Source organism: Benincasa hispida, chromosome 11, assembly GCF_027475165.1.
Source record: "Benincasa hispida cultivar pf3 chromosome 11, pf3_genome.v1.1, whole genome shotgun sequence".
Classification (NCBI taxonomy): Eukaryota; Viridiplantae; Streptophyta; class Magnoliopsida; order Cucurbitales; family Cucurbitaceae; genus Benincasa; species Benincasa hispida.
Genome location: NC_143488.1, coordinates 81,907,608 through 81,979,696, shown reverse-complemented (window position 1 = coordinate 81,979,696; position 72,089 = coordinate 81,907,608). Strand labels below are relative to the sequence as shown.

General features: G+C 35.2%; 2 protein-coding genes and 1 pseudogene across 2 annotated transcripts; all 3 read left to right on the top strand.

The window, feature by feature from the left end:
- Positions 1–37,062: 37,062 nt before the first annotated feature.
- On the top strand, positions 37,063–42,590 carry LOC120091561 (exocyst complex component SEC15A-like). Its single transcript, XM_039049652.2, has 2 exons — positions 37,063–37,419; positions 39,943–42,590. Exon 2 carries the CDS (start codon positions 39,958–39,960, stop codon positions 42,325–42,327), a length of 2,370 nt encoding a protein of 789 aa, XP_038905580.1. The 5' UTR covers positions 37,063–37,419; positions 39,943–39,957; the 3' UTR covers positions 42,328–42,590.
- A 575-nt stretch (positions 42,591–43,165) lies between these two features.
- On the top strand, positions 43,166–44,773 carry LOC120090862 (uncharacterized; annotated as a pseudogene).
- A 186-nt stretch (positions 44,774–44,959) lies between these two features.
- On the top strand, positions 44,960–47,302 carry LOC150032949 (uncharacterized). The gene is made up of 3 exons (XM_090307524.1): positions 44,960–45,704; positions 46,166–46,231; positions 46,348–47,302. Exons 1-3 carry the CDS (start codon positions 45,611–45,613, stop codon positions 46,566–46,568), a joined length of 381 nt encoding a protein of 126 aa, XP_090163650.1. The 5' UTR covers positions 44,960–45,610; the 3' UTR covers positions 46,569–47,302.
- Positions 47,303–72,089: the final 24,787 nt, after the last annotated feature.

Sequence of the window (72,089 nt, the reverse complement as noted above, 5' to 3'; positions counted from 1 at the left end):
CCTTTTATTAGCCAATTTAATCTTATTAAACTGATTAAAAGATTAAAGTCTTAGGGTTGCTAATCGTATTAGAACTGTGACCTTAGGTCTATGTGTTCCAAGTTTTAAACATTTTAAAACCATGAATTAAACCTAAGTGAGCATGCATATCTTTCTTATTTCTTTTAGTTCTAATTTCTCTTTAACTTTTAAAAAGAAACGACTAAAAACATTGCACACAATGAGGCATTTATAACATTTATAGAATAACCTATGTGTCATGCTTCATGCAATGTCCGGTTATTACTATATATAACTTTTATATAACGCATAACAACCAGGCAAACATGCTATCATTCACCTTTATACTATAACATTTATAATATAAAGATGATGCATGTCAATACTTTTTATGCATGCAAAAATATAACTCTTATATATATGATGCATGAGCATGCTCTTAGATAATTAAATCATGTTTCTCTAAATTATAACAATTACAATAAAGAGATGATGCATGAACATTGCATAACCTAAGGTGGGATTTACTACATGTGCATACCATATGACATATAAAGACATACATTGCATGTAATAATAAAAGGATTAATAGACCGGGATGAGCCTTTACAAAAATCGGAATGAAAAAATCCTATCTATTACATTTTCATCGAGCAAACTGGTTCACAAGCAAACCAGGTCTTGAACCGCCAGGAGGTCTTCATCATGTAGCAAACTCTGTAGCTAGATGATCGTTCAATGCGCACTAGACGATAGAAGTATAAGTAAACAATCGCGTAGATGATGACGAGGCTGCGAAGCCTGATCGTCCATGCGATCGTGTAGTGCGATGATAGGTAAACGATTTACCTTGCATTACTAAGCGATCGTTTAGTCAGTTACTAAGCGATGAAGCTTGCTGACCTAAATGATTGTCTAGTGTGCGCATTTTAAACGATATGCAAGCGTCTCATCGTCTAAACGATGCGTTCAACCAGGTAAATGATTTACCTTACGATGCTAAGCGTTCGTTTAGTCAGTTACTAAACGATGAAGCTTGCTGACCTAAACAATTGTCTAGCGCGCGTGCTATAAACGATACGCGAGAATCTCATCGTCTACACGATGCGTGCAACCAGGTAAATGATTTACCTTGCGATGCTAAGCGATCATTTAGTCAGTTACTAAGTGATGAAGCTTGCTGACCTAAATGATCGTCTAGCGTGCCCACACGTTAAGTGATCTACGAGCATCTCATCGTCTACACGACGCAATACTCAGCGATCGCGTACTCGATCGTCAACCCGATGTGATAACTCTTGATCGCATTCCCCATCGTTTAACCGATGCGTTCATCAGAAATTGCGTAATCCATCATCTTTACGATGCAATCAACAGCGATCGCGTAGAAAATCTTCTGCATGATGCGAACAACCCTAGATCGCCTCCTTCCTCGAAGAGTTGCAACGCTTGCCCAGAACTTCGAAAAACGACTCAAAACTTCAAACAAATTTTGAATACAGACTCGACAACGATTATTAATGCCCAAAAACGCAGGGGCCTTTACAAACAATCGCAAATGTAAAAGGATCTAAATCAAACCGAGGCTAATCATCCCGAAAACATTCATTAATCTGCACATCCACAGAAAATTTAACCATTAAATCAGTGTAGAAATGCACCCACCATGAATGTAAATCTCATTTCGTTGCAACAGATGAAATCAGAGTATTAGAACCTTTCTCTGATACCAATTGAAGGATCTCATATCTAAGAGCTCCACGAGCGCGTTCGGATTGTTCCGATCTCACAGTGACCAAAATACAAATATATACATTCAACACATACAGTTATGCAAACAAAGACTAATTAATGACATGCTACTAATAAAAAATAATAAGGGAAAGAGTTCCATACAAGTTGAAGAAAATCTTCAATCTTCGGAACTCCAATGCAGCGGAACCCTCCAAGTGTTCTACCAACGCCCGACGAAAAACATCGACCGCAGCAGCACGAACAATGCGAACTCACGATCGCAACGGGGATGACACCACCACTAATGAGCCCCGAGTATTCTCAGAGTGAAAACCCAAAGGGTGGGCTTTGGTGAATTTGGTAATGGAGGAAATACGAATCGTGTAGGCGATAAGCAAGTGGGAGAGAAAACAACGCTATCGCATAGCAGAAATGCTTATCGTTTAGGAGGAGCTACATGATCGTGTAGGATTTACTGAACAATCATTTAGGAAAAGGTATACGATTGTTTAAATCGGCACACTATACGATCGTTTAGAGAAGCTATCCGATCGTGTAGGCGAGAGTGTGCGATCGTTTAGGCGCGCGAAGGATAATCGTTTAGGCGGAGAAGATCTATTGTATAGTCTCTCGAGCGATCGTTTTCTTTCACCAATGTGCGCTTCACGAAATCTTTTAGGCGATTGACGGATGATCGATTGAACGATTCAAAAATGAAAACTTTTTTCATTTTAACTCATCGGTTACCATAACCGATGTTGTCCACTAACCCATGTCCGAACGTGAAATTTGGTGTAATTATCTTATAATTAACCAACTAATTAATTAATAAATATAATCATATTATATTTTTATCCTATAGTTTGATATCACATATCTACTATGGTATTTTCTCCTCTACTTGATATAAATCATATTTATATCTAATTTCCTCTAAAATAATGTATCTCATAGATTTAGCCAATTATATCATATATAATTAACCAGTCCAATTATATCATATATAATCAAACTTCCTCTTGTCAATTTGAACATTTCAAATTAACCCAAATACTGGTTCTCGAATTTATCCAAGCTACCCAGGGGACCTAATGGACCTGTGGCTCGAAGCTTCAACGGTACATGAATAGCTGACTAAACTCTTTAGCCACGAGATCCACCATTCGTTAATATTCAGGCATTCCACTAAAGACCAACAGCTGAACTCTTTTTACCACAGATATATTTCTATGTTCATCGAATATAATCAATCATGAGTACGATGACCCTTCACAGATGCTCGTAAGTATAGCTATGCCAATTTACCGTTATGCCCCTATAGTTACATTTCACTCCTTAAGTACCACTGATTCCTCTAATGAACAATACAACATAGTCCAATTATGTGTGAACACCTCTCGGGCCAAGAGAAGGTGTGTGGCACCACATCATTCAAGCCCCAAAATCAGCTCTTAAGGGAGCTATTTATCTACTTATCATTACCTTGGGGGAGGAGTGAATTCCATCTTGTGTAGCTGAGTTTCTGCTCCCAAATCAGACGAATCCTCAAAATGGTAGGTTTGAATCGGCGACCTGACCACTCGCACACATACAAATCAAAGGACCGTCCTCAATGGCAGAAGCTCTCAACTCACTCAGGATTGAGTTCATGTTACCTATGGTCATCCTAGTGAAGTGAAGTCTCTATCATGAACGGTGTTATATAACGAGATGTTAACACTTCGTGGTCAGGTCTTATACAAACTCTTTGTATAAGACGCTCCCACTCGCATTTTCCCAACACGAATGATCAGGATCAAACCATCTGTGACAAGTCACAACACTTATGACCATTCCACAAAGTGGGTCGCGTCCATAGCGTTACCAGGATAAGGTTTCCCTCCTTTATCCATATACTACATACCATTTTGGTTATCACTCAAGACATGATCCACTTGTATGTCACCATATACATGCTTGAGTCACATACAGATAACCAAGGATTTTATGTTTATTGGTTTGTGGTAAAGCAAATAAAAAAAGTAAATGAGCAAAATACAAGATGTGAAGTAAATATCATATATTAACAACACAAGCGTTCATACATATTGTTTACAAACTACAAGACACGAGACTTTAGGGCATCAACCCCAACAAGTTATATTTGTCATAACCCATTACTTAATAATCCAATCAATTTAGCAAAAACATATATAATCATAGAACCCTAATTAAACTATTGATTTTCGTTTTTGCAATGATACTTCAGAGGTTTAGAGCAATAGCCACCGAAGGGTGATCAGCTACTCCTCCCCTGAATTAAGACAATCTCAGCCAATCACTAACACCAGAATAACTCTTATTCCTATAGTTTTTAGCTACCATTGTTTCATTCAAGGATTCATCAACTAACTTAATTCATCCCATACGTGTGACCCTTCCATTTTCAGACCTTAAAGGTATGTTTTAGCAGGTTACCGAAGGGAAAGATAACTATTGAAGATTAACCTAAGAAACCCTATCCATTGCTGGAGTTTGCATTATTCTGACCTCTATGATTAGACCCTCGGAAAGGATGGTCACTCTAGGACAACACGCAGGCAAACTATAGGAATCTCACGGTGCAACCTAATGGAGAAGACCATAGGATACGTTCACACGCATCCCTCTCCCACTTACTATGAGCACTTTCCCTATTCACTGTGTTATTGACCCATGCAAAAACTTTCAGAAGGGAGGCTGTTAGTTCTCAAAAAGAGCTAATATTCCTAGTTTAATTCGGGCTCGTTAGTGGATTTTATGTGTTTATTTCCCTATTTTGTAGGAAACGAGCAATCAAGAGGTAGAATTAAACATTACTGAAGAATGGGATTAATTTGAAGCAATTTGGAGTTAATTTGAACATCCGAGCTTCAAAGAAGTTGAAAAGACCAAAATGCCATCAAGTTCCACCGAGTTTGAGGTAACCATCGAGCACCATCGAGTACCATCGAGTAAAAGGTTGTCAAGTAATCAAGGAAATGCTATCGAGAGATCGAGGATCGAGTAGCAAGTTTTTGGCAGTGAAAGCAGCGTTACAACGCTATCTGTCGTGTCACTCTGAGGTCGAATCAACGCCAGCGTCCCAACGCATCTCATCGCTCCAACCTAATGCTTGTGGATAGAATACCCAACATTGCAATGTTGTCCATCAGCGTTGCAATGCTACGATCTTTGACGAACATGGAGCAGAGCGTGCGCGCGAGTAAGTGTGCTGTGATGAATCTTATAAATACCTCCCCTCGGGCCTAGGTCAACATATGTTGAATTTTTGGGGGTATAGGCTGACTCTTGGAGCTGAAGCATGAAGGCTGAAGTCAGACTTCCTTCTTCTTCTATTCCCTTCAATTTTTAGTATCTTTAGGTTAGTTTTTATTTTTTTGGGATTATGGATTTGTATTGGATTGTATCCCATCGATTTGTCTATCAATCGATGAGGTAATCTTTTGTTTAGTTCTTGGATCGAACATTCTTGGTATCTTGATGAGTTTTTTTTTTGTCTAATTTTATGCTTTAATTCAGAATTATATTCTTCTTAAATCTTGTTTAATTTAGATTTGCTTTTATATGTGGATTGACGCCCCTATCACGAATGCACGCCTTTGCTAGTTAAGTTCAATCTCACACGCATCCTTGTATCGTCCATGCTTTGAATTCACTCTTGTAGCACAGATTAAATAAGCATGCTTAGCTTTTTTTATTAGTTTGTCCATGAATCTTTGCATCACACGTTTAATCTAGATTTAAGGAACAAATTGATTATTTGAACATGACTTTCCTAGCACTTAATCAACATAATTGAATCCCGAATCTTAATGCATGTGTTTCTAGTTCTTTGTGGCCACTAGGACCCAATTGCATCTAGGAGCATGTAGATTAGTTAGGGCTCGATCGGTTCGGATTAATTGATTTTCGGGCTTATAGAAATTAGTTAATTCACATCGATTGAGTAGCTATGCATGCATAATTCCAATATATGATATGTTGGCTGAAAACAATGATTTAATTTACAATAAATGGTTACTTGATCCGAGAACTAAATGAACCCATTACCGTTTCATATATCCATTGCACTTTTATTTTAATTAAACGCATGTTATCCCTTCCACATCAAACTCCCCATTTGTCGCTCTAGTTAGAAAATTAACTTAACGAAACCAATTGCGCTTCTCTGCAGATCGACTCGAACTTACCACTATTACTACGTCTTTGTAGTAATAGAAGTAGTTCGATATTTATAAATTTTATTTTGTTTCGGTTTGGAGTCAAATTAATGGCATCAATTCTCGATCCGAATAAAAATGGCGCTGTTACCGGGGAAGCCATTGATATTTCATTAGTTAAATTTCTAGTTAGAGTATTCTTTTACTTTTTATTTGTTTTCCTTTTTGTGTCAGTGTTTTAAGCATGGACAAATATTAGCAACAAGGATGGAAACAATCGAGTGGGGCATCTAGGCTTAATGACGAGGTTCATGACCTTCAGGTCAACTTGCTGAGTTGACTTCTTTAGTTTGTTAGTTGGTTACAGGTAACCCGCAGCAAGTGCAAGCATGTAGGACTGATCACCTTAAGCAAGCATGCCCAAGCCTGCAGTGGAGCCCTATACCATGAGACTACTCCATGGAAGGGTATCTTAGTGATATGGATGACGATTTCCAAGGGCCCACATAGAAGGAGTCTTATGACTATGGAAACCTAAGATTGGACCAGTTCCACTATGATCCATACCCTGCCACATCCGACATGACGATGCATGCTGACACCATCGATTCAAGTATGTGATGCGTTGTGAATATGATGAAATAATGATGTATATTGCGATGGTGATGTATGCGTTGCACATGCAAGTTTTCCTAGTAAAATCCAAGTATAAATCCTACTAGGTTGCCTGGTAAGCCCAGGGTCGAACATAGGGACTACTGAGACTATATGCGACGGTAATTTTAGATTCCTTTGCGTGACAAACAAAACAATAATTTGGTTGGTATGTTTGTTTAAAGCATAAATCTTATGCGGTAGAATTGAGAAAAGAGTTAATAACAGCGAAAGTTACAATGAGTATGCGGGGAACGAGTTGAGAAGGGATTTAGCTGACACTTCTAAGATTGCGTTCAAGTTATGCGATCATGCTACACACATACAACAACATGTCATCTCTCAATGCAAATGCTATAGTTTCTAATTTTAGGACGCACGCGATATATACGATAATGTCTATAGGACTTATGTCTAAGCCTCTATTCTTGTCTATGCAATGATGAATGACACACATATACACAAGGCGACCGCATAATATCATATCCTATTTCTAGGGTGCATGCGATGCATGATAGCAAACAAAACTTATCTCTAATTTTTATCTCTTGCTTATGCAGTTCTAATCTGACTTTCTCAAGCCTAGATTCTAACCTAACTCTCTCAAGTCTAGGTTCTTTCTTTAGACTACTCTTTCAAGTATCTCTAAAGAGTGATGGACACATACATAAGACAAGATGACCGCATAAAATGAAGATCTTAGGTCATGCTAGCTAAGTGCTTCTCAACCCATTCGGAAGTTTAGTTACTCATGCATAATGTAAAGAGAGTGAACAAATGTATAGATGCAAATTCCATTTTATAAATGAAATTAGAATATAGAATGACAATGGTAAGTAAGGATAGGGAGCCTGGTAGCAATGTCTTGCTTCCCGAGGCTTTTACACTGTGTTTTACTCTACTCTGCCCAAAAGAATGTTCTTGCTTTCGCAAGAGTCGGCCTTCTCTCTATTCTCAGCGTTTCCCAGCAGTCTCTTGAGCTGACTAGGAACGATCTTTTGGTGTCTTCACTCTTCGCTACCTCCGCCTTCTAAGTATATGAATCACAGATTACGGATATCTATGATCTATCTTCTATGTATATGGCAGATGGAAACTCCAAAATTCTGAACTTCTTTTAACAAAGGTGGCCTTCAGTATTTATAGAGCTTCAGGGTGAAGGGCTTTTCTCTCAAATGATTGCAATGATTAGATGTCATTAAATCTCTATCTAATGCACTGATTAATGGTCACCGAAAAGTTGAATGTACTTACTACAGTGTGTCGTTAACGGCTTGTCAACTAAATTGGGAATCGACCATCATCAGCTTTCTGTCTCATCATGATTTATTAATCTTTCACCTTGATGCGCCGTCTCTATGCGGCCACCTTCTTGAGCAGATTTTCGCGAACGCATACGATCGCATATCTTTGCGGTCGCAATCTTCTAACGCGCTCGAATGCTGAATTCCTTGGATCGCAATTCTACCTTGCACCAATGCATTTTCCTGCACAAAATACATAAATTAGCTGCTTTAATGCGATGGGCGCATGTGATCACAATGTTCTTAACTTAATGCTTTTGGACATGATTTTACATATTTTTACCATCGCAATCCTACATTGTTTTATATCTTTGCGTTGTAATAACGTGCATTTTTGCCCATTATCAGTATGTCATTAGAAGATGTGATTAGACAACTTACTATTAACAATAGCGTTTTTAAGCAGGAGATCCGCGACCTCCAGGAGAGATTTAGTCTTCAGACTAAGGTTGGAACTAATCTTCAGATTTTGAGAGACTCAGTCACTTAATCTTCTGATTCAGTTGAAAGAGGATATGAACCCCAACTACACACATCTTATGACATCACCGAGGCGTGCGACAATGAGGTAATCTATGTCGACATTGAGGATGAGTTAGAGGATAGCATGCCATGTTTAGAACCAGTTTGCGAGGACTATGGAAAATCTGAGCCTAAACCCACTGATTTCTAGGTGATGGAGTTAGAGGTTGAAAAATCTTGCCCTATTCTGCCGTCTGGTATATCGTATATTTTTTAGTTTTTTTCTTCTTGTTCTCAAGAGTCAGTCGAGTCAGTTGAGTCAAAGTATTTATTTTCAGTTGAGTCAGTCCTTGAGTCTTTTGATTTTTTTCCTTTTTTTTTCAAACAAAATTAAAAATCCCAAATTTGACTTGTCTGATTCTCTTCAAAAGATGAAGAGCCTTATAGCCTTACCGGGCTATATTGACTCATCCAAGAAGGGACCAAAGAGATATGAGAATTTCTTTGTGCCTTGACAGGGGGCAGGTCACATTGAGCAACCGATATTAGAAAAATTCCCTTCCTGGAGGGAGTCAGGTGATAGAATTTACTACTTTCTTTATTTGTTTTCTAGATTAGGTTTTTTGTTTATTTTGTTTTGTAGGGACGACCTAGAAAGGAGGGGAGCATCTTTTTGAAAGGCAAGCCCGACCACCACCATCCTTTGCATGATTATATTTTCAGAGGAGGTTTTCTGATCCCTTTCTTTTATTCTTTTTGAGCTTTACTTGAGATACATTGGGGACAATATATATTTTTAAGTTGGAGGTGGGGTACCCGTTGGGTAGGATGTTATGTGCTTGATTGCCTTGCTTGTTGTTTGCTCTGTTGTTATTATGATAGTTTATGACACACTTTTCTTGTAATAAAATTTGCATGAAGGAACGTTGGGAAAGTATGATCATGATTTTTAACCCAAATTTAAAAAAATTTATTGTCACTTGCATCTTTAAGTCATTGCTTTTGCGAAATTAAAGCCTTACATGCTTAGAATTGGGGTATCTGGTTTGTACTTCTGTTGTCACCCCGAAAGGTCCACCTTTGACTTAGGAGTAACTATGCTTTTTTTAGAGCAAAACTAGACAAAGTGGATAAAATAGGGCCTACTGTGAATAAAAAGAAAAGAGAAAGAAAAATATAAAGAAAAGCAAATTAGTTGCAATTATGAAAAATAATATAGAAAAATAAAAAAAATGAGGCATAACTGGTTTGCCTACAAAAAAAATAGTGTGTGTGTGTGAATGGATAGAGGTGAAAAGAGCTACCTCCACCGTGTCTAGTTAGAGCCCACGAGAAAAGAGTGATAGGTTCCTGATGGTGGAGTGTGAAAGCTAGCCCGCTAGGTAAAATAAATGCCCTTTATGTTTTGTGTGTGAGAGTTTAGGCATCCTTGTCTTATTGTTGCCCTGTTTATGCAAGTTGGTATTTCTGAGGTTGATAACCGAACTAATGTAGGGAAAAATGGGATGAGAACCTTTTAAAACTTTTCCGGTCTGTGCAAGCTTAACTAGCAAAACTCTAGGCCCATTCATGCATGAATAGATTAATAATCATTTTTAAATTTGTGCTTCATTGATTGATCCTAATTGATTTTCGTTCTTGATTACAAATTTCATTCGATTCGATTGTTGAGACTGGAGTAATAACGTTGCAAATTAAGCTAGCATGTTTTTAGTTATTTTATACTTGATTGTGTGTTTCTACCTTGCTCGAAACGAGCAAGAATTAAGTTGGGGGTATTTGTTAGCTCCAAAAAAGAGCTAATATTCCTAGCTTAATTCGGCTCGTTAGTGGTTTTTATGTGTTTATTTCCCTATTTTGTAGGTAATGAGTAATCAAGAGGTAGAATTAATCATTTGGTGAAGAACAGGGTTAATTTGAAGCAATTTGAAGTTAATTTGAACATCTGGGCTTCAAAGGAGTTGAAAAGACCAAAATGCCATCGAGTTCCACCAAGTTTAAGGCAACCATTGAGCACCATCGAGTACCATCGAGTAAGAGGCTGTCAAGTAATCAAGGAAATGCTATCGAGTGATCGAGGATTGAGTATCGAGTTGTCGAGCATCGAGTAGCAAGTTTCTGGCAGTGGACACAACGTTGCAACGCTATCCTAAGCATCGCGACGCTTCGAGGTTGAATCAACGCCAGCGTCTTAACGCATCTCAATGCTCCAACCTAACGCTTGTGGACAAAATGCCTAGTGTTGCAATGCTACGATCTTTGACGCACATGGAGCGGAGCGGACGAGCGAGTGAACGCGCTGCGATGAGTCCTATAAATACCTCTCATTGGGCCTAGGTCAAAATATGCTTATTTTTTTTTGGGGGGGGGGGGGGGGGGGGGGGGGGGGGGTGTATAAGCCGATTCTTGGTGCTGAAGCATGGAGGCTGAAGTCAGACTTCCTTCTTCTTCTATTCCTTTCAATTTTTAGTATCTTTAGGTTATTTTTATTATGAATTTGTATTAGATTGTATCCCATCGGTTCGGTTTGTCTATGAATCGATGAGGTAATCTTTTGTTTAGTTCTTGGATCGAACATTCTTTGTATCTTGACGAGTTTTCTGTCTAATTTTATGCTTTAATTTAGACTTATGTTTTTTTTAAATCTTATTTAATTTAGATTTGCTTTTATGTGTGGATTGATGCCCCTATCATGAATGCACGTCTTTGTTAGTTAAATTCAATCTCGCAGGCATTTTTGTATCGTCCCCGCTTTGAATTCACCCTTGTAGCACAGATTAGATAAGCATGCTTAGGTTTTTTATTAAGCTGACCATGAATCTTTGTATCGCACGTTTAATCTAGATTTAAAGAACAAATTGATTATTTAAATACGACTTTCCTGACACTCAATCAATATAGTTGAATCCTGAATCTTAATGCATGTGTTTCTAGTTCTTTATGGTCGCAGAGGACCCAATTGTATCTAGAAGCATGTAAGTTAGTCAGGGCACGACTTTCCAACCTTAATTACGAATTAGGATGCTCGATTGGTTCAGATTAATTAATTTTCGGGCTTATAGAGATTAGTTAATTCGCATCGATTGAGTAGCTATGCATGCATAATTCGAATATATTATATGTTGGCTGAAAACAATGATTTAATTTACAATGAATGGTTACTTGATCCGAGAACTAAATGAACACATTACCGTTTCATATATCCATTGCACTTTTATTTTATTTTCACGCATGTTATCCCTCCCACATCAAAACCCCAAATTTATTGCTCTAGTTAGAAAATTAACTTAATGAAACCAATCGCGCTTCTCTACGGATTGACTCGGACTTACCACTATTACTACGTCTTTGTAGTAATAGAAGTAGTCTGGTATTATAAATTTTCTTTTGTTTCGGTTTGGAGTCTAATTAACGATATCGATTCTTGATCCGAACGAGGTCGCGCTCCCGACATGAAGACGACCACAAATCTCACGATGTGACGTCTTAGGGACGTGAGAGCTGAAATTTCATATATCACATATACCAATATCCTTCCACTAAATTATTCTAATATTTTTAGGATTTTATCATACTTAGTTAAAATCCGGCTAATGAATTTATCTAAGTCCCTTTAAATTTGCTAATATAACAATTATATTGAATAATTTAATAATACCTGATTTTATTTATTATTTTTTAATAAATTCAATCATTTATTGCATGCTTATAAAATATTTGCTCAATTTATCTTCCAGGTCATTTCCCAAGTGGAGGTGTTCCGTTTTCGTCAACTTAAGTACCCTCTCATAAACAAAACCTTCCTTAGACAAAGGTCCTTTATGGGAAATTATTTTATAAATTTAATCTTTTAATTAGATTCATTTTATACCTATTAAAATAAATTAAAAAAGATTAGTATATTCATAATCCCATTAGAGAAAATATAAGTCTAGGTTGATCAATTTTAAACTATTTAAAATAATTTGGACATATGTTTGCATGCAACTTTCGATTATAGATTTTAATCTATCTCTTATATTTTAATGCTTTATTCAAACTATAAATTTTGTATCTAATGACATCAATTAAATACAACAATGTCATGCTCAATACAAATTCAATTTTCATCTGATAAATATAACACTTATATAAATCATTCAAGAAAAACAAGCATTCACATACATCATTCCACTATTTATTACAACAATTTTAATATATAGTATGATGCATGGATATGTATAGGCTAATCATACATCACTAACATAACACTTATATCATGATGCATGTAATTTAATCATGCATCTATAAAATATAACTCTTTATATTTATTTATTTTGCATGTACATGATTATCTTAAGGTGGGTATTTTTTAATCTATATGACATACAATATATAATATGAATTCAAAGATTAATTTAAACATCCATCCAATGCATAATTAAATTAATTTAAACAACAAAAATTGGACCGATTTTGGCACCCTAATGCTATTATATTAATTTAGTGAATTAATATAATTATTATATTAATTTGATGAATTAATATTAATTATTATATTAATTTAATGAATTAATATTAATTAAATAATACAAAGGGAATAAGTCAAAATAGCTATAGTCGAATCGTCCTCGCACGCGTCGCCAGCACTCCGTTGAAACTCGGAGCGTTGCAACGCTACGACTGCTTTGTGTTGCATCTGTCTTTCAACATTGCAATGTTGTGATAGCAGCATCACGATGCTGAGCGACAAAATGTTGTTGTTCACATCGTTTTTGGCTCCAAACTTTCCTCGAACACTTCCGTTTCTTCCCGATCTCTTCAGCAACCATTACTCTTTCGATTAAAACGAACTTACAGACTCGAAGCAAGAATTAAATCATCCAAAAAAAATAAAATGGGCCTTTATATTTTAATCAAATTAAAAGTAATCTAGTGCCAAAATCGAAAACACCCAATCTTGCAAACCGATATTCAAGCATTCCAGATGCAGAATATTAAACCCACCTTTACAATTATTGGGTTTCAAAAAATGCGAAGAATGTGGATGCAAGAAATTATCTCTGATACCAATTGAAGGAATCGAAACCCCTAGCGGAAGCGTTGTGAGAGAACACCTTACATCCCGCAATTCGATTTTTACATAAACAAATTCAGTATACTAAAACGGAATATAAACATGTAATATAACATGCTTTAGGGAAAAAGATTAGAACCATTCTTATCTTTGTAGATTCCCAAGCTTCACGAACAATCCTCTTTTAAGTTCCAACAAACAGTTCCTCCAACGATCTTGTTTACGAACGATTTGTTGAACAATCTCGAACATTATCACAGAGTAATCTCGTTATTCTCTAGGATTCCAATAGAGGGATAGGTGGTATCCAACTATTGGGAGAGAGGGAGGAGAAAAGGGTTTTAGAGAGTAGAGAGGATTCTCTTTGTGGCTTAGGGATAATTTTGCACAATAAAACTTGTATGTTGTGTATTGTCATTGTTGTCTCAGTATCTCCCAAAGAGGTCATAGGGAGGTCTTTATATAGAGAAGGATGAAACCCTTTTCCTAATCCTTTTCCTATTTCACTTTTCCACAATTAATTAATTAAATAACATTTATTTAATTAATTAGCCAAATTAATTAAATAATACTTATTTATTTTAATTTGCACATTAATTAAACAACTATTTATACATTAGATCCAATTTAACGTATATATATTTAATTATCATAAACATCGTATATACATGTGCAATACCTCTCTATTAATTAATTCTTTGTGAATCTAATTATCTTGAATTAATTAATTGAATCCTTTTCAAATGTTACTTTTTAATTTGTGATCATATCTATAATCAATTATATATTAATCACATTAATATATGGTTTCCTCAAATTAATTTGAACAATTCAAATCATTCCTTTTAAATATTCTCTAGTGAGCTAATAAGTGGACTTGATGGACCTGTAGATCATAAGCTCCAACGATATGAGATTAATTGGCTAAACTCATTAACCAAGGTAATCAATATTCGTTAACTGTGGGTACATTCCACTAAAGACCCAAAGCTGCACTCTTCTCACTACATATATATTTTTGTGTCCATGAATATAGACCAATAACAGAAAGTTAGTCTTTCAAGAGTGTTCGTAATTTCAACTAGGTCAAATTACTGTTTTATCCTTGGGTTATCTCTGATTCTTTAAGTACCAGTACTCCTCTAATGAACAACCTGTTTATAGTCTAACCAATAAACAAAAACCCCTCTTAGGCCAATAAAAGGGTAGGGCCTTTTATTCAAATCCCGGAGACACCACTTAAGGAATACTCATCTACTTACCCTTAAGACGGGAAGAAGTGAATTCCATCTTGTATTATTATGTTCTCAGCTCCCCACTCGGTCTTGTCCCCAAAATGGTAGGCAATTAGGTCGGCGAACTGGCTACTCTCACCTATACAAATCAAAGGACAATCCCTCATGAACAGGAGTTCGTAATATACTTAGGATTAAAACTAAGTTGCCTAAGTCATCCTATTGAAATGAGAACCTAACTAAACGGTGTTACATCTAATGGTTACTATTTCGTATGTAAACTCATTGCATAGGATACCTCCACTCGCATGTCAACTACACGATCGTGTTGGATCATTGCATTTGTATCAAATACAAAGTGGATCATATCCATAGTGTTACCAAGATAAGGTACCCAACCTTATCCTTATAAAATATACCCTTCAAGCTGTATCTTGAACATTGATCCTTGTATGTCTCCACATACTGTTCAAGGCTCATAAGGAAGACTTAGATGTTAGTTTATTGGATTTAAGGTTATTAAGAAAAAATAGACAAACATCACAAACAATAACATTTATTGAATTAAAATCTATAACTCTTTATTAATGATAGTCAATTAATAACATTTACTATTTACGAGTTTTAAGGCATAAAAATTGACAACGATGATACTCGGATTGATGATTATCTCGCTAGTCCCAATAAATGCAAAAGATCCGAGAGTCAGTTCTCAATAAACGTATCCATATGCGAAATGGAGCTTTATGTCATTCTAAGGTTTGAGATGGCATTATTGAATACCGATAGGCACTCGATGAGCGTTGGAAAATTGGTCTTGGCTCGGTTAGAAGCAAAACTTAGCTCAGTTGGTGAATTAAACTAGTTCCTAACTCGAGATGAAGTAGGAAGCTTAAACTGAGCTTAATTAAGTAGTACTGGCCCTATATAGGTCATGATTCATTCTGGTAACGTCTCAACTCGATGTGAAAAGTGGGTTGACTAAAGAACCGATGAATGGCCATTGTAAACCTCTCTCCAACAATCAAATAATATTTATAAATCACCGAATTGACTATTTTTACTAACTAGTAGCATAAACAGAAAGTCCAGGGTCAAACCACAGGAAAGCATGAAATATTAGTTCCTCGAAACTCATTTTTAGCTAAAATGATAAATGGGAGGGAGGAGGGGGGGGGGGGGGGGATTGGTGTGGATTGGATAATTTGAAATGTTAAGAAATAAAATGCAAGAAACATAAAAGGGTAGAAATCCAACCAATAAAGACATTGTAGCTTAGAGGATAGGAAGGACTTAATGTAGTCTTGATCATTGATTTTTTTTTCTAATATAACTTTAGCTTCTTAACTATGCCTAGCCCAATTGGTTGGGAACCCAACCAACGATCCTAATTACCAAATTAGCCGATTATACTCAAATGAATCCATATTAAACATATTTTCCTAATCGCATTACGCTCTAGGGCTTATGCTAGGATGAATATTTAATTTCTATTGTCTAATTAAACATTCAATATAGTTTTCCCTAGGTCAATAGGTACAATACTCTTAATTATAGACAACCAATTACAAGCCTATCAAATCTTTTGCTTCTTAGCAATTAACTTATATTTACATCTCACATATTACTAGATAATCTCAAGCAATCAATTGTAAATTCCCAAGTAATTTTTCAGACAATCAAGAGAAAATACAATCATAAAACAAAATCAAATAGAAAGAAACTCGTAGCCAAGATATAAAAAATTGCATTCAAACAAAACTCCAAAAAATTACATTGAGTTCAAATCTCTAAATCCCCTAAACTAGAAACTAGGTCTTACCTTCCCATGGAGATGAAGAAGAGAAGAACCCGGTGAGTCTTCATTAATTACATGAGAAGAGGGGAGGAATAGAAAAAAATTACAAGTGAAAGAGAGAAAATGGGAAGAAATTTGGTTGGGGGCTGAATGGGAGTGATTCCTTTAATAGAGTAAAAATGCAAAATACAGAAGTTAACATAATCATTAAACAATCTAATTGCACTTCATTTTAGTTCAAAGCATGATAAAAATGGTTTTTTGAAACAAGGGTTTCTAGAATGTATACCTCTGTAGATTCCCTCTTAATCCTTGCTCTTTACACGAAACTGGATCTCCAAATCCTTAGTAGACCACCAAGAGGATCTTCTCTATTATCCTCAAGCTTGGATTGAGTGGTGGAAACTCAGAATTAAGAAGAATTGGATAAGGGATTGGATAGGGCTTGAGAGAGTTTCAAAAACTTTAGAATTTTCAAAAATTCAGCATGCAAGTCTACTCCAATTTCTGAAAATTGAAGTATTTAACAAGTTCAAGCATGCAAATACTCAGTCTTTCAGCTAATTGACACTTCAAAATGCACTAACTAAGTGGTCTATGTGTTGGATTATGGTTTAATCCACTAGACCAATTTTAATTTTGGGGTAAACCCACTTTCAAATTAAAAACAACTTTTAATTAGAATTTTAATCTAATTAATTTTACTTTAAAATTAAATTAGATAAAAAAACTAAAATTCAATATTAAAATTGAATTTTGTAAATTAAAATTGATTTATCTAAATAAATAATTAATTAAACATATTTAATTAATTAAATAATAATTTAATATCAAATATTAAATTGATAAAACACCTAATTCAAACATGAATCCTTATTCATGTAATCAATATTTATATTTTAAACTCTCCAATTTTGTTTAATTTCGATAAACTTAAGCGTTTAGTTATATAAAATATAATTATTCAAACCCTAAATTCAATTTGAACATTTCAAATTCAAACCCTAATTGCGAACTTGGACACTTCAAATTCGCTCAATTTTCTAATCCAATGTTTAATCTTTTACAAGCTAGTAGAGGGACCTTATGAACCTACAGATCATGAGCTTCAACGATTTGAGATTAATTGGTTAAACTCGTTAACTTAAATTAATCAATATTTGTTAACCACCGAGACATACCACTATAGCTCGATGATTGCACTCTCCTCACTGTAGATATATTTCTGTCCACTTGATTTAACCATGATCAATAAGTCAATCCTTCACAGGTCATTCGTATTTACAGTTAGGTCAAAATTTCATTTTGCAGGACTATGTTCCCAACTATCTATTCGGTCTTATCCCCAAAATGGAAGGCTTGTTGAGCAGTGTTGTTGAATTACTCTCACCTATTCAGATCAAAGGATAATCCTAAATAAACAGGAGTTTATAGTTAGTTTGGATTAAGATCGAGTTACACTAGATCATGTTAGAGTATATTAACGTGTAACGGAAGAAAAACAGAATCAATAAGCACTCTAATCATACTTAATTTGAGTTTAAAACATGCTTCAAAGTAACCATTACAGAAAAGGGTTTGCTGAGCACAATACCTTTGAAGTATCCTCATCAAGTCCAGCTGAGTTCCACATGAATGAGCTTCAATCTTCAAGTAGACTACCACTAAGGACTTCTCTACTATTCTCTTGCAAGGATTGTGTGGTGGAAATACTATGCAAGGATGCAATATCAATAGTAATTAATTGAATAAAAAACTCAACAACATTTTTATTGATAGATAGAATATGTTAACAACGTTTACGAACTGCGAGTTTAGGCCATTCCCAACAGGTCATCGAATTGAAAAAGTCTATTTTAACAGTAAACGGTCGTTATAAGAAAAAGTGACTATTTCATGGTCCAGTTTTATGCAAAACTCTTTTGTATAGGATGCCCCCACTCATCCATAGTGTAGGTGGCATCGTTTGTAACAGTATATAAAGTAGGTGGCATCCATGGTGTCCCTAGAATGAGGTATCCAATCTCATCCATATACTTATAGACCCTTTTTTGCTATATACTATAACTTGATCCTCTTTTATGTCTCTACATAAAGTTACAATATTAATACTATAGCCATGAATTCATTTCTTGGATTTTATAACATAATGCAATTTCAATAATACTTTTATTGAATAAATTCTTCAATAATAATTTTATTGATAAATAGAATATGTTTCCATGATTACAAACTGCGGGTTGTATGATAATCCCAACAATCTCCCACTTAGACTAAAACTCCATTGGGGTACAAATATATACAAATATACAGTGTTGAGAAAAGAGAAAATACAATAAACTAGGGCATCTATATACCTTTGACATTCTCCCACTTGCCTTAAATTTATGAAACTCATAGTCCTAGTTCGACCAGGTGACCCTCGAACACTTTAGCCATGAGGGCCTTCATAAATGGATAAGCAAGATTATCTTCAGAGGCTATTTTTGTGACTATCATATCTCCTTTGTGTACTATCTCCCTGATGAGATGGTGTTTTCATTCGATGTGTTTTCCTCGTTTGTGGCTCCTAGGTTCCCTTGAGTTAGCAACTGCTACGCTATTATCACAAAACAAGGTGATGAGCAGATGTATATTTGGAACGACTTCCAAATCTATCAGGAATTTTCTGAGCCATACTGCTTCTTTAGTTGCTTCACATGTAGCTACATATTCAGCCTCCATCGTGGAATCAATAATAAAGCTCTGTTTGATGCTTTTCCACACTATTGCTCCTTCGTTGAGAATGAATACTGATCCTGAAGTAGATTTCTTAGAATCTACATTAGTTTGAAAATTAGAATCATTGTATCCCGTAAGGATCAGATCCTTAGGACCATACACGAGCATATAGTCCCTCGTTCTTCGAAGAAACTTGAGGATGTTCTTAAATGTAATCCAATGGCTATGTCCAGGGTTGGACTGAAACCTGCTGACGGTTCCAACTGCAAAACATGTGTCGGGATATGTACATAACATAGCGTATATCAATCTCTCAACTGTTGATGCATAAGGAATTCTTTTCATTTCGTCAACTTCTTAAGGTGTCTTAGGACACCGTTCCTTAGATAAATGAATTTCATATCTAAAAGGTAGCATACCCTTTTTGGAATTTTGCATGTTATATCTTGACAATATTTTATAAATATAAGATGCTTGAGATAGTGCTGACATTCTGTTTTTGCGACTTCGAACAATTTAGATTCCAAGAACATATTGTGCATCTCCCAAATCTTTTATTTGAAATTGCGATGCTAGCCATCTCTTTACGTCAGCATGGAATCTTGTCTCATTCCCAATGAGTAAGATATCATCAACATAAAGGACCAAGAAAGCTACAGTCTTGTTGACTATCTTCTTGTAAACACAAGATTTGTCAACATTTTGTTCAAAGCCATAATATTTGATCGCAATTTCAAACCTTATATTTCAGGATCAAGATGCCTGTTTTAATCCATAAATGGATCGTTTGCAAACCTTTTGCTCCTGACCCTATTCAATAAACTCTTATGGTTAAGACATGTAAATACTTTCATCAAGATGACCATTCAAAAAATTTGTCTTGACATCCATTTTCCATATTTCATAAATATAGAAAGCAAAAATTGTAAACTCTAAACCCTATTTTCTCTCCTTAAATAAGTTAATTAACATGTTAATCAAGATTAAGTATAAATAATATTTTTGTAGGGAAAAGCTTGAAGAGGGAAAAAAAGGAAAAATGTTCTAAGTGTTGAGCATTAAAACCCTTGGGTAGTAAGACAATGAGGCACTTTGTAAGGAAAATTTTGGCTAAGTATAATAGCCTTGCATTGGAAGCCTCGATGTGTTTCCTATGAGTGCAGCAACCATGTTTCATTGAGGATGTTTGGGGGCATGATGGGAATGCTATGTGGTTAAGTGATGGTCGCATGAGATGCCCTTGCTCAATGCATGGCATCTCATCACGTTAAAGCACTTCTCAAGCATATCTAACTAGACCTTAGCATCTACTAGATCTGTGGCTCCTTTGAACGTCGACCTAGATAGGCTGCAAGCATGTACGAGGAGCTGGTTGAGCGTAGGCATGCGCTGGGCTTTGTACAAGGGAATGCGTTGAGCTGTAAAGGTGTTCGTTAAAGCAGTGGGCGCAAAGGGGCACTGGCTATGCGTTGATGTGCGGCTGGTTGGGCGCATAGTTATTCAAGATTTTTCTAAGTGTTGGACGCATAAGAAGGTATGCATTGAAAGGGAAATTGATGTTTTAAGTTGAATGTTAAGTTCATTTAGGTGAGTTAGTCTCACAAAAAGATTAAAGGCATTAGCTCAACATGTTATTCATGTCCACAGGGTTAACATCAATAGGAAGGGCTTATCAACCCTAGAAGGAATGCCCAAGGCTATGAGTGACAAAATTAATGCTTTCCAAATGTTTTAGTAACACATGTTTTACTTAACTGTTTATGCTCATGCTTGCTTATGTTAAAAGAATGTTTAAAATGATTTCCAAGCAAATTATATTCCATGAAGCCATTAACACATGCTAGTTTTAAGAAGTTTATAAAGCATGACTTAAGTATTTCTATACTTATTTTACAAGAAGCATGCATTGGAAGTTGATGCTTTATAATAAAAATATTTAAGCATATGATTTATGATGCTATGCTTTCAAAGTATGAGTTTATGATGATTATTAGAACCCGATACTAAAGGATAATGAGAAGGTATCTGGGCAGTAGTACCTAAGGTATGACGGTACTTAGTTGTAACCATGTGCATGTAAGTAGATTCGACGTTGGTTGTGTTGAGAATACTCCACACCAACTAAGGTTTGACATTGAGGGATTGAGAAAAAGGGTTTCTCTCAACTAAGGATTATGTTAAGCTATATTTTAAGCTATGGTATGTTCGAAAGTTTTACATATGTGTTTACTTGGTAGTTGTTTAAAAGCATGATGTTTAAGATTTATTAGTCACTCATTGGGCTAGTAGCTCACTCGTTTTAAATGTTTTCCTCTTCCTTAGATGGTGGTCATCTCCCTAGAGGTTAACTGTACTGCTGCTCTGCCACTTAAAGACTCTGTTGGAAGAGGAAGTTTAGGTGTTTGCTCTGTAGATATTTGTACACATGTGTCTTCATATTAGGGACTAGGGACGAGTGTTGGACCTACTAAAACTTGTTTCTGTATATATATTGTAAGTATGTTGTGTATGGAGCCCTGAGGTTAATATAAATGTTTTAAGTTCTGCTAGTACCGGAATGTTAAATATATTATTCCAGGGTTTCTTAAGCAGGTTAAACAGGTCAGTTAGGCAGTAAGTGCCACAAAAGGGTTGGTAACTACTGTTGTCATATTCTTTTATGAATTAAGAGGGTAATCTGGGAGGGGGTGTGACAACAATGGATAAAAGTATTCTAATGGATTTAATCATGGCAACAGAAGAGAATGTTTCTTCATAGTCTACCCCTTCTCTTTGGGTAAAATCTTTTTCCACGAGCATGGTTTTGTAGGTTTGCACCTTACCAGTTTGGTCTCGTTTTCTCTTGTAGATTCACTTGCAACCAATAGGTTTTACCCCATCTGGTTGATCTACAAGTTTCCAGAACGAATTGAAGTAAATCGACTCCATTTTTAGGTCCATGGCTTCTATCTATTGATCTCTATCTACATCTTCCATTGTCTGTTTAAAGGTTAATGGATCCTCTAAGCCATCATCAGGTATGATGACATGAGTTTCTATTAAACCCATATAGCAGTCAGGTTGTTGAACAGTCCTCCTACTACGTCGAGGCATTCTCATCTTATGAGAAAGATGTGATGGAGCAACGACTCTTGTTGAAGGACAAGCTTGATCAACAACCCTTGTTGATTTATCTGTAGATTCTTTGGACGTTATATCTAATACTAGTTTACTGCGAAGTTGATGATTTCTTATGTGATCCTCTTCTAAGAATGTGGCATTTGTCGTAAAAAAACACCTTATCTTCTTGAGGATCATAAAATAGACCACATTTTGTTTCTTTAGGGTATTCTACAAATATACATATTTTTTAACGTCGTTACAACTTCTTAGGGTTTTGTACAAACACGTGTGTTGAACATCCCCAAATCTTGAAGTGACGTAAACTACCTTTACATCCTCTCTATAACTCGTACAGTGTTTCTGAAACACTTTTTTAGGGAACCATGTTCAATATATGTACAACAACTTATATTGCATACCCCCAAAAGGACTGAGGCAAATGGGCATAACTCATCATTGAACGAACCATGTCTAACAAAGTTTGATTTCTCCTTTCAGTTGCTGCTACACCATTTTGCTATGGTGTACTAGGTGCTGCGAGTTGGGATTGAATTCCATGTTCTACTAAATAGTTCTAGAATTGTAATCCATATACTCATCACCTCGATTAGATCGAAGTGTTTTTATCCTTTTATCTAATAGGTTCTCAACCTCAGTCTTATATTCTATGAACTTTTCAAGAGTCTCAGACTTATGATGCATTAGGTAAACATAGCCATATTTGGAATAATCATCAAAGATACTGACATAATATTCCGATCCTCCCCGAGCTTTAACATTCATTGAACCACAAAGGTCTGAATGTATAAGTTCTAGAAGTTCTTTGGCTCTAAGACCCTTTTCTAAAAAAAGATCTTTTTAGTCATTTTTCTCTCAAGACATGATTCATATGGAGGTAAAGATCTGTCTTCTAACTGATTTAGATGACCATTCTTTACCAATCTCTCAATCCTATTAATATTTATATGATTAAGTCTTAAGTGCCAAAGATAGGCGTTAAGAGAAATATTTCTCTTCTTATTTTGAGTATCTGCCATTTTAAACATCTCTATATTTAAAATTGCTTTTGCCTCAGTTGGTTTTAACACATACAAGTTATTTTCAAGTTTAGCTGTACATATTTGAACACCTTTTGAACTAATGAACACTTCATTTATATCAAAAGTGATTTTATACATATGTTCTAGCAAACAAGATACAGAGATTAAGTTCCTTTCCATTTTAGGTACAAAATATACATTTTCTAGTAAAATATAAGAATTTCCAAGAAATAACTTGACGTCTCCCACTGCTTCTGCTGAAATGATTTCACCTGTTCTCACCGTGAAAGTCATTTCATTTTCTGATAGCTATTTTTAGGACCTATTTTCCTGTAAGAAAGTGCAAATATGATTGGCGAACAAATATGATTAGCGACACTTGAATCCATTATCCAAATTAAGTGAGAACTTTCCACTAAACATGTTTCTATTACAAGTAAATCGCATTTACCTTGATTTACCTTTTCAGCTTTCTTTTTTGCAAGATACTTAGGACAATTGCGCTTCCAATGCTCATGGACGTTGCAATGGAAACATTTTCCTTTTGCAACTTTCGTCTTACTTTTTGTAGCAGGAGACCGTTTCTTCCCTTTTCCATTCTTCTTCATTTGGATACTCTTATCCTTTAAAGATCCAAACTTCTTTTTAGAGAGTTTTGTACTAGATGAAACACTCTTATGAAATTTCCTTTGGGAAACAACATTTGCTTCCCCTTCTTTACTTTTCATTAAAGATTGATAAGTTTGGAGTTCATTGAGGAGAGTTGTCAAGTTGTAATCAATCTTATTCATTACATCATTTGTACGAAAGGTTAGAAAACTCTTCGAAAGAGATTCCATTATCATACTAACTTGGCTCTTCTCGTCTATGGCAGCCCCGTCTCCGCTATATTGAAGTGGACCATCATGTCTAGGACATGTTCTCTAACAGAGGTCCCTTCCTTCGTACGTGAATTATAAGCATATTTAATAACATCGTGTCGTGCTGATGAGGATGGCTATCCAAACATCCCTTGCAATGACTCCATGATCTCTCTCGCAGTGACCATGATTTCATGCTTTTTTGTAAGCACATAAGATATGCTTGCTAAAATATAGGCTCTCGCTTTTTTATTAGCTCGGACCCATATGTCATAGATATCTCGAACATTTCAGGCTGCATTAGGATTAGGAAAGGGAGAACGTTCCTCCATTAAAATGAATCTCAGACATCAACTACTAGTATTGTGTTTATGTTCGACTTCCAATTTGAATAACCCTCTCCATTGAATTTATCGGAGGCTAAGAGTTATAAAATCGAGCTTGACATGTTGAAACATAAACAAATTCTATGAGTAAATTGCATTTAAATCCAATTTTAGCAAAAGTAATAAATAACCCATATTTCTTTATTTATTTGCAATGATACTTTAGTGAGTCATAATAGATGCTAAAGAGGGTCAATCAAATACTCATTCGCCAAAGTAAGACATTCCTGATCAAATACTATCCAGAATAACTCTTATTCTTATAATCATTTAGTTATCGTTTTCGGTCAAGAACTTACTAACACTTAGTAACTCTTGTAAGTGTGACCCTCTATTTTCAAATTTCATAGAACAGTATGAATATTGTTCCACATAGGAAGATAATGTTCATACCGAAATTAAGAAACCCTTATTCATTTATGAAGTTTGGGTTGTGCCGAATCCTATGTTACAACGCTCCGAGGGGATTATCGTAAAAATGACTAGTTAGTGTCGCCTAAAAACGAGCACAACATAGGAATCTCACAGTTCAAACTAATGGAAGAGACCATAGGATATGTTGACACATTTCATGCACCCACTTACTATGAACTACCTCCCCTATTTACCTTGATATTGACCCATGCAAACACTTTCTGAATAGAGCATTCGTGGTAAAAACGACATGAAGCCGAGCATAGATCTCACGATGTGAACTTTTAGGGACGTGAGAGCTAAAAATAATATATTGTATATATTATTAATCTCCCATTGAAGTGTTCTAATTATGTGGATATCTTTTGTACTTAGGTATATTTTGGCTAAAAAAACATCCTAAGACTATGTAGTTTATGCAAGTATAACATTTATATTTGGATTTTAACCTACGACGTCTAAGTGATAAAACCATTTTATTACCTCGCACCACTTACGCATGCTAATAAAACCGGTTAATAACGCTCAGTAATTCGGATAAAATCCCCAAGTAGAAGGTGTTACGTAAACCGTCAACTTAAGTACCTCTAGCCTTAGACATGATTATAAACCGATTGAGTTTGTAACTGTGTTTTATAAGATAACAACCTATTTTAACTATTAAAACAAGTTGTTATTAAATCTAAGTGAGCATGCATCTTATCTTTGTTATAGATTTTAAATGTCTAATTCATTTTATAACTCTTATAAAATTATAGACATACTATAACATAAACTTAAACATTCCACACATTAATATAACAATTATATTAATCTTATGAAACCCTACTCATGCATACTATATACATTATAACCAAATTATTACATATATCAATACATGAAACATGCTTTCCTATGGTGTGATCTTAAATCTAGATGGCATACATTATGCACATACATGTTTAATTTAAACATAACATACATCATATGCATAAAATATTCAAACAACACTGATATGGACTAACTTTGGCATCCTAAGCAAGCAATAAACTAATTTATTAAAAACAAAAACCAAAAATAGTTTGAGGAATCCTCTAGACCGCTCGAACCACTCAAATCGCCCCTCAAATGCTTTAAAAGTGGCTGAACCAGCCAAATATGAGTTGAACCACACCCAAGGAAGCCAAAACCGGTTGAATCGACCATCTCCGACAAATCAATCCTCGTGCGCACGTGTTTTTGGGCTCGGATGAGCAGCGTTACAATGCTTCATCTCAGCATTGCAATTCCTCGTGTCACACCCCCTCCCAGTTTACCCTATGAAAAAAGAAGAGGATATGATGGCAGCAGTTATCAATCTAGGTGCCGACACTTGCTGCCTAACTTAAGTGAACCTACTTAAACCTGAATATGCAACGACTTGGTATAAACACATCCATGCAATTAAATAGTGCAAGTCTTAATCATAATTCCTAAACAAACAAACATATGTCCAACGAAAATAAGATGACCAAAATAACATGTGTCGCAAAATAGAATAAGTTTCACAAGTCTCTGACTCCTTCCAAAAGTGTGTACATCAAAATAAGTTTAACCTAAGCTTCTTCCTAAGGTCACCAAACTTTGGGTGGCAAGCTGCAGTGGATTCAACCGCGAGGGAACTGACCACTTGTATTTATGAAGTAAAAATATGAATGCTATGCGTTGATGGAATTGCGTTGTGCACTCAAGTTTCCCCAGCGGAATCCAAGTGTAAATTCCTCTGAGTTTCCTGGTAAGTCCAGGTTGAACATAGGGACTTGTGAAAACAATTTGCGTTGGTAATTTTATGAAGAACTTTGCGGTAATCGGATAAATAAATAAAGAGTTGGGTTTGTTGTTTGCGTTGATGAAAAAAGAAATAAACAAATGCGGCAAAGTTGAGAAAAAACAGTTGCATTGATAGATGCAATGAGTATGTGATGAACGGGTTGAGAAGATCTTTAGCTAGCATTACTCGGGAATGCGTTAGACTATGCGATCATGTTACAACCATGCACATCAAGTCCTTTTCCAATGTAAATGCGATGCTCCTAAATCTAGGACGCATGTGTTGAATGCAAAATGTCCATAAAGCTCATCCCTAAGTCTCTACTCTTATCCTATGCGATGATGCAAAATGCATGAAAGCAAGGTGACCACAAATAATCATATCCTATCTCTAGGATGTATGTGATGCGTTGATAACAAATAATGCTCATTCCTAAGCGCCTATCTCTTGTTTATGTGTTCTAATCTGGCTCTCCCGAGCCTAGATTCTAACCTGACCTTCTCAAGTCTAGATCCTGTCCTTAGACCCCCCTACCCCCCCCCCCCCCCCCCCCGAGTATCTCTAATGAACGAATGAAGCATACATAAACAAGATAATCGCAAAGAATGAAAATGCCCTAGTTGTACTAGCTAAATGATTCTCAACCTATTCAACTGATTTAGCTACTTATGCGTGAATAACAGAGAGTGAACAGATATAGAGAAAGAAATTCCATTCTTATAAATGAGTTGAGTACAAAATGACAATGGAAGTTAAAGGTAGAGTGCCTGGTAGCAATTCCTTGCTGACCGAGGCTTTTTACACTGAAATCTCTATTCTGATCTAAAGATGTTCCCGCTTCCACAGGCGTCGGCCCTCTCTCTGTCCTTGGAGCTTCCGACGCTCTCCCAAGCTTACCGGAACAATCTACCGGCACAACTTTCTCCCTCGTGTTCGCCTAAAAATGAAAGAAAACTAAGAACAAAGACGTGCGGACTGATCAACTTGTTGTAAAAACGGTGAACCCCTTTTCTAAAGAATGCACTTGGTATTTATAGAGTATCCATGGTGAAAGGCAACTTCTATCTCCTGGTTGTACAAATGGGACAGCTTTAATTCTTGACTGATGCGCCGCATAATTGTCACCGATAAAGCTAAATGTACTTTATGACCGTTATCGACTGTCAACTTAATTTCTGTCATCAGCTTTCTGTCCCATCGCTCTTAATTATCCTTTCACCCGAATGCGCCCACCATGTGCTGACCAAGTTGCGGTGATCCTTCTCGGGCGAATGTTTGCGAGCACGATCAACTCAAAGCCTTGCGGTGAAGTTGCGCTCGACTAATGATTTCCTATGATTGCAATCTTGCATTGTGTTAACACATATTTTGCACAAAAATACAAAGATCGGCTGTTCTAATGCGTTGAACGCATGCGACCGTAATATTATAGAATTTATGCTTAATGGACGCAATTTAACATATTTCATCAACGCAATCCAACATTGTTTAAGAACTTAGCACTATGATAACGTGCATTTCTTCCCATTATCACACCCCCAAATTTAAACAATTCTTGTCCTTAAGCATAAGCTAAAGATTCCTTTAGCAAGTCCACCGCATAGTTCTTTTCCTAGACTTCTCAAGGATACTTAATTCAAATCCTATAAACTAGAATTTCCTTAAGTCTTATTCAAGCCTCTTATTAAAATATTTCTAAAACCTAGGGATTGCAAGCTTACCTTTCAAAAGGACTTTAGTAAATTCCGGAACATCGCATGACTTATTTCAAAAAAAGAAAAATTTTCTACCGGGGTGTCAAATGATTTTGTCCTTACATACAAAAATTTCTTCATTGATATATATATTTTTTTCTGACCTTGCACTGATCCGAGTGCCTTGCCTTCATTTTGGCTTGCCTCCACGTATGTCATGCGAACATCCAACTACGAGCAATGCACTCTTTCTCAGACTAAACTCATATCTATTTGGCAATGGAGTTGCGGTCATTTATTTATGCGTTGATCCTGGTAATTTACTTTCGTTTTGGCTTGCCCCCATGTGTGTCATGTGGACATCTAACTACGGGTAAGTGCCTTTCACAACTTAACTCTTATCAACATTGGTTTTCCATTGCGTTGACAGTGGAGTTGTTATTCTCAATTTTTTTTTGTTTGGAGAAAATAGAAAGGTCAGAATAAATACCTCACCCCCAAATTTAAAATGCGGCAATGTCCTCATTGCCAAAAGATTAAAATAAGTCATGTGATATTCTAGAATTCATTGTAAAGAGAGTTTGAAAGAAAGCTAGCAAACCCCTAACTTCTAGAAATATTTCACGAGGTGACTATCTTAAGACTAAGTTGACTCTAGTGTATACGAAAGAAATAGAAGCATATTTTTCATCATTGAAATCATACTTGGCAAAGAAAAAGAATGCGGTAACTCACTAAATTTTCCTATGTCAAATGATTGCGGTGATTAAAGAGGATGCAGTTATAAAACTTTGAAGACTAAAATGCAATATGATAGCGCAAAATTTGAAATAAAGATAAGGAAGAGTACACCCCCAAATTTTATGCTGTCGCTCGCATTGTGTATTGACGCATCCATCCTTGCGGCGATCTATGTTCTATGGATTGCGATGATGGAGTGAGATCATTTGCTTCTTCTTGAAACATCTCCGCAATCCTGTGCCTTAATCGTTGCAAGAAAAACAAAGAGAGGGTCAAATTATTTTAAATAAAAAAAAATTCGTCATCGCAATCTCCCATTTTTTTTTTTTTTTTTGAACAAATAAAGATAGTAATAGTAAAATAAAGATAGATCAGAATTGAAAAGATATAGTGAAAAATTCCAAGTAGTGGACAAGAATTGAAGAGTTGATGCTTCCTAAAACTTGCATCCCTGATAGGTTGCGATCATTTGATAAAGCAGGGACCACTTATTTCCTGTTGGTTTCTTCACGTCCATGATGACTTTTCTCTCTTTTCTTTGTCCTCTAGGATCTCTACTGCCTTAATCCGGAGTTTTTCCCTATGAATGCTCATTATAATTTCCCCTTTGCGCACATCAATTTGAGTACGACCGGTTGAAAGGAATGGATGTCCCAATATGATGGGTGCATCTTCGTCCGCTTTATAATCCAAAATGAAGAAGTCTACCGACAGGATGAATTTATCGATTGAGATTGCGACATTTTTCAACTCCCCTTCAGGTTGTATTCGAGATCTGTTCGCAAGTAGGAGAGTTTCCTTTGTGGGCGTAAGTGTGCCGGCATTCAATTGTTTGAAGATTGATAGCGGTATTATGTTTATACTTGCCCTAAGACCGCATAGTGCTTGGCCACTGAAGGTCCCTTCGATAGAGCATGGGATCGTGAAGATTCCTGGGTCGCCCATTTTAGATGGGATCATAGCATTTTGCGCTGCAGCCACTATTGCGATATTTTCTTCCTCAATTTGTTCCTCTTTCAATCTTTGTGGAGTCACTGGTGGTTGGACTTCTTCTGTCTCAAGATCTAGAGGCTTAAGGGTGGACGCAACTTTAAGGTCTGTTTTCTCAGGCTTCTTCAATCTATAGGTCAACAGGTCTTTGGTTATCATCGTATTCAAGTTGGTCACAATGCGCTTCTCCCCTACTTTCGCAGTCGTCGTCACTTAGCAAGGAGACTGCTAAGCATTGTTCCTTCCCGTTACCCCCAGCATTATGAGGGAGCTCAGTTGAGCTCGGCAATGCTCCTTGCGGTCTATTTTTCAGCTCGCCCGCAATTTGTCCCATTTGAATTTTGAGATTTCTAATGGATGTTGCTTGGTTCTGAAGCACTGATTCGTTTTTCTCAATATACTGCTTCAACAAGCTCTCTAAGGACGAAGATTGTGGTGGTTTTGAGCTGCTAGCTTGGCTTTGCGCTGGACCATTGTTTTGCGAGAAAAATCCAGGTGGCCCTCCCTTTTGTGCCACAGGTTGAAAGCTTTGTTGTTGATTTTTCCACGTAAAATTTGGGTGGTTTCACCACCTGGGGTTATATGTATTGGAATAGGGATTATCTCTCATGAAGCATACTGACTGTGGGTTTGTTGGGCATTCCTCCATCGGATGAGCATCACCGCAAATGACACAAATTGCAGTCGTGTGAGTGATTGCGCTGACCTACCCTTTCTTCGCTCCCGTATTATTAATTGCGATGCCTTGTATTAAATTCATCATCGCAGTCATTTGATTTTGCAAGGATGCGATGACCCCATTGTTTGTGTCATTTTCTTTAATTCTTAATCTCTGATCGCTTTCCCACTAAGGGACTTCACTTCACTAGGATAACCATAGGTAACATGACCTCAATCTTGAGTGAGTTAGGAACTCCTGCCATTGAGGGCGATCCTTTGATTTGTATGGGTACGAGTGGCTAGGTCGCCGATTCAAACCTACCATTTTGGGGATTCATCTAATATGGAAGCTGGGAACTCAGCTACACAAGACGAAATTCACTCCTTCCCTGAAGTAGGGGTTAGTAGATAAATTTCTCCGTTAAGGGCTGATTCCGGGTCTTGAACATAGTGGCCACACCCTCTCTTGGGAAGAGAGGACTTAGTCATAGTAAGACTATGACTTATTATTCATTAGAGGAATCAGTGGTACTTAAGGAGTGAGATGTAACTATAGGGGCAAAACGATAAATTGGCCTAGCTGTACTTACGAGCGATTTGTGAAGGGTCATCGCACTATTGATTGGTTATATCCAATGGACACAGAAATATATCTGTAATGCGAAGAGTGCAATTTTCGGTCTTTAGTGGAGTGACTAAGAGTTAACAGATGGTGGATCTCGTGACTAAAGAGTTTAGTCAGTTATTCACGTACCATTGAAGCTTCAAGCTACAGGTTCATAAGGTCCCCTTGGTAGCTCAATGAGTTCAAATTGAGAATCAAATTTTAGGTTAATTTGAAGTGTTCAAATTAACAAGAGAAAATTTAATTATATGTGATATAATTCAATTAATTTAATTATATGTAATATAATTGATATGATGTATTAGATACATTAATTGGAGGAATTAATATAAATATGATTTATGTTAAATACGAAAAAGAACTATGGTTTATATGTTTCATATGATGAAATATTAAAACTATAGGTTATAAATATAATATGATAAGTTGGTTATTATATTTATTTATAACATATTAATTATATGATAATTAATTATTCTTTTTCTTTAATAACCGATTTGAGTGGGAGGTTAATGGAAGTTTTATGGTGACTGTGAGATAAAAGAAAAATGGTTTTTCAAAATCAAATGATGATTCATTTTGTGTCGTTTGACAAGAGAATTATCTATCGAGTAAAAGTATTTTACTAAATAATAGTGTCTCACAACCTAAACGATCAAGTATTGAGTTTACTATACGATAGTTACTCGGTACTACACGATCGAGTAGAAAATTCTATACGATAGGCTTCTTCTTACTAAACGATCGAGTATCTAGTTTATACGATAGACTTCATCCATCTCCCACTTACTCGATCGTCTACCTCATTCTTTCCTCTATCCAAAGTCATATAGAGCCCATAACTCTTAGATTCTCACATCGAGAATATCAAGGTAACTCTTGTGGTTGTGTTCTAGTTCCGTTCGAGGTTCGAGGATCAAGTTAAACTCGATTGTGATCGAGGTTCATCTAGTCATTCGTTGAGATCGAGTTCTGATCGTTGTGTTTGAGTTTGTGCTGTTAAACCAGTTATTGAACGATCAAGGTATAATTGAAGAAAGGTTCTTCAAAGGTTTGCATGCTTTATCCCTTGTCTGTTCTTTTAAAGAAGCATGTTGTAATTTATAGTATATGCATAATCCTTTTCGTTTAAACTGTAATTGTTTGAGTTCTTTAACAATGAAATTTGGAACGATCTGCATCCACTCACTGGATCTCTATGTTTAGATTTCCTTCATTAAATACAGTAATGACAATTGAATTAAGAAGAGGAAGATAGCACATTTTCGGTGCTACCACTGATCGAATGATCGAGAACTAAGATGAAAGAAAGATGTTGGAATGTACAAAGAGGCAATGTACATTGTCGAGAACAAGCTAAGTTGCAAGCATCGAGTTGAGAACACTTAGTTAAGACAACATCGTCGATGAGTGAAAGGATGCTCACGTGTACGACTAGTCGAACGGATGTTGGATGCATGTTGTGATGCAAGAGATAAAATAAGCTAAGTCGAGGAGAAAAAGAACCTTGCCTAAGGTTCGATAGAGTAAAAATGACTCGAGAAAAAGAATGGATTGGCTAGGGTTAGCCTTTAGGTTGGCCATGTTTCGTGAGAAGACAATGAAACCGCACGTTTGAAAAGTTACGACTGTGACAATTGGTATCAAAGCCACACTGTGAGTTTTGAGTCAAACCTAAAAAATAACCCAGATTCACAAGTGTATCAAAAATGCCAATTTGGCAGGGCAGTTGTGTTAGTCCATATTAGAGGAAGAGGAAAGGGTTGAAGCTTGACTCTTTGAGTCTCAATGAGTGCCAAAAGTAGGTTATTTAGTAGAAAGGAATCAAACCCGTTAGAAAGCAAGAACTGCTCTGTTGCCTAAAAGTTTTGCGGTTCCGTATTCCATCCTGGATACAAAAGTTCAAAAGGCAAAGTTCACAGTGTTCCTAAAAAGTGCAATGGAGCATATCATGAAAAGACAAATGCGAAGTGTGATGTTAAGAGAGAAAGTTGCATGTTAATGACTCGTGTAAGTGAAGTGGTCAAAGACTGAGTGCTAGAAGAGAAAGTAAAGTGGCAAGACATTGATGAACGTTATGTGGGGCAACGGTAGAAAAGAAAAAGAATCTATCTACGTCTGCTCACCTTGAGTTCACATGCCAAGAAAGCTATTAGAAAGTGGTAAAGCAAAGTTATGAAAAGAAGTCTTGGGAGTGACATTCACTTGCATTGATTCCTTAATAAGCCAAAATTTGCGTGTTCAAGTATGTTAGTTGTTGTTTGCGGAAGAAGAAAAGCTAAGGGAGATGGATTGGATGAGACTTAGACCTTATCCCCTTCAAGAAAGTTTAGATAGTCACTTTCAAGGTAGAGAAAGGCCTAGATGATGTTTACTCAAGTTAAGAAGAAACATAGTGAAAAACTAGTGGGCTACCATTGGTAGTGTCAGTGTTGACTCTTTTGGAACATTGTAAGCAAAGATTAAGACGATCAAAGTAAAAGCCTGAGTGATGCAAGATGACATCTAAGCCATTTAAGAGAAAAGAGCAAGCGGTTGAGCCATGGCCAAGAAGTGCTAATAAAGCATTAAGCAAAAGAAAAAGAAATAAATAGAAGGTGAACCAGGTAGGGTGCCTTCAAATGGGTCATTGCCATCAAAGCAAAAATGTTAGTGGTTACAAGCAGAAAAGCTGAGAGTCAGAGAGACAACATCAACAAAAATGCAAAAATTGAAGAAAGAGAAACGTCCCAAGAGAGGACATTATGGCTAAGTAAGAGTCATAAAAAAAGGAAGTAACTTGAAGACATGGGTTGCTTGCCCTATACGAGTGCTCTGAAAGGTGTGAACACGTGTGTCCCTTAAGCCAGTCCATGAGAGATAGATGGTTGGCTTCACAAAAGAAAAAAAAAAGCAGCCAGAAATAGCTCGTGTGAAGGAATGTTAGTCTGGCAAACCAAGTGAGCAAAGAAAGAAAAAGCGTGTAGTGAGTTTTAGTTTGAACCGACCTTGCATCTCATTTGCGACAGCAGGTGGCCTCGTAACGAAAGTTGACTCATCTTTCAAAAAGAGTAGAGGAAAAAGAGTTGACTGTCTCAACATAAAATTCAGTTTTTCATTTGTTTAGAGAACATAAAAGTTGAAACGAAGTGCACTTAAGTGAGGGCAAGAGTTTCCAAGTGTAGTCTAGTGTCTTAATGAGATGTTTCGAGAAAAGTCCACGAGAAGGGCGTAAGTAAGTCCATGAGAGGGGATAGTCTCATAAGCATTGTACCAAGTTGGTGTTTGTTTGTAATGCTGAAAACGGAAAGCAGAGTCAGTTAGCCAGTTTATAGAAGAATAACATCATCGAGGAATATGACGAGATTAAGTAGGGGAGGGTGTCTCAACCCTACAATAAGAATGTAGGTTGAGACATTTGATCAAGCTTAATTGGTGCAAGTAGGCACGTTGACATGCCTGAAGCAAGCATTTCGACATGCATAAGCAAACACATCGACATACATTAAGTAGACACGTCAACATGTATTGAGTAAGCACATTGACACGTAGAAGAGAAAGCACGTCTATGCACATGAAAGCACCTTGACATACTCAAGCAAGCATGTTGACACAGATAAGTAAGCACCTCGATGCGTATAAGCAAGCACGTTGACACGGGATAAAGAAAGGGCCATGAGATTGGGCTACAATATGATCGAGGGAGACGATACAAGATGAAGTACATCTAAACGCTAAGAGAAGGTAGAAGTGAATAAGAAGAGTTCATGGCATTTAAAGGTCAACAACGCGCTTTTTGAGGACTAGGTCAGGTCATAGGTTGTTACCCCAAAAATGAGATTTTGTCATGAGTTTGGATGAACCACTATAGAGTTAAGTGCGTTAAAGTAAGTGATGCAAGTCTGATAGATTTCGTAAGAATCGGAGTTGAAACAGGCGCTCCATGAAGTCGAGTGATCGTTTGCCACTTTTAACATGTAAGTCAGAAAGAAGAAGAAATGTTTAGAATTTACTATAAGGGGGAGGCATGGTATTGGCTCTTCACTACCTTTGGGTCCTAATGCCTAAGTGAGCTATCACGTTACATATGAATGTGTCATGACGTGAGTGAGTGTCGCGAGATGAGTGTCTCTGGCAATTTTCTGTGAGGATCAGTAACTCAAGGATAGTGTTGGGTGGCACGGGTGTGCCGATATTACGCCTTCTCGGGAAGGTTGAAGGTTGGTATATATGCCTAGATTCCGACACGGTATCTCAAATGTCATGGTATGGTTGCAAGTGTCATCATGCCTCGATGATGCTCGAATTGATGATTGTCTCGTTGGTTCGATAAATGCAAACGACATGAGAGTCGATTCTTGATAAACGTGCTCATATACGAAGTGGAGCTTTATGTCAGGTTTAGGATGACATTATTGAATATCGATGGGCACTCAGTGAGCGTTGAAAAGTTGGTCTTGGTTCGATTAGAAGCAAAACTTAGCTCGATTGGCATGACTCGAGATAAAGCATGAAGCTTCAAGTGAGTTTTGATTAAGTATTGATCTCGTGATAGGTCAAGACTCATCCCAGTAAGGTCCCGACTCGATGTGAGAAGTAGGTTGACGGACTGGTCGAGAACTAAATGAAAGAAATATGTTGGAATGTATGAAGGGGTGATGCACTTTGCCGAGAACAAGCTAAGTTGGAAGCGGCGAGTTGAGAACACTTAGTTAAGATAACGTCGTCGATGAGTGAAAGGATGCTCACATGTTTGACTAGTTGAATGAATGTTGGATGCAAGTCGTGATGCAAGAGATTAAATAAGCTTAGACGAGGAGGAAAAGAACCTCGCCTAAGGTCTGAAAGAGTAAAGATGACTTAAGAAAAAGAATGTATTGGCTAGAGTTAGCCTTTAGGTTGGCCATGTTTCGAGAGAAGATCATGGCGCCGCATGGTTGAAAAGTTATGACTGTGACACTGGGTGGGTAGGCGATTGATCACCCAAAAGTTTAGCTTACGGAAAAAATTAACAATGTCACAAAAATTTAGCTTACAATAAGACTATTGAATAACTTATGAATGACTATTTTGGTGGAATTGATTGATCAATCATTATTGAACAACTTTTGACAAAACTTACAAATTTTCACAAAAATTTAGCTTTAATATCATTTTCTCTTAAATTCTAATAATTTTCTACTATATATATGCTTTATAATTCTCTGAAATCCTATTAATCTTCTACTATATATGTGTGTGTTTTATAATCCATAGAATGCATATGATACATAATGAATTCTTGACCTATATTTCATGAGCGCGAAGGGTGTTGTTGGACACGTGTGCGATGGGGCAAGTTAGAGGCAAAGCGAGCATAACATACGTGTAAGTGGTGCTGGGTGGACGGACAATCGATCACCCAAAAATTTAGCTTATGACAAAACTTACAAAAATGTTCACAAAAATTTAGCTATAGTAAAACTATTGAATAACTTCTAAATGACTATGGTGGATAAATCGATCAATAACTATTGAACAACTTGTGGCAAAACTTAAAAAGGAAAAAAAAAAAAAAAGAAAAAGAAAAAGAGATCATATTTTATGACACGGTAAAAATTGCAAGATTTATTTAAATTTGAGTTTGAGGTGGAATTTGAGGGGAAAAAAAAAGAGAAGAAATTAACTTCCTAAATATAGAGTAAAAAAAATTGATTTTCTTTTTTCTTTTATTTTAGCTCTGAAGCAGTCGAGTTCCCGTTTCCGAGATCAAGCTATCTTCATTCTCCATTTCTCTTCAAACTATTTCTCCATTGTTCTTCAAGAATTCTTTATACTCAAATTTCACATTCTGAAACAATTTCCCTAAAATTGATCAGAGGGACGAAGCGGAAGAGAAATCTGAGGAAGCGTTTGGCTAGAGGAGAATCTTCACATTAGTGTTTATATTATGATGCCAATCTCTCAATCTCTCAGTCTCTATATCCCTATGTTTGATCAGATCCTCCTCTGAAGGTATGTCCACTGGAAATTCCTTTCCTGAAATGGACTGAGTAAATGCTTCCATGAATTTCCCTTTAAATGTCTGCATTTAGGTCTTCTGTGCAATTTCCGATATGGGTTTTGGTTGCAAACGAATAATTTTAGGTTGTGAAAGTAAAATCTTAGGATTTTATTACGATTAAATGGGAAATTTTGTCTCTGATTGGGGATTTCGACCTAGAATGAATTCACCCCCATCCCATTGTTGATATCATCTGTTGTCAAGTCACTCTCATATTCTAAGAATTTTTTCCTAAGGCTTTTTGTACTCTTGTGAAGGTGTTTATATAAATAATCGCTTTAACTTTGTTTTATTTTCCACAAGTTTCAGTACTTTCTTAATCCTTCCTGTTCCCTATATTTTTCCTCTAAGAATCACACAATTTGTAATATATTTCAAAATTTAACTGCACTGCTCTGATTGTTCTTGGTTGCTTAACTTTCCAAGTGTGCATCAATGTTAGTTATGGTGCACTGAATTGATTTTTTGTAACTGAGGGATTATGTTTTAGCACCTTCCCTATGTTTCCTTCCCTTGTTACTTACTTTATTATAATGTGGATTGTAATGCTCCACATTTCCAGATTAGCTCATTTTCCTTGAATTGTCCCCTTGAAGTTCTACTCTGAGCCTGTTAATTTGAGTTATTTAAAATTGTTTGGTGTTGGTTAGATTTCGAGATAATTACAATTTTGGTTTTGGCTTGATAAACCGGATAGATTGAACTTCTTATTTTTTTAAGGTCAACACAATTTTGGACAATTTTTTTTTTTTTTTCCAATTAAATTTTGCTTCAAGTTGGAAAATAAATTCTCTCCCTCTTAGATTATGCATACTCTTGTAGGAGATTAAATGGAGTTTAGAAATAGGAAAAAGTAATAAGATTTTGAGAGTGTAAAAAAAGACTCACTTTTCCTCTTTCATTGTTTTGCGTTGGTTAGATTTCAAGAAATCAGATATGAAGTCCATGCCTCGTGGAAATCAGATCTGAAATTTCTTATTGTTTATTGGTTCAATTCAATTTTAGGAGCATTTATTACTGTGCTACTGTAGGTCATTCTTACTTGGGGGGCTATGTAATAACTGAGTAGTGCTGCATCATTGATGTTGATAATTGATTTGATTCTTGTGACTTGTTCTCTGATTTCTTGAACCGTGATATTTATTGATTTGATGTGTTGATTATATTTTGGTCATATTTTTTAGATAAAAACATGTTGGAAAATTGTAGACATTATCGATGACTTGATTTGAGCTAATTATTGAGCCGGAAATTTTATGGGCATCGTTGTCTGAATTGAATTGAGTTAATAACATGCTGTAAATTATGTGGTCTCCCTTGATTAACATGAATTGAAATGTTAGCATGCTGGTAATCATGTGGGCGTTATTGATCTATCTAGTTGACATGTTTGGGAGCTATCTTTGGACAGGAGTAGGAGATGTAGCTTAATGGGAAACATGTTAACCATAGTTATTGTTGAAGGTTGTGTGTTATAGATAAATGTTGTGAATGCACTTTCACGAATTTTAGAAATCATGTTGTAGTCTTAATTGTTAATTGTAATGTGAAAGGATACTGGTGCAAGAGTTAGGAACCCAGATAGAAAAGGAAGGATCCCAGGTGAATATTTTGGGCGTTGGGTAATATGGTCAGGGGCTGATATGTCACTTGTGGTGTTGGAGCCTTGAGTATAAATGGATGAAGTCTGATACGCTAATGTAAAAATGATATGCATTAGGGCCTTGTGTGTAAATGATCAAGGGCCAACGGAATGAGAAGTGTGATATCGGGGCCTCGAATATAAATGTTTAAGGGCCAGCATGAGTTGTTTTGATTTCTTGAGTATAAATGGTCAGGGTTCAAACTCCCCAATAGAGTATAGAGACTAGTAGTGAGTTCTTTGGTACCAAGTGTCACTACGTTGTGGGCTAGATGATATTTTCTTTGAGTTTATTTGTAGATAAGGAGTCCATTTTTTCTCCTTCTTACCTTCTTTTTGAGTAGGATGGGTTCATTTGGGTTTTGTGTTAAAACTGAGAATGAGGTGTGAGTGAAGAAGTTAAAGTTCCATTTTATTCACTTCAAAGTTTGGGTGCTTTGCTTGATGGTCTTTTTGGGTGTTTCCAGTTATAAATTGACTTTATAAGCTAAGAATAAACATGAAATCCCCCCACCCTCACCAAAACAAAAGAAGAAAAAGGGAAAAGGAATAGGAAGAATTACCACAAGGTTTCTAGTATGTTATTGTGGACGAGATGTCATAGTAAAATCATGCTTGGATACTTTGCGTAAAGGTGTTCTCTACATATTTTGTTGTGAATTGAACTGGACTAGCTAGAGTGCCAAGTATGATGGCGTCGATTTTGTAATTTGATACTGCTTGAACATGAATACTGCACCATTTGTAGAATTTTTTTGAGCAGCATATGACAATCTTGATATTTATATAGCGCGTGGGATTTTATGTTAATATGTATTTTACATTTTTGTAGAGTTTGATCTTAATAATGGAGGGGAAACCAAAGAGGAGAGCTGCTGCAGAGAATGGGGAAACGGCCGAAGACTTAGTCCTTGCAACATTAATTGGGAATGGCGAGGACCTTGGTCCAATTGTTAGACATGCATTTGAAATGGGCCGTCCAGAAACTCTCCTTCATCAGTTGAAGAACGTTGTAAAGAAGAAGGAAATTGAAATTGAAGAGTTGTGCAAGATCCACTATGAGGAATTTATTCGTGCAGTTGATGAACTTCGTGGGGTTTTGGTTGATGCTGAAGAGCTGAAGGCCGAACTATCAACTGATAATTTTAAATTGCAAGAGGTTGGGAGTGTGCTTTTGATTCGACTTGAAGAGCTTCTTGAATGTTATTCAATTAAACAAAATGTGACTGAAGCGATCAAAATGTCCCAGATTTGTGTTCAGGTGGTTGATCTTTGTGTCAAGTGCAATGATCATATTTCTAAAGGCCACTTTTACCCTGCATTGAAAACTGTTGATCTGATTGAGAAGAATTATCTGCATAACATTTCTGTCAAGACCCTAAAAATGATCATTGAGACAAGAATTCCTGTGATCAAATCTCATATTGAGAAGAAAGTGTCCACCCAATTTAATGAATGGCTCGTTCATGTAAGGAGTTCTGCTAAGGTTATTGGGCAAACAGCTATAGGCTATGCAGCAACTGCTCGCCAAAGAGATGAAGAAATGTTAGAACGTCAGAGGAAGGCTGAGGAACAGAACATTTCTGGGCTAGGAGATTTTGCATATACTTTAGATGTTGGAGATATTGATGAGGACTCCATTCTAAAGTTTGACCTTGTACCTCTTTATCGAGCATATCACATTCATACATGTCTTGGGATCAAAGAGCAATTTCGTGAATATTACTACAGAAATCGAATGTTGCAGCTTAATTCCGACTTACAGATTTCTTCTTCTCAGCCCTTTATCGAATCGTATCAGACCTATTTAGCTCAAATTGCGGGATATTTCATAGTGGAGGATCATGTCATGAGGACTGCCGAAGGGCTATTATCAGCTGAACAGGTTGAAGCAATGTTGGAAACTGCTGTTAGCAAGGTGACATCAGTTCTTGAGGTACAATTTTCCCTCATGGATTCTGCAACTCACCTTCTCCTGGTGAAGGATTACGTTACTCTTCTGGCATCTACTTTTAGACAATATGGATATGAAGTTGGGCCGGTTCTCGAGACTTTGAACAAAAGCCGGGACAAATACCACGAACTTCTTTTGGAAGAGTGTCGGCAACAAATAGTGGATGTCCTAGCTAATGACTCCTATGAGCAGATGGTTCTGAAAAAAGATAGTGATTATGAAAACAACGTTCTCGCTTTTAATCTCCAGACTTCTGAGATAATACCTGCATTCCCATTTATAGCACCATTTTCTTCTACCGTTCCTGATGTCTGCCGCATTGTGAGGTCCTTCATTAAAGGGTGTGTCGATTACTTGACCTACAGTGTACATTCTAATCTTTTTGAGGTTGTGAAGAAATATTTGGACAGGCTCTTAATTGATGTTTTAAATGAAGCAATACTCAATATTATCCATGGTGCATCCATTGGTGTTTCTCAAGCAATGCAAATTGCTGCGAATATTACCGTTTTGGAAAGAGCGTGTGACTATTTCATCAGGCATGCAGGTCAGTTGTGTGGAATGCCTCTTCGATCAGTCGAGAGGCCACAAAGCGGTTTTGCTGCGAAAGTCGTTCTTAAAACATCAAGGGATGCAGCTTATATTGCGTTGTTGACTTTGGTGAACAACAAGTTAGACGAGTTTATGGCTCTTACAGAGAATATTGGTTGGACTTCTGAGGAGGTTACTGCAAATGCAAATGATTATATAAATGAAGTCCTCATTTATCTCGACACAATAATGTCCACTGCACAACAGATTTTACCGATGGAAGCTTTGTACAAGGTTGGGAGTGGCGCTCTCGATCATATCTCCTACTCTATAGTTTCAGCTTTTCTTAGCGACAGTGTCAAAAGGTTTAATGCGAATGCAGTCATGAGCATCAACAATGATCTGAAAATGCTGGAAGCTTTTGCAGACGAGAGATTTCACAGCACGGGATTGAGTGAAATCTACGGAGGAGGAAGTTTCCGAAGCTGCTTAATCGAAGCCCGACAACTAATCAACCTTTTGCAGAGCAGTCAGCCGGAGAACTTCATGAATCCAGTGATAAGACAGAAGAATTACAACATGTTGGATTATAAGAAAGTGGCTAGTATATGTGAGAAGTTCAGGGACTCTCCTGATGGGATATTTGGGAGCCTTTCTAGTAGAAATACAAAGCAAAACACACGCAAGAAATCAATGGATATGCTGAAGAGAAGACTGAAAGATTTTAACTGAGGCTTGAAGATTTGTTTTTCTCCATTACTTATTGAATAATACATGTACAGTAGCTATTTATTTGGATGATCTATATTATTTTATTTGTTGCCTTAATTTTAGGCAATAAAGCCACATAGTTGGTTCTTCTTTGTGCTTAAAAATGCAATGTAACTAAAAGGGAAAAGATTTTTGGTCAGTCCCCTTTGTTGCATCATTGTTGATTTTCATGACTTTGTGTGTATATATATATATTGAAACATCATGGCTTTATACACTAGAAACATGTTTGTGAGTCCATTGTAAGAAACAGAGAAAAAAAATTAGCTTGACCTAAATTATTCAAATAAAAAACAAGGTTTATTTCAATTTGATCGAACATAGATAAATACAACTTAGGAAACATGCATGTAACCCAAGAAAACATAATTTAAGATGATTATAGTCAACTTGGATTTTAAGATTTATGTAATTTTAGAACAAGTTTTAAATTTTTTTGCTATTCAAAACTAAATCATTTTTTGATAAAGTGAGGGGAAGATCCAGGTCATAAAATAAATGACAAAAGACTAACCTAATTTTTTTTTTTTCTTATATATCATTATCTATACACCACATAGATTTCTTTCAATTAAGTTGATAAACTTGAACAATTTTCTTAATCATAGTATTTGATTTCCAACCTGGTTAGAAATAAACTCTTATTAATACTATCACCTAAATATAAAGAAAACATTTTTCTTTTAAGAATATAATATCGCATACAAGGAAAAAAGTTTGAAGCTATTATCTCTTCTTAGAATAAGTAAAAAGTTCGAAGCCATGACTTAACAATCATCGGTACAATCATCGTCGTTGATATGTCTCGCCTGGCTGCCCGGACGTTAGACGCAGCCCTAGGGTTTATGGAGACCAAAATGGTCTACCCAAGAGATTTGGGCGTGCCGGAGGGCAGGCATATCTGGATAGGAATGGGAGAGCGTCTGATGAGTCGGATTTGAATGAGGAGTTGAAGAGGTTGAATTATGAGGAGAATCGGAGGCTGAAGAGGCAGAAGCTCCGGAAGACATTGAAAATTGTATTTGGAGAGTGACTCCTAGCCCATCGAGGAATGGTAATGAAGAGTATGAGGAGAAAGATGATGAGATTTTGGAGAAATATGGCGGCGACGATCACGGTGGAGATAAAAGTGGCTTGAACGAGAAAATGCAACATGGAGATAAATATGTATCTGATAAAACTAAGAATTCCGACTCTGATTCTGGTTCTGAATTATCTGATACAAAATTGAAAAGGAGGAAATTGAAGAGTACAGGTTCCAGGTGTAGAAGTAGAAAATCGTCTCTTAGTGATTCGGAGTCGGGCAGTGATACCGAGAGTGAAAGTGAAAGTGAATCAGAGGAAGAAAGTCAGAGGAGAAGAAATAAATCAACGAGTAGGAGGAGCAGAAAACATAAGAATATCAAGAGTAGTAAGAAGAAGAAGAGTAGGTATGGTGATACAGAGGACGGTGAAGAAAGCGAGACAGATGATTCTGATGTCAGTGACCATGTCAAGTCGAAAAAAAGGAGTCGTAAAAAAAGGTCCAAGAAGAGTAGGAAGAGGAGGTACAGTGGTTCAGATGAGAGTGAGGAAAGTGAAGACGAAAAAGTGAGGAAGTGGAGGAGCTCTTCGACTTCAACGAAATCCAGGAGCAAGAGAAAAAGACAGCCAGAAACGGAGAGTAAGAGTTGTTCATCTGAGGAGAATTCTGGTTCCGAAGACATTGATGATAAGAGTAAATCAATGGTCCGAGATTAATGCTGCTGAAGCTCTAAAGATCGAGGAAATGTTGGAGGCACAAAAGAAATCTGCATTTGATAATGAGATGCCAGTTGGACCAATGCCACTGCCAAGATCCGAGGGCCATATTATCCATGGTGGTGCTCTTAGGCCTGGAGAAGGCAATGCCATTGCACGGTATGTTCAGCAGGGGAAGCGTACTCTACGGCATGGTTAAGTGGGTCTTTCAGCTGAGGAAATTCTGACCTTTGAGACCATTGGCTATGCGATGAGTGGTAGCAGGCATTAGAGAATGAATGCAATCCGTATTAGAAAAGAAAACCAAGTTTACAGTGCTTAAGATAAAAGAGCCCTTGCAATGTATAACTAATGAGAAAAAGCAAAACGTGAGCGGAAGGTGATGGATGATCTTCAACGACTAGTTCAGCATTGGCCCTTCACATGATCCTTTTGCTGCATAACCTCATTTGGCGTCATATTGAGATGTGTATGTAATCATATTCTTAAGACAGGAAGAAAATGCGTCATGTAGGCATATGTGAATCACTGCTAAATATTGGTTATCCCTTTTAGTTGGCTTATCAAATAAGCTTTAAGAAAATATGTTTTTGTCTTTGACACGTGTTGCTGAAATCCCTTTTATCTTATTAATCTTTCTCCATCTTAAAAAGGTTGTATTATAGTAGAGTTTGATGGTTCTATATTTTGAGCAACTTAGAAAATGGAAATTTCCCGTACTTTACATGTATGCAAGGCAGTACTTCACTAGTGATGGCATGGTACAGGTCATTTTATTGACTTTTGGGAGAATTGTTTAGAGTAGTTCCTTGTATGATAAAGTTTCAATGATCACAATGAGTTATCTGCTTCGCCTATCTTCCTTTCATAGTTTCATTTCCTTCACTGCAAATCTCTTTCTTTTTTGGATAAGAGCAAATCTCTTTCATTTTATAATTTTCCCTAATGTTATCTTTATCATGATGTTTTCAACATTTACTAGGAATTTGAATACTCTGCATATAGAAATTGCACTACTGGATGTCAAACCCTTCGGAGCTCAAAATGATTTGAGCTAATTAAATTTTGATGTATAGATGTGTACTTTGTTGGCGTTATTCTTGCAGCCTATTGGCCTACTTTCATTTGCCGCTAATTAAATTTCTCAAACGATGCTTATCAAGTTGGTTTTTTAAGCTCAAGGCTTTTTCCCAAGCATAAATTCTTTAGAGGGGTTGAGAAATATTAGGCGGAAGTATGAGAGGTATTGAGGTTTGATGCCTCTTTTATGGGTGCCTGTGAATTAGACGTTTTGTAATTATCAGTTGGATTTGGATTTCATTCTTTTTGGATTGCAGTTTGTTCTTAGGATTGTTCATTGTAGGACTTTGTTCATTCTTTGTTCCGGGTTGTGAAGCTTGGTTTGTTATATATATATATTATATATAAATATCTTTTGTAAGCATACATTTTTTGGATACAGATGTTCATTTTTAACAAGTGAATTGTCTCCAATCTGTACTTTATGGCTAGAATGATATTACTGGGTTTTGTTCTTAATCTTCATTCCTCATGTCTCGAGTATGGCAAAGAAGGAACTGTGAAGTGTGAATGGCAAGGTATATTCACTTACCAAACCTTGAATTTATGTTACTTATAAATTTCTTCTAAATGCAGAATCCTCTCTGGTGAGAAGCAACATTATTTATCGATCATTTCTCTATGGAGGAACATATGCAGTCTACCCTGTTCAAGAAAATAAATTCTGTTCACACACACGCACACACGATACGTCTAGTTGTGCTTATGATAGGAAGGCAAGCCATTTTAGTAGGAAGATGTATAATTGTCATAGGTGGTTATACATTTTTTTTTTCTTTTTCAAACCTTCCTATAGCTTTGTACTCATGGTTTCCTTGCATTTCAAAGTTATTCTGGTTTTGCATTTAGAAGGAGGGTTTGTTGTCTGTTGGCTGTAACTCATAAACATTGCTCTTCTAGCTGTTGGAGATTTATTTAACGAGAAGAGTGTTATCTTATCCCTAGTTCAAATTCACCATTTAGATTGTACTATTTCTAGGTACAGGATATGCAAGAGAGGAGGCTGGAGAAGAAAGCTTGACGGCTTGTTTCAATCTATGTAAAGGTATGTACGCATGAATATTTAACCATTGTGCTTCACTGTTCCTATGCTGTTAATCAGTGGTTGGATGCACTTGATTGGTGAGTTTGGGTTATCCTTATGTCTGCCAAACCGAACAGGGGAGTGGCTGCTGGAATGTTTGACTGGTAGAGTAGCCTTAAGAACAGATCTATGGTTTACTGGAACTATTCTGTCCGAGCCTTTATATGACTGCTTTTGGAGAAAAGCAAAAGAAATCAGGGAGGTGTTCGAAGATAATGTGTGTTTCGGAGACCAGTTTTGGAGACTATCACAGATTAACACAAGTCGTACACAATGTTATAACAAGAGAAAATTATGACATGTGGATCAAACAATAAAGATAGCAGTAGAGTGAAAGTTTGGTAATCTAGTTTAGTGCAATATTATTTACGTTTGGGGGACAGTGTGCCCTAAGAAAGATACTTCTCTAATAGAAAGTTGAACAATTACCATGTTATACTTATCTGATGAAAAAAGTCTAGAAAAACAAACAAATAACCTAATTTTAGTGAATACTGACTTAGGCTCACCTTAAGTATGAGAATTCCTCTCATGGAAAACTACTTTACGACAAGGTAGTCTTGAGAACACCTTTTGACTAATAGGTAAACGTGCCTCTCGAAGGGCTCAAGCACAAATGAAAAGTATGGTTTGTTTAGCACAATCTTGTATAAAGACATACACTTATGTAGAAACTTGCTTTCAATAACTTTTCTTATCCATATACAGCAACCCTAAAGCATTGAGAATATCTCAATAAATACTCACAGCTTTAGGAAAGTAGGAAATACTGACCAACCAACTAGCAAACAAGGAAAGAATCCAAGAAAATGAGGTTGCGAACATCACCTAGAAGAAATAATTATATGTAGAAACAAAGAATATAGCCAACACCAATGCATTAACAATCAAGAAAAAAAAAATTATTGTCATGTTTATGGTTTCTCATTTTAAAGAGTCAAGCTCATCGGTAAGACAATGGTTGTATCACTCACATAGATTTTTTTTTTTAAGAAAAGAAGAAGGAGAAGAAAGAACTACAAAGTCTAGATGATTCTTGGATACGGTAAGTTGATACTAGTAAAAGGTAAAAATGTTGAGAAAATATTCAATGTTTTATATGTTTCGAGATTATGTTCAAATTTATCAAGTGTTACTTAATTGTGGCACAATAAATATTTTGTGGTCTTCAAGGATCCAAGTTTATGTTATTTATGATTCACAAGAAGCATTGATTGGAAGAGTCAATATTGTTGACTATGCTTTCTTTTTCAATGACGACTTTCTATGTCATCATGCATTGAATGTGGAAGTAGAAGAAGCAAAAAATGACACCATCACTTTAATCCCAATACAACATTAAAACTTTGAAAAATGTTGCATTCTTCTATATAATTGGTAATCTTTCCAAGAAAGGAAGTATGCTAATACAAATTTCAATGATTTTAAAAGTACTCCCAATTAGTTTTTTCTTTTCTCTTAACGCTGAGGTTTTCTCATAGAATTATAGAAATTAAACAAGATGTTCTCAATTCATTGCTAAAGTTGAATATATATTTAAAACATTGCAAAATATAGTTATATCAGCTGCAAAATATTGCAATATTTACTCTATAAACGACTTGTTGATTTAAAACATAAACCAAAAGAACGTACAAAATTATTTTGTAATAACAAGTTTATTGCTCACATTGCCTCAAAATCATGGACAACGTGGTCGAGCAAAGAGCATCAAAATCAAATTTTTATTTATCAAGGAAATTGTTCTTAAAGGCTAAAGGCAAAATTGAGACTTTTCTTTTTGAAGAAGTGAGCGGAAGCCATGGAAGCAGTATGAGACTTGCCTTCTTGAATTTAACTAAAATAGTTAGAAAATATTGTAAATTAATATGACCAAGCATTGTTAAATAGGATAATCATTGCCATTTAAACAAAAATTCTAAAATGATATCTTTAACCTCACTATTATTATCATTTATAAGATTAACTTATATTATAAACTTTTATCTTCCATATTTTTCTAATCGCGGTTGGTACGAGGTTTCTAGATAAATTTGTTTTGTGGAGTTGAACTTGTGTTGATGTAGATTTGATGCGATGTGGTTCGATCTCTCGTACTTGATCCTCTAATTCTCTCTCAGTTGAACGCAGGTGCTTGATTTGGAGAAGGAGAGCGCGTATTGTTCTTGAAGTTTAAGTCTTGGAAGAGTTTTTGGATCTTCAAAACTCGAGTTTCAAGGGGTGGTTTAGTCTTCAAGAGTCAAGGAGTCTTCTAGTTGTAGAGAATTATCTTTAGGTTCTCTGGAATGTAGAATTGATCCCCACAAATGAAGAGAACTTCATTATTTATAGAATCCTTAGGGGGGTTTGGGCTTGGTTAGTTCATGGACTGAGCCCTTGGGCCCATTTGATTTGGATCCAATTTGGCATTTGAATCAAATTAACCCTATTTTTGGGCTCAATTGGATCTTAGCCCAAAATTATAATATCAAATTGGACCAAATTAATTTCATCCAATCCAATGGCCATGATGAAAACAAGTGGTATCATCGAAAACTGCCAATTTATGTCTTCAATTTCAATCTGAGACACATGTCAGCTGTTAAGTGGTCTCAAATTTGTTGATTTGTAATTTCGTCATTAATTTAGAAAATGATGTGACAGTTTGTGATCAGGCCAAAATTTATTCTTCAACAAATGCCTCCTTTTCGAGATTTGTGCACATTTACAAGTGAGTGAATCTCGAAAAAGATAAAGTTTGAATCAAAAGTCAAGTAGAATGCTCATGATTTAAATTCCTTTTGCTGTGTTAGTCACATTATGAATTTAGTACTAAGTTTGATTAGAATTTGGGATAAAATTTGGAATATGGTCAAATTTTAATTTATGACAAACGTGGGGTGATCTACATTTTAATTTGACTTGAGGATAAAAACTTAAATTTGGATGATTTGAACTTAGGATAAAATTTGGAATATGACCAAAATTTTAATTTGAGAGAAATTTCAAGTTTTATCCCCGATTAATTTGATTTGGAGATAAAAGTTTAAAATTTTGAATTTAGTATGAAATTTGGAATATGATCAAAATTTTAATTTAAGAAAAATTTTAAGTTTTATCCCAAATTTAATTTGATATAGAGATAAAAGCTAATAATTTGAGCTTAAAATAAAATTTTGGACAAAACTTAGGATATGTCCCAAATTTTAATTTGAGATCTAAATACATTTGCACCTGATTTTAGGCCAAATCTATTTAAATGTATCTTAAATCTCCTCAATTTTGTAAATGATAAGATAACTTAACTCAAGATCTAATTAGATTCTCCTAATTGAAAAAGATTTCACTTGTTAATCCTAAATCAATTAGGATTTAAGGCTCCCTATAAATTGGCATCAATCTTGGTTTGGTCTATTTCCATCTCTCAATGTCTCATAATGAAACCGAGAAACTTTCTTGAGGTCATGCCAAACACACACTTGAGAGGGTTCACCTCAACTGATATTTTCGTAGGTGATCAAACACAACTCTTAAATCCCTCAAGTGATCTTGTCTTTTCTTGTATTTGACCACGAGATCGTCAACATAGCAGTTGACATGTTTGTGTAGCATATCATCAAACACTTCTTGCATGGCACGTTGTACGTAGCACCGATGTTCTTCAACCCGAAGAACATCACCTTGTAATAATATATTCCCTTTGGAGTCCGAAAAGTTGTCATGTCCTCATCTATGAGAGCCATTCGTATTTGGTTATATCTAGATGACCCATCCATAAAGGATAAGACCTTGTGTCCTGTAGTCGCATCAACCACGATTTCTGTGATGGACAATGGAAAATCATCTTTTGGGCACGCACTATTTAGATCACGAAAGTCTACACAGATGCAAAGCTATCCATTCTTCTTTCTAACAAGAAGAGTGTAGACCATCTACATTGTATATTTGACTTCGTGGATAAATCTTGCTTTAATCAACTTATTAACTTCAGCTTCAATTTTGGGAATAAGCTCTGGTCGAAAGTGTCACTGAACTTGTTTAACTGGTCGATACCCTTGTTTGATCTCGAGATGATGGACTGCTACTTTTGGATCAAGCCCCGTCATCTCTTTGTATGACCAAGCGAATATGTCCTTGTACTTAGTGAGTAAACTCATGTCTCGTATCCCTTCTCACTAGAGAAGGATACACTAATGAAGGTTGGGCACGATTCCTCTAATGTAACAAGGTTCACTTCTGTAAGTTCATCCATAGTGGATTGATCACCATCTTCAAGTGTCGTGGGACGTCTTCCACATCCTCTTTGGGCATTTCATTTTTCGAATTTTTGATGATGAAAATGTGATGACATGAAGTTTTACCTTCCTCCTGTTCTAAGTTTTCATTTTCAGGATTATTGAAGATGACATCACGTCTTTTCACCTTTAGCGAACTTTCGCTTGTGTTGAGAGAAAGGAAGATTTCTTTTCATTTGCGAAGGAACAACACTACGAATTTCTCCGTCGCCCTTCATTTCACAAGATGGCTTCTCACCTGATTAACTTTTCGTGTCCTTATGCTTAAGGTGGCACCAAACTAACGTGTGCGATACCAGATCTTTCTTTTTTATAGCTACATTAGGAACATTGTTATGGATCTCTCCTTCACTTTTTATCTTATTGGACCATTTTTTGCCAGAGCAACTCTCAACACCTTCACGTTTGAGACAAATGAAAATTGACACACGGGGCGTTCTCCCATTTTTCTTTGTAGTCGTGCTTAATCTTTCAAAGGTTGATAGTCGTGTTCCCCTTGACGTTTGACAAATGACCTCTTCTACTTTTGAAGGCATGGCAACCTTCGCAAGGCTGAGTGTTGACCAAGGCTAGGCACTGGGCACTGAATTTCTTTCTCTTTTATCGTCATGCTTAATCTTTCAAAGACTAAAGCACATGCACAAAAGGTTTAATGCGGTTGAAGGTTGAGGTTCTTCAATTATTTCTTTCCTTTTCCTTTTCCATTTTTTTTGTATCATCGACCTCTTCTGCAGTTATATGGTTGCTATCGACCACCTTTCCCTTTAACCTTTTTATTATACGGACTGGCTCTAGTAACTAATATCCAAGTCCATTTTGCAATGTAGGTATAACATGTCCTTCCTGCAAAAACTTCTTTTGGGTCAGAGAAAGTTCAGGCTGCTCATAGTTCTTCAAGCTCTTAAACTCAGTATGAGTTGCAAAATCATAACCTGCTTTTGCTAGCAGTTTGTAAACCTTAGGGGCAAACCCATCTTTCGTCCATTTTTTCAGGCAAACTTAATTTTTTCTGGTCTACCTTTGGTCTTTGGATTTCTTGTTTTATTAGCTTTATGAATGGTATAACAAAATTCTCCTTTAAGATTTCGATATCATTGATCTTCAACCCATTTGAGCATTCCCAAATGGCGACTCATCCTTCTCATGTCTAGATAAAGGGACATAATGCAAGATTGAAGGGCTCAAAGCTTTTTCGTCTTTTAAAATTGTTATCTTTGTAGTGCTAGTAGACGCCTCACTCTCCTTAGAGTTAGAGACAGACCTTATCACTTGTTTCTTTCCTTGAACCTGATTGTGATCTTAGCTTGGGTTTACCTCCATCCTTTATTAAAGCGATCTCTATAGGCATTGCTTCGTTGATGCCATCATTCTTCAAGTAAAATTTCATGTCTGCAAAGTGAGACTCGGCTTCTGATAATGAATTGGAGTTTGCTTCAACTTTCTTAATGCCATCTTGGTAAAACTTGAAACATTGGTGTAGGGTTGAATATATAACTCCATTTCCGTGAATCCAAGAATGATCCAATAACAACTCATATGCGGTCTTCGAATATATGACATAGAACAATGTGTGGGCCTTTAGGTTACCGACGATAAGTTCTAAGAGTATCATGCCTACCGCCCTTTAGCTACCTTGGTTGAATCCCTGAATTACTAACTTGTTGTTTGACAACCCTTCCATCAGGATGCCTAATTGTTTCATAATTGACTTAGGCATTATATTGACAGCTGATCCATTATAAATCAGAAGTCGACCAACCTTCTATTCACGAACGTATATTGAGATGTACAAAGGCCTATTATGAAGCTTTGATCCCAATAGTAAATCTTCATCTATGAAACCTATGGACATACAGTAAAAGGTGCATGTGCACGTCATAGACATCGGAGCACTGGATGCATTTGAGTCTAACAGCACGTCGATGAGAGTCGTGTTAGTCGCTGGAGGAAGTGACAACAAGTCATTTTTGTTGAATGATGGTAAGTCTTTTAATTCTTCCACTGTCTCCAATGAACTCAACAGAGTATCCTCACTTTCTGTCGTGATGACAACATGACAGGCAACGACTTCTTGTACTTTCTTCGAACAATCGTTGTAGAAGTTCTTTGGAAGAAAATCTGTTAGTGTCACCTGTCGCTTGAGTTGAGAAAAGTCCTCATCTTGCTCCTCAACAAACTTAGGCTTCCAACCTTTTTTTTCCCCTTCTTTTTCTGAGTCTTGCTCCCTCTTCTATACCTTCGATAAGAGCGCGACTCTTTTTGGGTAGAGCTTGATTTTCTTTTCTTTTGACAAGTCACAAGAACCCATCCCTTGACATCACCATCGTCAAAATGCTCATCTTTATTTTTAGAATCTGTCATTGGGATAGCTTGCTGAAACCAAACAATTACAAGTTCGAGGTCCCAAACTGGACCAAGCTCTCTCTTTCATCATAAAGGGTAGTTGATGCTGGAATACTTGAAGTTACTGTGACTGCAACTTGATTTTCTTGAGCTACTTCATTCAAATCCAGCTCAATCTTCTTCTCACGAGCCAACCTTAGAATAAACTCCTTCAACACAAAGCATTTTTCGATTGGATGGCTGGTGACCCTATGATACTTGCAGTAGTTATGATCAACAACTTTTCCTACTTGTTCCGGACATTTTCATTCTGACAGCTGAATAAGTTTCTTTTCCAACAGATGCTCAAGTATATTCGCAACATTAAAATCAAGAAACAAACAAATCTTCTCAAGCCTTTCTTTCAGAATTAAGCAATGCTTTTCGCCTCTGTAATCCCTCTTTCCAATTTTGTTCTTTCTTCCTTTGGAAGAAAATTTTAGCAGGGTCATATTAACAACCATTGATTTCTTTGTGATATTCTTTGTAATCTTTTCGGTACTTTTTACTTTCTTCTTATCTTTCTTCACTTCAGAGACCAGGAAATCCTTAGTTCCCTCATTGGCGATGCTTAGCTCCATATCTTGAGCGCGATTCAACTTTTCAAATGTCCAAGGTTTTTTTTTTTTTTTTCTCCTGATGAATGTAGAGGAGTCCCTAGTGCATGCATTGGGTGTGTATCTTAACAATAGACAATTCGGTGAGTCTGTCTTTGCAGTCAAGACTTAGAGCTCTTCATTGGTTGATATAGTCGATGATCAGCTCTCTCTTTCTCTGTTTGGCATTTTTCAACTCCATCATACTAACAGTATACCTAGTGCTGTAAAAGCGGTTCAAGAACTCTCTTTCAAGTTGCTCTCAACAGTCGATCACCTTAGGCTTTAGATCAGTGTACTAGTCAAAATTGTTTCCCTTCAGAGTTTAAACAAACTGCTTGACTATTAGATCTCCTTTGGTTCCCACATTCTCACATGTTTCAACAAAATGGGCAATGTGTTGCTTCGGGTTTCCATTTCTATCGAATTGCTAGAACTTCGGGGGTTGGTATCCAGAAGACATCCTCAAGTTGTCAATTATCTTAGTGCACAACTTGGAGTACATAAAAGAAGTCTGAAACGAGTCTCTATACTAAGCTCTGATGGAGTTGGTGATCATATCCTACAATTGCTTGATCTACAATGAGGCAACAAAATTTGATTGCTGCAGTAGATTTTCCTATAACACGACTTCCCTTTGTCAGTGGCTTTGACAACAGGAGTTTGACTCGACTTAGAGATTTCGTGATCTTGTTCCTCTATAGCTTTCATCAGGAAATTGGTCTTTCTTTCCATCTCTATCATGGCCGCCTCGACTGTTACATCCGCCATCATGACAAACATTATATCCGAGTATGATTCCCTCTTTAAACGACTGTGGGTGATAGAAGTAGAAGTTGCTTGCAACAGTTATCTTGGGTGCAACTTTATTTAGTGCCATTAATTTGTTTGAACATTGAGAGAGAGATGAGAGGTAGAGATGTCTCACTGGGTGTGCCAATTTGTTCACACGAGATTTTCGAGAAATTTGTTTTGTGGAGTTGAACTTGTGTTGATATAGATTTGATGTAACGTGGTTCGATTTATAGTATTTGATCCACTGATTCTCTCTCACTGGAACATGTATGCTTGATTTGGGGAACTGAAGCATGTGATGTTCTTGAAGTTTAAGTCCAGAACTCGAGCTTCAAAGAGTGGTTTAGTTTTCAGAAGTCAAGGAGTCTTCTGGTTATAGAGAATTCTCTCTAGGCTCTCTAGAGTGTAGAATTACTCTCTCACAAATGAAGATAACTCCACTATTTATAGAGTTATCAGGTGGGTTTGGGCTTGGTTGGTCCATAGACTGAGACCTTGGGCCCATTTAATTGGATTTGGGTCTAATTTAGTATTTGGGCCAAGCTTAAAATAAGTGGCATTTGGACCAAATTAATTTCATCCAGTCCAATGGGCATGATGAAAATAAGTGGCATTATTGGAAATTGTCAATTTATGTCTTCAATTTCAATTCAGGGCACATGTCAACTTTTAAGTGGTCCCAAACACTACAATAATTTTCATTATTCCCGACGAAAATTACCCCGACGCAAAAAAAAGCGTCTGCATATGTAACTTCCCTCGACGGTGCAACAATGAAGTCGAGATAAAATACTATTCCGACGGATTCTTTACTACCGCTGGGATAATGCATCTATCCCAATGGTCTAATAACCAACCGTCGGGTATATTTAGCTATCTCGACGATATCATGTAGGGTTGGCAACGGGGCCGGGGCCGGGGCGGGGCGGGGGGCATCCCCCGTCCTCGGCCCCATGGGGGAAATTCTCCCCCATCCCCGTCCCGTCCCCATCATTTGAAGGCGGGGACGGGGGCGGGGATTCCTCGTCGGGGAAATGGGGGATTCCCCATTTTTTTAATTAAAATTTTATTTAAATTTTGATTTTATTTAAAATTTGATTAAAATTTGGGCTTGACTTTTAGGCTTAGATTTAGAATTTAGATATTTAATATTGGGCTCTATAACACTATAAGTCTATACATTATAAACATACATATAAATAAGTTATTTTATATATTATAAATGTATATTTATAAAATATTAAAAATACAAATATATCAAATCGAGATCGGGGATTAATCGAGGTTGGGGTCGGGACGGGGATACCATCCCTGTCCCTAGACGTTGCCCCAAAAAATTTCTCCGGTTTGACCTCATTCCCGGTCAAACTGGGGAATCCTCGCCCCGATCGGGGTAGAGCGGCACGGGGACCTGACCCCACGGAGAATTTTGCCAACCCTAGTATCATGATTGTCGTGCTATCTTTCTCTTATCTCGAAGGTTGAGCAACCATCGGGAGTAGTTTGATTTTTAAAAAAATAAGAATTATAAATGAAATGATTATAGGAAATTGTTTAAGCTGATGGTATGGAAGTAACCGTCGGGCTTTGTAGAGTTTACCCGGTGGTATTTGAGTGACTGTCAGGCTTTGTGGAGTTAGCCCGACGGTTCACGGAGAGACCGTTAGGTGATAGTTATTACAATAAAAAAAAATATGAAAAATGGGGAAGTTATGTCGACGGTGATGTAAGAAGACCATCGGGAGGTGTGGAGTATATCTGATGGTATGCGAAGGATCATCGACCCATTAAAAATAGGTGGGAATTTGTGAATTTATGCCGACGGTTGTGTCAAAACACTGTCGACAGAACTTGGTGTTAGCCTGACGGTTTGCATGTGACTGTCAGAAGTTTGCAACTCCCTTGACGATTTTTGATTGACTGTCAGGGTACTTCCATTTCTCCTGACGGTTTACCAGATGACCGTCAAGATAAGTCCGTTTAAAACCCTCGTGCAGCCTCTTCTTCCTCTATTTTTCTTTTTCTCCTTTCGATCTTCGCCCGATTTATCTCCCTTGCTCGTCATCCGGTTGTCCTCCCTTCCGTTCGTCGTCCATTCTGTCCAGTCGCCGTCAGCTCTGCTTCAATTTTTGGTAACATTTTTCCCCCTCCCACTGTTTATTCTGAATGAATTTGAATGAATTTTCATATTGTGAATTGAACGTATACGAGAATCCACATACAACTGGTTGTAAATAATTAATGTAATATAATAATTATCTAAATATTTGATATTTTTCTCAAAATGTCCACAATAAGAAATTCAATATGATTCACAACTTGGAAACTATGTTTTCTAGGCATATTCTTGAAATCCCTAAGTCCTATTATTATATTTTGTTGAACTTCACAATTCCTTGGTTCAAAATGATACCATGAGATCCTAATTGATTGTCCAACAAGGCAAATCTTATACAAATGTTTGTTAAATATGAGTTAGTTGATTTTTTTTCCCTACATACAAAATTTTCCATATGCCTTTTAAGAGATTTAAGTGAAGGGAAATCCTACCATGATTATTAAGAGGATAAATGTATATGTTGTCTCTATGTTCATATGTTCCCATATATATTTCAATTTTAGTTTCTATGTCATTATTAATGAATGTTAAAATAGCTAGTTTATAAATTTGCTTAACATAATAACTATTGAATTGCAAAAATTGGATTCATTAGCTTATTTTTATTTATTTATTTATTTTATTGAGAGGTCAAACATTATATTTTAAAATGACAATTAGTGTTTTTATTTACTAAGCAAGCTATGTTCTAGAATTGGTCATCAACTTTATTCAATAATTCTTCAAATTCATTATGGTTAGAGTTTGAGATTATTTATTCATGTTAGTAATCATAAATTGAATCTTGATTAAGGACTCGTTTGGGATTGTTTTGTAATAATAGTAAAATAATAATTATATGACAAAATCTTAAGAGCTTTCATCTTAAAAATTTGTGTCTGATGCTCATTCCTTACAATTTGCCACTTTACAAATTTCATTGTCTCTCTTCTTATACCCGGTCCAAAATCTCCTGGAAAAGAAATTGATATTTACTTACAACCATTGATCGAAGAGTTAAAGGAGTTATGGAATGATGGTGCACGAATACTTTCAACTACATGCGTGCTTATTGTGAACTATTAATGACATCCCTGCGTATGACGACCTATATGGAGTATCGAAGGTTACCAAACATGCCCTATTTGTAAAGGGGATACATCATCATTGAGGCTAAGAGGAAAACAATGTTTTATGGGGCATTGACGTTATCTTCCAGATGATCACAGTTGGCGGCAGAGCAAAGGATATGATGGAAAAGTGGAACGTAGACCTCCTTTAGTTTTTATGGAAAAGGAAGGCATCTTATGAGAGGTGAATTTTTCTAGAGAAACATGATAAAAAATAGAAATGAAGTTTAAATTGGAATAAAAAAAGTATATTTTTCCAACTTTCATATTGGTCAAAACTTTTATTGAGATATAAGTTGGATGTTATGCATATTGAAAAGAATATTTGTGATAATTTTATAGGCACTTTTTTAAATATTGAGGGAAAGACTAAGGTACAACTACTCATTTGGATTTAGAAGATCTAAATATATGAAAAGAACTATACCTGCAAAAGGTAGGAGATAAAGTTGTAAAGCCACACGCTACATACACATTAACTATTAATTACAAGGTTACATTCTGTAAGTGGATGAAATTAATCAAATTTCCTGATGGGTTTGTATCAAATATATCAAGATGTGTGAGTGAGAAAGATGGAAAGCTATGGGGCTAAAAACTCACAACTCGCATCTTCCAATTGGTATTCGTGCATACTTAAAAAAAGATGTGTCCACTGTTGTCGTTGAGTTATGCAAATTTTTCTGTGATCTATGTGCAAAAACAATATCTATAGGGGAGTTGGATCGATTACAAAGAGACATTATAATCATACTTTGTAAGTTAGAAAAAAATATTTTCACCAACATTTTTTGATGTAATGGTGCACCTAGCAGTCCATTTGCCCTATGAAACAAAAGTTGCAGGTCCAGTTAGTTATAGTTGGATGTACCCTATCGAAAGAAGCTTACGGACATTGAAACAATATATAAGAAACAAAGCACGTCATAAGGGTTCTATAGTAGAAACATATATAATGTATGAATCGTTGGTATCTTGTTCTTTGTACATAACTAGAATTGAGACGATGTTCAATTAGGATGAAATAAATGATGATAGACTTCCAGAGGATGAGACATGTGGTGAATTTTCAATGTTCAGACAAAATGTGCAACCATTAGGAGCACCAAGAGTAAGGATATTATCGAGAGAAGAGAAATGCAGTGCACATTGGTATATCTTGAACAATTGCATGGAAATAAAATCTTATCGAAAGTATGTTTTGAATATTCTTTTGTAGTTGATGATTTTAATACAAAGGGTGAAATATAAAATTGAGACAAGTCTCTTACTTATAGACAATATTTGAGACTAATTGGAGATGAAGCTCAAAGTCATGATGATTTATACAGAAGACACCAACGAGGCTTTCTTGATTGGTTCAAATCTCATGTAAGTATGGGTTTAAAGGACAAGTAAAAATTCAATTGAATTAATTTCTACCGACATTAGTTTTTAAGATCTATTGTATTGTACTGAATTAACAGGTTCTTTCATTGCATGAAAATGAAGATATGTCTGATGATATATATTCACTAGCGATAGGGCCAAGTTCAAAGTGCACTCATACAGTGGATGCATTGTTAATGGAGTATGCTATCATAGTATTGAGCTCGATAATTTTCGGAGTACACAAAGTAGCAAGATCATGGTGCCTTCAGAATGTGAAGGTGGAGGAGATCTCCATAATTTCTATGGTGTTGTCAATGAAGTATTGGATTTCCAATATGCTAAGAGAAGACGTGTAATTATGGTTAAGTGTACTTGGTTCGATACAGATCCTGAAAAGACTAATAGAGTACACATGGATTTTGGGTATATATCAATTAATACAACTCGTCATTGGTTTGTTAACGAGATTTTATATTTTCCAGTCAAGCCAAACAAGTATTTTACATCAACGATCCCAAATATGGTAATAATTGGAAAGTGGTGCAAGTATTCCAAATAAGCGTGTGTGGGACATGCCAGAAGCAGAAGAACATGAGAATGACCAACCAGAGTTATTAGAAGTTGTGAATAGTATTACTTGTACAATCGATGAATCAATGAATGATATTAGTTTATGTAGAGTTGATACTGATCCTATGGTCATAGAAGAACAGATAATTCAGCAAATTGATGATGACTTCATAAATGACGAGGAAGATGATATAGAATCATCTTCTAATAGGAGTTTGAGTTTCATAACTTACATATTATTGTATAATATATATATATATATTATTGTTTGCACAGGAATAATGGTAATGCCAGTTATTATAAGCCTTTTATTTAGAATTATGAGGGTTAACAGGTAGAAAACGTAGTGATAATACTTAGAATTTGTGAAAAATTGAGTTTTGCGTCGATTAGCACCTAAATCCTCATTGACCCAATATTATGCGTTATTCCGTGCCAAAGTGTCTATATTTGTAGCTATCGCAGGAATCACACACAAGCGTTTGAAGCTAACAATCACAGACAAACGCATGCGTTGAAGCCAGTCTACCGCAAAAACGATGCAAACGACAATCACATGCGTCTAATGCATGGAAGTTGTGGTAAACACATGCGTCTAACGCATGGAGAAAGCGGTGAACAAATAGAGCATGCGGCCACAGATTGACAACCATAATAGAAGATCGCAAGATGGGTAGAATGCGTTGATAACTTCAGCTGAATTCAGCTCGAACACATACCTTGAGAGTATCAACAAGATAAGGAGATGTGACAATGCCCATACCGCGACAAAAGCAGCAGTGAGCCATACCTTCATCATTAAGCTGTCGGCGTCCAAACTTTATAAATAGCCTTTGAGACCTTCATTTTAAGACATTAAAGCTTTTGCCTCAAGGCAGAAGTTTGTGATCACAGATGAGAGCCTGAAAGAGATTTCCAGTGAGAATTCTTCATCTCCACAACCCAGACCGAGTGACGATCGAAGCATTCGCTGGAGATAGAGCTCGAGAGAGACATCTCCACCATTCAACCATGGCACCACCGACAGCCTTGACGTAGATTCATTCATCTCCCTTCTAATCTCTGTATTGTATTACATTTTAGCTTGAGATATTAAGATATTTTGTGATCAATGCAAATATTAATTCCTCCATTACTGTCTTCTTCATCATCTTCATCTCTATCATATTTTATTTTCAGCATTTATTTATCAAAGTCAATCGCATGCTTAATCGTGTAGCCTAGAGATAGGACACATGAAGCAACCCATCGAGAGGTGTACGTTGTGCGAGTATAGTGAGTTAATCCTCTTTGCTTGATGAAAGGCTGTAGCAACGCTTGTCTATGGGATGTTGCATTACTTGTCTATAAGTTAAATAGTCGCGTCTAACTGCCTGAGAAGGTAAGAGATGGAACGCACTAAGCAAGGTTCGCATTGTTCCTAGAGATAGGCACAATTTTATGCTCAACGCAACCATGCACTATAGAGATATGGTCATGCAGCTGACCACCGAGAGGTGTGATGCGTTAATGCAACGAGCTGGGATTACTCGGGGGATTTAAGATAGTAAATATTACTATGTGTTATTGGTTGTTGTGTTTCTACCTATTCTCATTGTAAACCTCCTATTGCTCAATCTGTTTAGCTAGGAGTAGGACTAGTGTATAAGTCATTTAAACTTTCTTCGCTTTAATTTTATTCTTATTCCTCGCCTCAAACGCATCACTTCACAAATATTATTGAGTGACAAGTCCCCGTGTTCGACCTCGGATTACCCGAGAAACTTGCGTTTGTGTTATATTTGGTGCAAGCATAAGAAAACTTGTGATAGAAACGCGTGGTCATTGCATGCTAAGATTAACGCATCATCATTTCGAAGCATGACCTCATATGCATGGGAGCAAACACATCAGTTATATCTAACGCATGATTTCATGTTCAAACCCATTCGTCCTTAATAATTAAAATAAAACAAAGTCGTCCCTAAATATCCCAACAGTAGGTCACACTGATGAGGAGGCAATCTTGGAGTATTTAGTGGCCGAGCAAATTGGCAGATCATCCTCCATGGGAGATAATTCAGGTTATTTTAGATCCACATTTTATTTTAGATCCATAATTGGTAATTTGAATACAAAATATTTGATTAAACTAACGACGTATAATTCTTCAGAGTCTGGTTGTACGAGTAATAGGGCTGGACACGGATACTATTGAAATGTTGATTTAGATAGATATGTGCAACAATTTGGGAGAATTCCTATCGAGATCGACCCTATATGGGAGAAACCGATTTGCAACAATGTAATAAGGTTTAGTAATGCCATTAGTACCAACATTCGGGAATCTTTTTCAGTTCATTATGGATCATGGAGAGAGGTACCAATAGAAACTAGAGAGCTAGTTAAAAGTCGATTATTGGTAAGATGGTTATTTGATATTTTACAAATAATATATATGCGTCTGCATCTGCAGAGATACTAATTAGTTTTTCTTTTCTTTCTTAATTCAGAACCATTTTGTGTTAGACTTGTCCAGCCAACTGGTCAATAATTCCATCGATGAACAGATGAAAAGTTTGTTCAAAGAGTACATGGGGAAACTACACAAACATTATAAAAAATATGCAAGTCCTGAAGAGACACGAGCACACACATCTGATCAACTTAAAGACGACATATAAGATTGACACTTTTTATGCAACAAGTTTGAATCCACCGATTGGAAAGTAAGAAATTTTTGTCTTTTTTTTTTCCTATTTACAAACATTTCAATTACTCAATTACTCATTTACTCTTAATTACTCATTTTCTTAGAAAGTAACAGAGACTAATAAAAGGAATTGGTCATCCCAAAAGTACCCTCATACATCAGGTTCTAAGATTTTTATATGCATATGAGAATTCACGGTAATACTAAAAGTATTTCTATATTTGATTTCTAAGAAAGTATTATTAATATCTTCTATGTGAATTGTTTTACAGAAAGGACCCGACGGTCAAACAATGTACCTAGTGGACTTATTCAAGCAAACATATTGTAAGGGTGATCAGTCGTTTGTTAATCAGACCGCTAATGATGCATTTGTAAGTTTTTATTCCGTAATATAACTTTGTTTATATACAATTGTCATACAATAATTAGTCCTAATTATTGATGTAGAGTCAAATGGTCGAGCTGAGAGAAGCCTCCACTCAAGAAGGGTCAGAACCAATATCGGAAGAAGAAATATGCGAGCAGATGTTGGGCACTAGAGTGGACCTTGGTAGGACACCAAAGGGTAAAAAAAAATGAAAAAAAGTAAATCATCGTCCACCTTATCAAGAGTTATAGAGGAGCAAAAACAAGAGATAGAAGAGTTAAAGGCTAGACTGGCTAGATTGGATGAATTGGAAGCTCAAAGACAATATGAGATGGATGATATGAAAGCTATGCTTTTACAGCTCATGAGACATAAATTGAACTAGGTATGAACTCTTCAACTTTTGTAGTAAACTTGACTAGAAGTTCGTGTATGTTGCTATCCTACAGTTATGATAATAACATTAACGTATAGTTAGTGTTCTAAAGTTGAGTTCGATTTTCAGTTTGTGATAAATAGGGAGGAGGGGTATGAACTCTTCAAATTTAGTAGTAAACATTACTAGAAGTTTGTGAATGTTATTATCCTACAGTTATGGTAACAACATTAACGTATAGTTATTTAAAGTATAGTTATTGTTCTGAAGTTGAGTTTGATTTTCAGTTTGTGCTAAATAGGGAGGGGGTATGTCGTAAACTTGACTAGAAGTTTGTGAATGTTGTTATCCTGCAGTTATGGTAAAAAACTTCGCCCGACGGTACAAGGTCACCGTCGGGATAGTTTAATATCTCCCGTTGGTGGCTCTAATTTGTCACAGTCGGGATATATCCAATTATCCCGACGGTGACCTTGCACCGTCGAGCGAAGTTTTTTTCTCTTGACGGTCTTTCTAAATTACGACCGTCGGGGTTTAATAATTATCCCAACATTCTTGTTTAGGGTTGGGATAAAGGCCCTATTCTCCATCCATCGAGATAACTATTTTCCCCCACAATTGCGTGTTATACCGTTAGGGAAGGTACGCCGATGAGGCTTTACCCACGGTCCTCCCGATGATTAATTGGCTGTCAGCAAAAATTCAGTCGATGCTCTTTCTGACTAATCTCGACAGTTTTCGTCGTCAGAAAAGGTCTAAATTATTGTAGTGAAATTTGATAATTTGTAATTTCGTCATTAATTTAAGAAATGACGTGACAATTTGTGATTGGTCTAAAATTTATCCTTCAACAATCACATTAGTAAAAGTAGTAATAGTTTATAGTGTCACAACTCAAACTTTTATATTCGTGAAAAATGACACAACTTAATATTACCCTTCTAATCATTTTATACCAGACATAGACTTTAAGCTTTAGTATGTTTAAGCTTCAGTATGTTTTCACAAAAGCGTAACTCTTCTACGGGAGGTGTAAGCTTGATCTTGTAGTTCAAAGGACACATAAGACTCAATACCAAAAATCAAAGTCTTACTCGATCAAGGTGTAAGCTTCAATAGTCTTTTAAAACATCGAATGAGAGAATTAAGGTATAGAAAGAAGATGAAACAAACTTATTTATTTCTAATTCTAAACTTGTTGATGTTAGGGGTGTTCATGAGTTGGGTTAGGCTAGGCTGGGTTGAAAGACTTTTTAGATCCAACCCAATTGTTCGGGTTGTAAATTTTTTCAACCCAAATAACCCTTGTTAAAAAATGAACCCAACTCAACCCAACCATGAAATATTTGGGTTGGATTGGTTCGGGTTAATCAGATCATTTATTTAAACTTTTGTTCTAAAAAGAAGCAAAACATTAATATGTAAAAATCTAATTTAATTATTTTCATATATTGAATTAAGATTAACAACTCAATTTCAATTTATATAGTAAAATTTTTCTTTCTAAAGTGCAAAGAAACTACTTTTAAGAGTTGTTGAAGAATAAATTATTAAAAAAATATTGGAATTAAATAAAATTAAAATCAATATATGTATAAATAATTGTGTTATAAGTAATAAAAATATATATATTTTTAAAGTTAATAATAAATTCGGGTTGGTTTGAGTTATATTAGGTGAACCTATGAACCAACCCAACCCATAAAATTTTCATTTATTTGAACCCAATCCAACCCAAATGAGTTGATAACCCAACCCAAACCGTACGGGTTGGGTTGGGTTGATCAATTTTTTCGGGTCATCGGATTTTTGAACGTCCCTAGTTGATGTTCTTAAACAAGTTTCGATATCTCAAGGAGTATCGGAGATTTAAGACTTTTTCATAATTAAAGTTGTATTACACTCCATCCTAAATATGAGACGGTTAGATCTAAGTTAGATTTAAAGTATCATTTGTACTAAAAGAAAGTTGTTTTTACTCATCTAAAGCGAGATAGAGTATAATTGAACCATCAATCTTTGAAATAGTTATTGATCTTTTATATATGTAAGTGTGGATAAGAGAGATCAGAGCCACAATGTGATTGGGAAATGAAAGATTCATAGTAAAAGCTGCCTTTAATGTGAATTAAAAAAACACACACACACACTTGTCATCCTATGAAAAAGAAACACAAAAAACTGAGATGATAATCTCCACTGATTTTTATTCCTTTGGCCCACATAATTCCACCTTTTTCAAAGATTCCCATTACTCATTCATTCATATTTCATTCATTTCTTCTTCTTCTTCTTCTTTACGCTATCATTTTTCACTTTTATTCTTTTTGTTTTTTTAAAAAAACAAATAAAAATTAAAAAAAAAAAAACTTGTCTTTTTGTTTTTGAAATTTTGTGTGATTAATGGAGATTCGTGGATGAATTTTAGATGTCCATCCGTGAGTTGTATGCACGTGGGTCCCACTCTCTACATTTTAAAAACAATAATATTAACTTTTCTTTTTCCTTCCATTTTTAGTATCAAAATCGGATTTGAGTTCTGAGTTCTGTCACCCATTTTGGATTATGTTCCATACAACCATCCACCCATCCACTTAAAAAAAGGAAAGAAAAAAAAAAACTTGTATGAATATTAGGTTAAAAAATACTTTTAATTCCTAAACTTTCGTGAAAGTAATAATTTAGTTTATAAACTTTGGTTTGTAATGATTTAGATCCTATACTTTCAATTTTGTAATAATATATTCTTTGAATTTCACCATGTAACAATCTAGTCCTTATACTCCTATCATTGTAACAATTTAGTTCGTAATGTAAAAAATTAATCAAAATTAGATGTCAAGTTTTAATACTTTATGATATAGACTTTGTATTTTGTAAAAATATTAAATCTCTAATTAGTTTAACAATTTATTGATGCATGAAATCTCATTAAATCTTAACATTAATTTCATAGAGACTGAATCGTTACAAATTTTAAAATTAAAGGATTAGATTATTATATAGTAAAATTTAGAGATTAAATTGTTACAAAATTGAAAGAGAGACTAAATCTTTACAAATCAAATTTTAAGGACTAACTTGTTACTTATATAGATTAGAAGTTATTTTTAACCTCAATATTATTGTTTTTTTTTTAATATATGGGATTTGAAATGTGATTTTTATTTTATTTATCACTCTCAAGGTAAGTGAAATTTTTGTTTGGATCTTGAATTATTAAGAAAAATTATTGTAAATGGCCGAATTTTGGGTAATTTTGAAAGGTTGTCGGAATTTTAATTTACTGAAAAATGAGCTCCCATTTTTTAGGAGGACCTGCTATTCATTAGGTTGTTCCATATTTAACCTTAAAAGACTATGTATTATTATTATTTGTAAGTGATTTTGCCAAAAAAATAATAATAATAATAAAATCTACAAACAAATTTAGTTGGAGATTTAACTAAAAAATATTACTTAGGCTAGTATGAGATAATGTTTATACGACTAGATTTATTCTTTCCCCTTATTTGAGCTTCTAATTCTTATGGTTTTTGTAAATATTTTCAAGCCAAAATGTCTCTCTAACAGATTACGATGTAATTGTATAGGAAAAGAGATATGACAAAAATTGGAGTAGATGTCTACCTTAAGATTGATATATATAGTGTTCAACCAAAGATACTTTACACACTAATCCCCACGTTTTCAGTTGCTTTGATCGGAGAAAAACATTGTATAAGAGTTTATTTGTACACCATATTTGCTTAGAAATACCATGCATTTTCATTTGATTTTACTAAATGTCTTTCATTTTAGGACGTATAAACTCATTTAAAAAACGTATAAATTCAGGTAGATGATGTTATTTATGTTTTGTAAATAGATCGTATTTGTGAAGATATACCATAATTTCTTCCACATAAGGTCAAATAAATTAATCCACAGATATTTATGTTACACAATCATTTTTGGACATGGGCTCTACCATATTTGTCTTTTTTATTAAGGGATAAATCATTTATCATTGAAGATTTAGTCAATTATGTATTTTTATTTTGATAGGGTGGTCTAGTTTATTATATTTTGTTTTAGTTTATTAGATTCTTGTTTGAAATATACCATAATTATAGGGATTTGTTAGAAGGGATATTTTTGTCCATTTTTTTTTTTTTTTTTTATTAGAAGGGATGTTTTTATCATTATTAAATTTTAAATAGTATCAAAATTAGCACCATTTTTAATAAAGAAAATTTTGGTGGACTCTTTTCCAAAAATACCACTCTATTTTAGTAGAATGAAGTATCTGAAGAATGAGTTTGAAAGAGAAAGTTTCAAGAAAAGAGAAGGATAGAAGAGACCAAACATGTAGTTTACCATCAAGTTAAATTTTGGGATAAATTATCATATACCTTAGATTTAAATCTACTTTTGTCATTCTTTGTTTTAGTTCTATATTCTTTTAAAATGTTCATTGGACTTTTCTGTATATCATTTCGTTTTTTAGTTTTCGTTTTTGAAAATTAAATCTATAAATATTTTTTTTGCCTCTAAGTTTCTTACTTCGTTATATATTTTTCTTATCAATGTTTCGTATTCAGCATATTTATTTATTTGTAATTATTTACGATTTTGATCCTAGGGTTTAGAGTAGTGCCCTATATAAACTCTCTAACCCTAGAGGCGCCGTTTTGATGTAATTTCTGAAAACATTCTCTTAAATAATATTGTTCTCCCTTTGTCCGTAGACGTAGTTAACACATTGTTAGTGAACCACCTGTGTGTCGATCTTCCCTATCTCTACGTTTCTTTTTGTGTTTTTCAATTGTCGATTTCGCAACAGTTATGAAAGATGCAAATCATTTTAAAAAATTGAGAGGAAATAGGCTTTTCTTTTTTTTTTTTTTTTTTTTAGAACAAATTGGTCACCAAACTAATCCTTAATTATTAATATAACTTTCAAAAGGAATACTTTTGGTCTGACAATTTTAAAATTATATTGGACTAAAATGAATAAAAAAATGAAGTTACAAAGATGTATATTGAAGGTAAAATAAAAAATAGTATTTAAACCTTTTATCCATCATTATCATTATTTTGGTTTCTAGGACAAAGCTAATAGTAATTTTTAATACATTAGTTAATTGAAGGTATTATATGACAATTGTTTTCCAGACAATTTGTTTTTTTTATATTATTATTCTAATGTTTGAAACTATATATAGATTTTACTTTTCATTTCAAATTAAAACTACATTGTAATCATATATACATATCAAAAGTTAAGATAGACACAAGTGACATACTTGTTATGATTCAAGTGATAAGTGGATGAGATTCTTCAAACAATGTAAAAAGTACACAAAATTTATCATTTATCTTCACTAGAGAGAATAGTGAATATGTAAATTAATATTACAAATAATCTCTCTCTACTTTATTTAATTTAACATTGGAAGGCAGTAGTGGAGAGTAAATGTGCAAATAGGGAATTTAAAACAATAATTAACATGGGGATAACTTGCTTTCAAGTGTGTTAATTAACTTATTCAAATATATCCACCATTCATAAAATATGTAAGGAGAATTTTGCATGAAATTCTCATAAAATAAAGTTGGTGGGAAAGTAGTTAAAGTACATATGCACATGGCTAGGGAAATGACCACAAAATAAAAGCATAGTTCTTTGGAGTGAGGGTGGTAGTTCACCACGAGGACATATTTGAAAGTGATTTTAAAATAATTAAACTTAATTTTGTTATTATCAAAATCACCGTAAAAGATAATTTTAATAGTTCATTCTTTGATTATACAAAAATTTCATTTTAAAGTATAAAATTAGAAAACAAATTAATTTTGAGATTTGTAAAAGGTGTGTGTCAAAGTGATTTTGAACATGATAAAAGTAATTTTTAATCATTTCAAATTTTCAAATTCACTCAGTTTAACTCAAAATATATATCATTGACTAAAAAAATAGAGGTATAAATTTTCACTCCTATACATATTGTTGAACAGAAAAATTAATTTTTTTAAAAAAATTGATTGATTATCAATATCTTATTTCATGGATTATTATTTGGTTCGAATATGCCACAACTTTTAATGTAATATTCTTAAAGGAAAAAAATTATCTTAATTTAGATGCTTTTCTGATTAACTTTGGGGGTCGTTTATTTTTTGTGAATGTAGATTACATAAATTTTAGATGTTCGAAATTATATATATTAGGAATTATAGATGTCCAATATCTTTAAATTACCATATTTGTTTTGTAGGAATATTTTTGCAGATATCTGAGAATAGTTTGATAACTATGTTTGTTTCATAGTAATTTTACTTGGGAATATCTTAAATTTATATAAAGTTTCAAGAATGCCCTTATGACTATTTTTTACTTTATAATTAATTTCATATAATTTGAAGTTAACAGAACATGTTTGTTTTTATCAATTTGAATTTCTTTCAAAATTAATACAATTTATATTATTTTTATATATTATTTTTCTCAACAAAATAATATATCATAATTTAAGATTTTTTTTATAAAATAAATACTAATTTAAATTTAAATTTGAATATATTGCTAAAAAAAAATAAGAATCATGATATAACTAAAAATAACTGATATACATGGTTGACAATATTTATTTTAATTATATAATGCAAATGAAGATTAATATATATATATATATATAATAAAATAAAAAGGAAGGACGAAAAAGTAAAATGTGGATGCCCTCGACTCGGGAATCTAAAAAACTCATGTTTTAGGAGGGTATTCAAAACTCTCTAGATACTCTCTGTCCAGGCACCGGGGTATCTCACAATACCGCAAAACAAATATGGTAATCCAGATGCTCATTCCATGGGAATCTAGGATGCCTACGAAACAAATAGCCCTTATTTCGTTACATTAACCTTTTTTTTTTTTTCACTCCACATAAGCTATACTTTTCTCTTTACCATTTTCTTGGGAAAAGAGGTGTGTGAGTGGAAAAAAGGTCGTTGGAGCATGCTTTTTCCCTTCTCATTGGAATATTGAGAGAATTATGGGTGAAAAAATAAAGTGGATCTAACATAGAAAATAAATTAAATATCACACATAGTACTATAACATAATTATTTAATATCAAACAATAACAATAGAAATAGTGAGATACAAAGATTGATACTTTTGTTTGGTGCAATATCATCTAAACACTACAAAAAAAGCTAGTTTTAGTGGCACACAAAAAAGTGTTGCTGAAAGCCCAAATGCCACTAAAGGTATTAACAATGCGTCACTGTAAATGTTGTTATTACCACGTAGCTAAACGTTTTAGTGGCCCGTTTAGTGCATTGCTAAAAGTAACCTTTTACTGACACATAGACGTCACTAAATATTAACTTTTAGCAACATGTTATTTGTCACTATTTGTCTTATACAATGACGCTGGTATTTTGTCACTAAAAGTTATGTTTTACTAACATATAAGATTGTTGCTAAATGTGGATCAATGGTAATTGCAAGTTTCTTTTGCAAAGCGTCAGTAAAATTAATAATTTGTGCCACTATAAATTTTCGGATACTTTTTTTAAATACAATTTATCGACGTTATAGAAAATATCGATAAAATTATTTTATTAATTAAAAAATAATACACAATTTAATATATAAACCTGTTATAAACTTTTAAATATAATAATCTTTTGAGCAAATCAAGAATCAACTAGTGTTTAGGGTTTAGGGTTTAGGGTTTAGGGTATGATTGAAGACATATATTCCCAATATCATAGACTATCATTGAAATAAAATGAAATAATACTAACTTAGTTACAAGTTATATCAACCAACTTCTATAATATGAACAAATTTAGTTTCAACACTAGCTATCACAAAAAGAACATTAGCTATCACAAGTTTTTATTTACAAAAATTCCAGTGAACGTCTTTGAAACATTGCAATTTCATGGTGAAACAAATGTATAAATACCAACACCCATTCTCTCCATTTCCATCTCCAAATTGAACTTAAACATCTTGTATAGGAGACTATCGAGACATCAAAGCTGACAAACAAAAAAGTGAAATATGTAAACATGTGAGGATAAAGAATTGATGGATGTCATACTAAAAGGAACCAAACAAAGTAATTATCCTAAATACAATTCGGGCGCAAGGTGGGGAGGAAGTCAAAAGCAAAACCCATATTCGTCATATTCTAAATATCAATAACAAAAACCATGCAAAACATAGAAAACTCACGCTAAACATTACCAATTCAAGAAAACTCATAAACATAGTGTTGGGGTTGATGCCCAAAATCTCGTAGGGTCCTATAGTTTATAAATGTATTGAACAAACTCATTGTCTATTTAATAAAATATATGATATTTTTGTTACATCCTGTTAGATTTAGGAAGTAAGCAGCGGAAGCAAAACAAGATCGTTAAGCATTCTAATTCATTAATTTTGGCTTCAAACTAAGCATACTCATAAACTAAAAATAGAGTTGCAACACTAACCTTTTAAGTACCTTTGATTCACGATCTTCGGCAGCAATCTCCTTCTTCTTTAAGTGTGAACAACCACAAGGTCTTCCTTACTATTTTCTTGGAGTCTTAGATTGAGTTGTGGGACTCAAAACAAGCTTGAATTGAAGGGAATTGAAGAGGAGGTTACTGGTTTTACATAGTATAAAAAACACTTCTTCACACACAAATCTCAGTATTCAGCAATAGTTTTTTCCCCATTCCACTCAAAATTCCAACTTTATATTGCATGACTTTCATGCAACTAACAGCCTTGTATGAATCACAGTTCATGCTTGATTAATTGAGTTGAAGAAATTGTGGTTTAGTGACTAGGTGCTTGCACCTTAAAGTGGGAAAGTCCCACTTTTTCCATTTCAAAATTTCTTCTTTTATTTTGATTTTCAAAATAAAAAAAAACATATTAATAAAAAATTAAAATTTTATTAATTTTACAAAATTAATTAATTCAATAATTAATTTTCTAATAAAATTTAATGAATTAATTAAATAATTTAATTAATTTAATTAATCTGATATCAAATATTAAATTAATTCGTCACCATTTCCATTACCATGAATTTTTATTCATGAATTTAATATTTAAATGTTAATCGATTTTTCAACTCCGTTTAATTCCAAAATTAAACGTGTAATTATATCACATAT

Coding starts and splice junctions, on each gene's coding strand:
- LOC150032949 (XM_090307524.1), top strand. CDS start 45,611: ATGGCTAGAATGATATTACTGGGTTTTGTTCTTAATCTTCATTCCTCA. Junction 45,705..46,165: donor TGTGAAGTGTGAATGGCAAG/GTATATTCACTT, acceptor TACTATTTCTAG/GTACAGGATATGCAAGAGAG. Junction 46,232..46,347: donor TTGTTTCAATCTATGTAAAG/GTATGTACGCAT, acceptor CAAACCGAACAG/GGGAGTGGCTGCTGGAATGT.
- LOC120091561 (XM_039049652.2), top strand. CDS start 39,958: ATGGAGGGGAAACCAAAGAGGAGAGCTGCTGCAGAGAATGGGGAAACG.